Here is a 51,824-nt window from a genome sequence, read left to right on the forward strand (position 1 = left end):
TTTCTTTTTTTTGCACTATTGTTTAAAAACCCTCCTTTGTAAAAAGTTTGCTGATTGTGTGAGCAAGTTCTAATGACTGTCTGTGGGGACCCCTGATTATGGGAGCAGCCAAAAGGACAATCAGAGTTCTGTCCATGTTGAATTTTGCCAGAAGAGACAGAAAAGATATACCTAACTTCACTTCCAAAGTATTTCTGTTTGCACAAAATTTTATTCTATTTTTTTTTTCAGTGACTGAAGATATGAATTCAAAACAGGAGCATAATTTTATCTCCCTGCAGGATGATGACAACACCTAAGTCTTCTGCAAATATTTGAATATATCTGTTAATACCCTGGCTACAATAGTCCTTAAGGTAAAGGATGTGCAAGGAAGACCAAACACACCCTTGAAGTCATCAGATAGAGGACGACATGTCTTCAGACAGCTGTCCATTACTCTCACTCATTGTTCTGTCTCGTAATCCAGCCTGTTTCGTTTTAAATGCAGATTAAAATGATCTAAAGTTTGTCATCTAAAATGTGTGGTTGGATTGTATGGTAAAGTAGACGGGGAATCAACAAAAATAAATCTAACTTGTTTTTCCCTGCCCTCAACATATTTAGAAAACATCTAAGGTGGATTAACAGTGTCATCCTCTACCCCTCGTTTAGTCCAATTTGCAATCCAATCCAATTCTATTTGTTAAGCATATATAAAACAACAACAGCTGACTAAAGTGCTGTACAGAAAAATAAGTAAAACATAAAACATTACAGATTAAAGACAAAACAGCTAAAACATAAGTAAAAGTAACATTCACACTATCAAAGTGAGAGATTAAAGAAATAAAAGGATAGGAACATATATCCAAGAACAGGAAAAGAGGTTTGGTCAAAAATGGCCCCTTTAGGAGAGTTCTGAGATTTAAACCACTGCTGACCATACAAAACGGAGACTTCTGTTGTGAAGAAAGAAACTATCCAATTTGGATTATTCTAAGAACACTAGCAAATCCATCATTATATGGATAAAAAAGCCAACAAGATTACTTCAAAGCCTTGACAAATATCCCACTGAGATCCAGATTTTAAAGCATCCATTCATGCTTAACAACCACAAAAATTCTGCAAAATACTACAGACCAGAAATTTTCCACATTAATTTAAAACTCAGATTTCCAGAAAAGGTTGATTGTAGTTGTTGCTGTTAAAGATGGCTATGTCATGATCGTGGCACTGTTGACTGGCTTAATGGTTCATTCCATTCACCTACCTTGCTCTGCCCAGTTTCTAATCCCTGTTCATCTGATCCACCTGCTCCTGCCTCTATTTAAGCTGCTTGCTCCCAGTCATCAGTAACAGATTGTTGGAGCCATTGGTAACAGTTCTCTAGTGTACCTGTTGTTGTTCTAATTGCCTCATCATGACCAGTTTTGTCCTCGGACTTTTGATCCTGCCTCCTCATGTTTCAGATTTGTTTGCCTGATCTGTTTTCGGACTCCTGTTGGTTTCTGCTCGTGGACTGAACCTGGATCCGTTTCCTGACTTCGACTTGGATTTCCCCTCGGCAACTCTTCGGATCTCTGATCTTCTGGTCTGGACTCCTGTTAACCTCTTTGACTTGACAGGAATTGGACTTCATCCTCTGGAAACTCCTGCCTTCCTTTGCCAACTTGGATCTGCTCGTCAGCCAGTTCAGCAGGCTTCAGGCTCCCGCTCATGGAACTCTCTGGGCGGCCTTCGCTGTGTGCTGTTGTTAGCCATCCGGTAGGATTCTACTCTTTCTTCTGGGCACAGACTGAACTCTAAAATCAGGTTAGTGACTCGCAAGCTCTTAATCGGCCTTTGTCAGAGATATATGGTCTCTAACCTGAGTTTTCCCCCTACAGAGATTCCAGGCCTTTGATGCCCTTGTTGCTGAATTGCAGATTCTACGTATGATAATAAATGCTCCTGTGAATAACACTAATCTGTCTGCTTCAAATTCTGCGTCCTCAGTTCTGAGCCTTGATGTGTTCAACTTATTAATTACTTAGGGCCATGTTCATTTGGACAGGTTGTTTCCCCCCAATTGACAATAATATTTACTCAGGTTCTATATGTCCAAAATAAATTTATTTGATTAGAAACTTTTAAGCAAAAGCAAATAGAGCTGCAGGGAGGTCCCATTCTTCCTTATTTAATGCATATCTGGTTGAGAAAAAGCCTCATCTAAGGGTTCCACTTACATTGACAAAGAAGAAGCCAAAACAAATGGCCACAAAAGGCATTTGTACAGAGGATCCATGTGAATCCTTTATTTTTCTCTCTAATTTAAAGTGTACATCTTTGATTTGAATGCAACACCAATTTCAAAAGAACAATGAGATTTCAAAGAGCTGTTTTAGAAAATTCACAATATAACATTACAGTGAAAAGGTGATTCTACAAAATATGTCTCAGAGAGGCTCAACAGCAATAAGCCCCATATGTTCCAGAATTGTATTTGTTAAAGGATTAAAAACTGTATATCATTCCACTTCGAATCCACAACTATTCCCCGCTTAATGTTGGCCCTTCAGAGACTCCCACTAAAATCCATTGAGGTTTGGTGTTGCAATGTGACGAAATGAGACATTTTTTTCAAAGCTTTGTTTCAATGGCTACCCTGGCTGACCCTCCCTGTTTTTTCTTTTCCATTCACAGACTTGTTAGGATGATTTTAAATGAAAAAGTCTCCATTAGAGACAATTTTATCAATTATTGTAAAACTCTCTGTGATGGTGAATGGTGACAGGGTGTGGTTCTTGCTCAGTTTAAGAATGAGGTTAGGGGATTGGTGCCAGAGTGAAAAACATGGCCATAACTAGTCTTCTGCCAGTTTCTTCATGGTTTCTAAACTCTTGCGACGCCTTCTGACAGCACATGACATGGTATCAAAAAGTCAGATTGATTCTAAGTAGATGCTTACACAAAAAAATAAATGTTCTAATAGAAATCTTATATACAAACACTGCTACAGAATAAAAAGTAAACAGTGGAATTAAGTGTTGGAGCAAAAACTCCTTTGGTATCTCCCTGCATTTGGTAACGATGTGAACCATCTCAGCAACAAAATGAAAGAAATTGACTTTGGAATCAGCGGCAAACCTGAAGGAAAGGTTTCGATCAGGAGTGGGACCTGATCGAAAACCTATACCTGAACCTTGGGTGGGATCGTTTTTCTGTATATAACACTGAAAGAGGAAACATTCTAGTTATATATTTGTACAGAAAAGGAGCGATCATCCCTGGGGAGAGGGTGGAGTATACTCTGGAAATTACACCCGGCCTGTCAGGAGAAAGAGAGAGAGTGATGCTTGTGAAACAGTCAGAGAAGGAGTCTGATCGTTAAGAGGTCTTAGAAAGGAGGCATGAAGGGACACCTATCCTCGCTGATGTTCTCTGTCCTGTTTGCGGGGGGCTTGCTGACCACTCTAATGTGGTACAAGCTGGACAATAAGTAAGTTGGTTTTTGCTTTTACGTTTTAGCATAACTGGTAGAATGTGCTTCTGTGGGAGACACAATGATATCTTTATAATTCAGAGAAATTTATTCTATTTGATATTAATTTTTTAACATTGTCTGTATCCATTTTTACCAACAAATTCTTATTTTAATCTAAAGTAGGACTAAGAAATTTATTTGAGAAACTGTTAAATCCTAAAGTTGCTGCAAAGGTTTTTAATTGTTCAAAGACATAGGGTTAGGGTTAGACAGACATAAAACCAATAAAACCACTAGTATTAGAAGCATAACAGTATATACTGCAATGTTAATCACTTTAAAAACATAGGGGAGTAACTAACTAAAAATTTTTAATAAAATTCTAATAATGTAGACACACAGAAAATATAATATTTCAAAAAAACTTTAAATCATTACTTCACTGTATACCAGTGTCTATTTTGCTTTAAAAATATCCAAACATTGATAGAAATGTGTTCATTTGATGGAAATATTAACTACATTAATCTCAAATCCATCATGATTGCATTAAGTTAGACAGAAAAGAAGCTTTGGTTTGGCAGAAAATCTTAAAAAAATGTTTTTAAACTTGAAATAGTTTCAAAACTCTCCTGTACAAGTGATTGTAATGATTTTTAAATGTTATTGTACCGTACTCTTACATAATGCATTTTGCTTAAAATTGCGTGTAAAACATGAAAAGGAAAGACAAGAGTAAGAAGGAGCAGAGGTAAATGGGCCATAGGGTGCAAACTCCATGCAAATACTGGAATTAAAAGAGAATTCAAAAACACTGGCAGGCATAAAAATTATACGTGTTTTTGTGTGTAGCATCATTTATGTGTTTGCTGCAGGTTTTGTATTTGCAGTTTCTTTGCACTTGGCATCTCTTTATTTTTTGTGGTTGTAGCATTTATATTTTGCATGTGATTTTTTTTTTGTGTTTGAGAATTATTCTCCTTTGTGTTTTAGCTAATTTAATTTTAGTGTTTGCTGTCAATTAATGTATTTTCACAGGCTTTTGATTAAAGACAGAGAATGGATAGGGTTATTTCCTGAATAAAGAGATCAGCAGATCACATTATTAGAAAAGAAAAACAATAATAAAACAAAATTAAACATGATCTTGTAGCTCATGGATTAAAAACTCAGATGTCTTTGAAAACATGTTTTTCATTCAGCAAATTTTAATAGGAGCTCAGGTTATATTTATGTTCTGTTCTTTCAACATAATTTCGGTGAATGAGAACGTTTTATAACATAAAAGTCCTTACTTAAGTGACTTTCAAAAGTCCACAAATTGCGTTTTAAGGTCTCTTATGTTCATAAAACAACGGACCAACACTGATAAAACAGCTTAAGGTGGGAGAGATCATTTGCTGAAGTTTTTGTTGAGCATTAAGTGACTTTCTTTTTTCTCTTGATCGTATTTCAGAAACATGAAATATCGCAGACACCTGCCCAAAATGAAAATTGCTCCTCGGTCTACTGATTCCTGTAAAAACTGTGGGTGAGAACACATTTTTTTGAGGCGTATTTTGTTCTCTGTCCGTTTAGTGGCCTCTTTATACTTACATTTGTTTTGTGAAAATTTTGCAGAGAGAGTATAAAGAAAGCTTTAGAGATCTCCTTCAAACCCTGGAAAAAACAGGAGGACAACTTTAAAAAGTTTAGGTGAAAGCTTTTTTTCTTCTTTAATTTTTTTGTTGGGTATGTACATTTCCTTCACCTTGAGTTCATGTAATTCTTATAAAGAGTTTGCAAGTATGTTTGAAGTGGGGGTCTCAGTTTCAGCTAGGGGTTTTGGGTAGCAATAAATACAATTATCAATCAGTAATACATCATTAGTTTACAATAATTGTAATGTTGGGGCCACAAGATGGCGCCAGACTTCTAGAATATAGAAAAGCCCAATTTAATAGAATTTAATTGCATTACAACCACATACTTCTATATTGCCATTTAAATGGTTCTAATATGAAAGAACACAAAGTAATGCATAATTGGTAAGTAGCTGCAAAAGAACATATATTAATAGTTTTAGAAATTGCAAACTAAAAGGTACTGCTTGTGTTTCAAATCTAGCGCACTTTAATCTGATAACCTTGACAAAAATGATAAGAATAACAAATTCCCTATAACATTCAGATTATTAACAATGTCAAGTCGATCAGTTGGAGGTTTTATATTGGTGTAAAAGTAGCTCTTAATCATTTTGCCCCTTTCCCATGCAACTATTCATACCTGGGTTGAATCAGAATCAGAAATACTTAAATAATCCCAGAGGGAAATTACTTTTGTTACATCCTCCAGATATACAAACATTTAGATTTAAATATATAAAATAATACAAAATAATATAAATATACATATAGACATATGTAGCATCAACTCTTAATGTCACAAAATATGTGGTGTGCCTTTACGGAATAGTCGTATCCTTTTATAAAATATCTTCTACTTACAAAAGTCCACTTATAGTAGTTTTTAGGTAAGTTGTAAAATAGTCTAATCTAAACGAAATGTGAAATTGTAGCATTTTTAGTAAGTACAGACTGTATTCTTGAAATTTTACTGATATATGAAATGCAAAAATTATCAGACATGATATATGCTCATAACGACAGTAAATGTTATCTTAATGACAGTAAATGCAAATGTTTAGGCTATCACTGGTCTGCTTATAGTTATGTGTTGTACCTGATCTTGTTAACTATATTTGAATGTCAACAAAGGTCTTTTGGTTCTGCAGGTTTCAGCTTAGCAGCAAGTGCAATGGCTTTGATAAGGCTATAATTACCCAGACAAACACTCCTCTGGGATCAAAGCTTGTTTATGATGGGCAAAAAAAGACCAGCCTCCAGGTGAAGCCAGAGATCTTCAGCACCTTCCCAAAAGTAAGTTACTTTGCATCTGTTTCTATGTTATCTAAATACAAACTAAATATAAGTCTAGATTTTTAACACCACAATCAAAATGTATTTCCATGCTGACTCAGTCTTTCATTTATCCATCCAGTTGTTCCTCTACATGGGGTACTATTTAAATGCAGGAAGAACATGCGTGTGCATTGTCACACCTCAGAGAAATTTCCCAAACATATGTGTCTTTGTTCTGAGGTGGGAAGCTAAAGTAGAGACAGGTATCACAGATGCACATAAGGAACAATATGCAAACTCCAGAAAAAAAGGTCCCAGTTAGTATTCAAATCATTGTTCCACCTTCAATGAGGAAACAGTGCTTACAACGACAGCATCATTTGGGAAATAAACACTCCCTTCCTAAATCTCATCATGAAAATCCTACAGGAAAAAAAGACATTATGAAATCATAACTTAAAGATTACAAGTTATCTGTACATACAGATATTTGTATGTATATTTTATTTGTTCAATGTCAGCATAACAAGAAAGAGAGGATTTTGGGATCCATCCATCCATTTATGTTCTTCCGCTTATCCGGGGTGGGGTCGGGGTGGGGGTAGCAGCTTCAGTAGGGAGGCTCAGACATCCCTCTCCCCAGCCACTTGGGCCAACTCCTCCAAAGCGTCTCCAAACACAAAATCCCAGTACATTTCAAACCAAACAAGACCATCAAACAGAGTGCATACTAAAGACAAAACTCCCAGACCTAATATGAGCGGAGTGGTATATGTATGTAGCTAAATCAGTCTCAGTTTTCACAAATACACATATGTGATTCATACATGCACAGGACAAGCTCCACACACACACACACACAGCCCGATTCACGCAAGCACAAAAAAATCCACAAACACCCAGTACAAGCTTCACACACACACAGCATGATTCATGCAAGCACAGAAAAGTCCACACACACACACAAAGCACAATTCACGCAAACATACAAGATTCACTCATGCACAGCACATGATAAAAAAAAATAAAAAATTCACATGTACAATTTTTTTTACGCTGTTCAGTCTTTAAGTAGAAGAACACAAATTCTGCTCAACAAGTTGCACATAAAACATTGGGGTGATATTCCATATTATCAATTATCTGTTTCATTTTCATTCCAGGGGCATCCTTTCTCAAATAAAACAAAGCTCACTTGTGCTGTTGTAGGGAATGGTGGAATCCTGGCAAACAGTAGATGTGGAAAAATGATTGATTCAGCTGAGTTTGTCATAAGGTGAGTGAACCACCCAGTAAAGATGATAAAACTCAGCTGTTAAAATTTCTAACAATATCTATGTTTGTTTTATGTCTAAGGTGCAACTTACCTCCTGTTACAAACGGACATGAAAAACACGTGGGTAGTAAGACAAACCTTGTGACATCAAATCCGAGCATCCTGTTGGATAAGTAAGCATGCAATTCAATCTTAGAGGTAATGTGTAACCTTGTTAGGGATATAGCCATATCCCTTTATATTTGCTTCATATTTACAGGTACAGGTCTCTAATGGAACGGCGGCGTCCATTAATAGAGAAGCTAAGCAGCTATGGCGACTCTATGCTTCTTCTTCCTGCCTTTTCCTACAGTATAAACACCCCTGTATGTATGAGGGCTCTCTATACTGTCCAGGATTTTGAAAGCCCCATCCGGCCAGTCTTCCTTAACCCACAGTACCTCGAGAGTCTTGACCTTTTCTGGCGTTCTCAAGGTTGGAAGGCATCCCGGCTCAGCACAGGAATTATGATGACCAGCTTGGCACTGGAACTTTGTGACAATGTGCATCTTTTTGGATTCTGGCCCTTCAGTGTTCACCCACACACCTTCCAGGACTTAACTCACCACTATTATGATAACAAACCAGCGAAATCAAATTTCCATGCAATGCCTACTGAGTTCAACCTGTTGCTGCAACTGCACAGCCAGGGTGTGCTCCAGCTACACTTGGGAGACTGTGAGCCTGATTATTATTAGTCACACAGAAAATAGATCCATCTACCAAAAGTAATGATTTTCTTATAAAGGAAATCCAGCATAGAGGTGAGCTGTCTCAGATGTGTTTGTAATGACCCAGCCATGCACAGCTTAGTCTCTTGAAGATGGGAAATCTTTGGATCATTTTTACATTTTATAAAAGTGACCAAGAAACTGCCAAATTGGTGAAGCATCCAGTCAGTTTAGTAGCTTAAGCAGTTTACACATAAAATGTTCTAATAATATTTGCTTGATCCGTTGAAAAAGCCAGTCAATAAATTTAGATAACACTCTTCAATTTTAAATTGCGTCAATAACTCATCAAAGAATCAGTGGGACAAAAAAAAAACCCCAAAACAAAAAGGAAATCTGTACATTTCCGGCACTGTATACCAAACTCATAAAAAAACAGAGTAGGCAAATATTATATTACCAAAATTAGATGTTACCTTTTGTGTAATTTGTGCAAAGAGTCTGAAGCACACCTGTTTGTGAAGCAATGTCTTTGCTGGACACAGTAAACAGTTTGTTTACTGTTTCTGTTGCTTTTAGTAATCCTCCGGATATTTAGAATATCATAAATCTTCTAAAATTAATCATAGCCCTAACTTAATTTTTCCGTTCTGCATCATTTTCTACACTTCAAAATTCTGAACTGCTTGGAAAACAGTCTATTCTCTTGAAATTATCAAATTATATGAATTGCATAACTGCAACTACAGCTAAATGTACTAACATGGAACATTACAAAAAAACAAAGTAGTATTCATGTGAGGGTTTGTTGCAATTTTCCTTATTATTTTTCCCATTTTCTTTTTTGTATCTTCTTTGTATTACAGTTGACGATGTATACCAGAAATTATTTATCATGCTTTCAGTTATCTAAATGTTCGGAATTCTAAATACTGAAGGTAATTAGACAATAAGCTAGAGCTGAGCCAAATACAGGGATGGACTGCCTAACATGTTCTATTATGTATGGCAGATTAAATTCATAAATTGTCATCTTTTCATCATATTGTTTATTTTCAGATATTCTGTAAGTTTACCTTGCAAGCAAGATGAACTGTTGCAAGATTTCTGAATTCACAAACTCCTAAAAAAACATCTTGTCAGAAGCCAACAGATGCGTTAGTGTCAATACAAAAATGTTTCAGACCAATAAAGTGCAGTGACATGTATGACATCAACGTTTCAACCAGAGGCGTAAGGCTGAGGCAAAACAAATATGGCCGCTCCGGATGAAATATTTGCCTTTTTGGATGGGAAGATGTTTGCAAGTGCCTCCCGACCGAGTTTGATTTATCACTTAACTCGGTCAGTTGTGAAATAAATAATAATGTGATGTCACAGACATACGAGACAGGTACCAAATCATCTCGAAGAATTGTACTAAATACCCCCCTTTTTGCAAACCCTTTCAACTTGATTGATATATGTAGCTCAATTTGAATTCCACAAAGGATCAATCTGGCTTGTGCCAGGTTAGCTGTAAGTGTCAGGGAAGATGAAAGGGTAATTCTGGGGGTGTTGTGCAACACCAGCAACAAATTCTATAAATGTGTTGGTTGTATATATTTGTTTAAGTAAAACATAAAAAAAAAATGTAATGCAGGGAATTCATTTTTTAAATATGTAGCTTATAAACTGTTACCATTTTTGATGGCTCCATTTGAGAGCCTAAAACCATTTTCTGTCTTTTATTGTGTCCCTTGGTAACGGATTCAACAAAGAAAGCACATAGTTTGAAATTAGTCAGCTCCAAACCTTGGCTTGTGCGCATATGGCAAATTGTTAAGGATACTTGAGCTATGGCGGGTATAGGTCCACAGTCACCATCATATGTGTAATCTGAGTAGTGCTGGCAGTAAGGAAGGAGCTAGGCAAGCATCGGGATGCTTCCTAAAACTAATGCATTTAGCATAGAAACCTCCTGAGGTTCCTAGAAGCTCCATGGTTGCCCACAATCCTTTGCATGACAATAAATAGACACTGCTCTGAAGTTTATCTGATACTGATGAAGAGACACATCCAGCCAGTCACAGTCAGAGCTCCTTGCTCCTGTACATCCTTGCATAAAAAAATCATTGTGTTCATGAAAAGTTGCCTTAATTGATCTAGTTGTAGTAATACAGTTATATTGCAAGTAATGTAATGGCGTTACCAATATGTGAGAAGTAATTAGATTACTGTTTTCAATGAAAAACTAACACAGTTACTAATGCCATTGCTGTGTAGTATAATTTCTCCCAACACTGAGTATGAGTGTTTAATACCACACCTGTTCCCTAAAACACTCCAGTTGCAAAGAATGCAGTGAGAAGTTAAACCAGCACTAGCGATGCACAGTTCCTCCCTGTGCACCTCTGTGAGGCTGGTCAATCTAAACCAGCTTATAAGTGATGCATCATTATGTCCCAGCAGTCTCTCAGCACACTCTCCCTCCTCATTCTTCTACTGCCGATGTCCTCCATCAGAGCCAAGGTTGCCATCCTTCCACAATTACTGACACCTTTCTACAATTTATGGACATGTGTAACTGCCAAAACCTTTTCGAACTTATGAATTATCCCATCGGATTTGTTTGGAATTGTTCTGCTGATCTGCCACCTTTTTTTTTATTTCATTATGTAAAAATGTAAATGTCTATTTGTGAATGTATTTACTCTCCTTGGTGCCAGACATGTGAGCATTAAAATGACAAGAACAGAGTTGTATTTGCAGTTTGAGTCTGAACTTAACTTGTTTCTATATATTTTTATTAGATACTCTGTCCCTTTCTCATTGCATTCCCGCCATCCTCATGTCTGTAGCTCTTTCCAAACATTCTGTATTCAATTGAATTTGGGCACTCCAAAGGCGTTACATAATAGTACATACAGTCAAAAGAAACAGCTTGGAAGATAAATAAATAAAACTGAACATAATAAAAAATAATTAACTTTTATTATATACCCAAATGTTGTTAAGTAGGGATACATTTTCTGAATCCTCTTTATCAAGGTTGATGCCCATCTTGAGTTAACAAGGAGTAGACCCTGGATAACTAAAAGACAGATGACAAGCATTCAGGCAATCAAAGATCTTAGAGGCATTACAGAGAAAATTGAGTAAAAAGCATGTTTCTGAATGGTAGAAAGTTAAAGTACCTAAAACAGTAAAATAAAATTATGATTACAACTCACTTCTTTTTATCATGGAGTTTAAGGTTTAAACCAGATTTTATGGAAAGCAAGACTAAGGGGGAGAAGAGGGTTGTGGAGAATGGCGCCTGAGTTTTAAACATACAAATAAGATGTTTTATCATGTCCTGCTTTACATACTTGTCCCTGATTTCTGAAGTGACCTTTCATTTAGTACACCTTTAACACCACTGCGTTCTTTTCGGTCACTAATCCTGTTCTCTTCACGGTGATTCCAGTTTTTGTCCAGGCATTACACTAATCCTTACCTCAGCTCACTGCTGGTCCATGCAGAGATAGTGTGCTTATGTAAAGTCACTTTGATTGATACACTGCATTAGATGGCAGGTAATGTAACAATACCAATATATGAAAATTAATTAGTTAGATTATTTCTTTAATGAAATACTAACAATGTTAATTATGCTGGAATTATTTCATTGAGTTTTTCCCAAAACTGGCCAACATTTACTTTACTTCAGGGATATTCAATAATTATATTGTTACTACTTAAATAATGTGAATATTTAATCTTTTGTATCTTTCTCTAATAATATTATTTAATAAATCCCATAGTTTTTTTTATATGTATTTTATATTCATCTAACAGTATGCTATAATATTCCTGTTTAGCTGTCTTTAAAATTTTGGTTAATTTATTTTTATCTCTTTTATATGTAATTTCTGTCTCCACCATCCTATTCCTTAAATAATATGTAAATTTACTACATATTGTGTTCCTTCATTTACAAGCATTCTGCATTCCTTTTGTTATATATCTATGCTGTATTAGAATATTTATCTTTTATAATACATTTGTTTGGAGCACTTCCATTTTGTAGAGCAAGTTCCTTGTTGTTTTCACTTGTTGCATTTTGTTTGTGATGGCAGCATTTTTTGTTATTCTGCATTTTTCTTTTCTCATTTTTTTTGTTTGTTTGTTTGTTTGTGTGTTTTGGAGGTTGCATTATCAGTGTTTCCAGCTGATTTCAGAACTTGCCGTGCCTTTGCACCTGCTTGCAGCTTGTTTGTTTTTTGTTTGCAGAATTTTTCTGTTGCATTTTTTTTTTCATGTGTTTGGATTTATAGAACATGTTTTTGCTGCTTAATTTGTGTCTTGTTGCACGTTCATTTATGTAAACACATATCCACCTCAACCTGCTACTTGTTTAAACAGACCTGATTTGTGCTTTCTTTTGACGAACCTCATGAGGATGGCCTGTTTATCCTTGGAGTTTCTCTTCGGGGGGCTGCTAAGCTTCAATGTGCTCATTGTTCAGTTCGATCCCATGGGAGTTATGAAAGTTAGCCACTTGTTGTAGGCTACAGTAGACTTACAGTACCACTCTCCTGGTTCTCCTCGGTTCTCAGTGGGTGTGAGTGTATAAGCATACAGGGTTTCATCTATAGCCTGGTGTTGATAACATAACTCATCCTGGAAACTGTTCTCTTTGTTAATTGTTTGACTCCATTGGATTTAGAACTGCTTTTGTTCTTTTTAATTAGATCAATAGAGTGACAGAACTGAAATTTGTTGTTGTCGGAAGGGTCATTTGAATTGCAAAACATAGATCTGTATAAAATTATCACCCAAGTCTTTGTTGCATATTTGGATCGCATTAAGGGGAGTCCCAGGATTTATCTTGTTACGCTTAAAGCACTGAGTAAATAAATACTAAAAGCAGCAATGCATTTGTTATAAGTATATCTGAACATACAAGGAGTAAGCATCCTAGGGGGGAGGGGGTAGTATACTCTGGAAATAACAGCATATCTGATAGAAACAAAGAGCAAGTGATGCTTGTGAAACACTCAGAGAAGGAAGCAGATCGCGATGAGGGCTGAAGGGTGAGGTCAGCAGAAGAGATCAGACATGAGGGAGAAGTTACTCTCTTTGATGATGACTCCTCTTTCTTTGGGAGCCTGCTGTCCACTCTCATATGCTCCACACTGAAAAATAAATAAGTCCTTCTTTCTGTTAGAAATCCGGTTTAAGTTTGATAAACATGGTAGAAAATGCTTATATAAGTTATAGGAGAATATAATCATAATTTACCATATTGGTTTTAAACGCTTTCTGCATCCATTTAAAGAAGATGCAATAATAAATAGAACCACTAAAGTTCTGTACAAACCTTTTTGTAGGTTTGCATTTTGTTTTGTAGAATGTAGGCTTTTTCTATATATTTTCACTATGGGCATTTTATATGTGGGAGTGATGGCTTAGAGGTAGCTTGCCAAACAGACCAATTTACACAACACATACCAATCTGGTAAACTCAGATTCATCAATCTCAGTATAAGAGGTGGGAGTTTATTGTTGCCCCAGAATTACTGAATTACTAACAGTCAAGAGTGCAGCTGCAAAGGAGTATTGTTTTGATTATGCCCTTTATAATACCCAGAATGAGCTGTAAATATCTTTCAAATTTAAGCTGTTTCGCAACTTGTTTTGCTTTGAACCCCACAAAAGTATTTTCACACTGAACGTGAAGTTTGCAGCTGTACCAAAGGATTTCCAGGTAAAAGGGCGGATCGGCATTGAAAGTATTCCTGTCAGTTTAGCTATTTGGTCCAGAATGTGCGGCACATTTTTTTCAAAGACAATTCAGTTTATTTATTCATCAATAAGTTCTATATTTTATTTTTTTAGGTTGAATCTGGTCGGTCTGTCAGTCTTGATTAAGTCCAGAAATAGTTGTTGAAAATTGGGCTGTGTTTGGTCAGTCTGATTTTGTCTCACTTTCATCCAATACAAGATGTTGAAAAGAGGTCGAAAACCCAATTTTCAACATCTTTTCACCTTTCAGTTTTCAACAAAAGTTAGATGTCGTTTTGACATAAATCATGTTGTCTTTTCAATTTTTGTGATTTTTGTTCAGCGGGTTCTGTCGATTGTAAGAAATACTTTGCTATTCGCAATATCCCAAAACTCTAAAAGGTAAAAATAGCATTGATTTAATTTTTTCAGTGCATCATTTGAAAATTATAACATTGAGCAGATTTCAAACCTGTCAAATCTCTATAAACTTTAACAGCTCCATAACTACAACTAAAACTAATCTTGTTGACAGAAAAACTTAATTGCTGGTTTGGCAAAACTCAGTATGTACAACTGCAATTATAAGTCAAAATTAATTGGTAGCTGCAAGCCACAAGAAAATGAAGTTTTTACTAAATAGTTTGGTCGACAAACCTAATAGTAAGACTGAATTATTTGACTAAAAAAGAACCTTAAATAAACTGATATCAACATTTACTATTTGTACAAACCACAAAAAATTACAATCTTTTGATTTGAATGCCAGAATTTAAGTCTTATATTGCACAACAGGCCCGACAACCAACAGTCGTTTTTGTTTGCTCCTTACTTCACACCAGTAGGTGGTGCTCCTTGCTTACTGGATGTGCTGCTTAAAACTGAGAGCATGCTCTAAATGCTAAGACTGAATGCTATAAAGTTATTCAAAATTATTAGTTGAAGGGTGTGAAAACTTATGCATGCAGCTTGTTGCATATGTTCTTACTTTTCCTTATAGTTTTATTGCACTTTTAATTCTTTAAAAGGTAAAAATCTAGCTTTTTAGTGCCCACAATGACATCAAACACCAATAACTTGAAGTGTGTTGAAATTATATGGCTTGATTCAAAAACTTGTTAAAGTCATAGGTTTGTTTAACTGTTCAAAACTATACACCAAAGATCACTGACATATATAAACAATTACAATTGTATGTGCACTTCAGAAACTTAATAGATTTTAGATTGTATCTATATACAGTTGTGATGTATTTGCTTTTCATAGCAAATAATTCTGGTTGAAGGGGAAGGTCTAAATATCATCAGAGGTGTGACACCATAGTGGAAGAGCCTGAATGTTATCAGACAAGGAAAAGGTGACACGACGTGAGGGAGATAACCTGAAGGGATTGGAAAAAGAGGAATAAAAAAATTATGAGGAGCCCAATATTTACTTTTGTTTTGTCCCTCTTCTGTATGGTGGGCCTGCTGACTACTCTCGTGTGGCATATAATGGATAACAAGTAAGCAGCTTTATGGATTTTAGAAATTAAAAAATATATATTTCTCTATCTTGTTTATTTATTTCTTGTTTCTTAAGAGAGCTTTAAATGTTTAATTAACAGCACATTGTGTCTTTTTTTTTCATTTATGTGATTTAAGAAACAAATGCTCTTTTAATAGAAGACAACAAACTTTACCATGGAAAAACTAGTAAAAGCTTTAGAGAGAATCACAATTTTAACAACTATTTTCATTGATAATAACGTCACTGTAAGGAATCCCCTTTATGATTTTTTATTTTACTCCATATAAAGTAGCAATAAATAAATAAATTTGTGTTTTTGATCACCCAGCCAATTTTGGATAATTAAAACACTGTAAAGCATGTAAAATTACATTTCAAAAGTCATGGAAAAACACCAGATTTCTAATTTCTTTAACACTCTGTTCGTGTCTGATTGAATGCACTGAAACCATACCAATGCAAAAAACAATTCCCACAGAAGGCCTAGGGCTTCAAAGACATTCTGTTCTGACAAGGGTAAAGAAAACCGCAAAACTATATGATGAATTCCAGATTGCAGAGACGGGAATTCACGCCCTCTTAACACCCATCAAAAAAATGCTGAAAGACAGGACTTATTTTAACTTCGTGACAAAATGATCTTTACTTAAAATAATTTTTACCCTTTTCAAACAATGCATTTATGATAATTTATTACGGTATGTGTTTAAAAGGAAATGTAAAAATCAATTTACAGACTGTCTTTAAAAAAGAATACAGCAAAGGGTAAAGAAACTTTTACTTAGGTTTTTTTTTTTTTTTACACTTGCAGCTTTAAGTCGACCTGAATTTGGACCCGTTTGGTTAAGTAAGAAAGTACTGAGGAGGCGGTCTCTGGGGCGCAATAGTTGATTTCTGGAAAAAAAACAAAACATAAAACCTGTTGGGCAACTCTGGTGTAAAATAATAAACACTCGCATGAAAAACACCAAAATTTATTACAATTATTATATAATATTATGGGCATAATATATTACCTAACAGGGATCTCACAGTGCATTAATCCGCGCATTCTCCTGAATTAGTTTAACTCTTTTGACCTACATGCAAACCAGACAGAAACCAGACGAGAGCTGCAGGTCTTCTTTCAACCGGTTCAAACAGACATTTGTAATGTCTATCAAAGAAGATTTAACAATCTATTTACATATCTTATGGCGATACAATTCAAGAAACATAAAAAGCTACTATGTACATAGAAGAAAAAGATTAATTGCTTAAATGACATCGCAATATGGCAACGGTCATGTGATAAATACCTGTGGGATAATTTTTACTGCTAAGAGCTGGTTCTCTGGAAATCGAGTCCATCTTACTTCTTTAGTTATTCCATCTACTAGATCACAAAAAAGTCACATTTAAACATATAATAACAAATGCTATTTAACTAGGGTTAAAAAAAAACAACACCGTTTCATCCTGAAAATGAAAAATATACTTTTTCTGTTGACAACACCTATATAGTCCCCCCCCTTGAGGCATTCAAAAAGGTATACTTTGAAAATGCTACATTAAATAATCAAATTAAAGAATATGATATAATCATAAATATCTATTTGTGCTTTTTGTTGGTGGTATTTTTATTTCAAGAACAACTTAATTATTCAACAAAGGCACATTTTTATTTTTGTGTCTGAGAGAAACCCCCTCAACCCTGCTTACATAAAATATAAGGAATTGACATGAAATTCGCTAATTTCAGTGGGAAAGGGGATTTAGAGAACTATGAAAAAATGTATATCTGTGTAAAAAGTGCTAATTTGTTTTGTAGTATCATCAAAACAACTCACATCATAGCTTGTTGTAAAGATGGGGTTTGTCTGAATCCAGTGATATTTAATGTGCAAATATAGCACGCACAGTCAGTGTGTTAGAGTAGATTTTATGTGATCAAAGGTAATTTTTCCAACAATCTTCTTTGACATAAAGCTACAGTAAAAATGGGGAGTGTTTGTAGAGTGGATGGAGTTGACCTATTTGATGATGTGTACTGTTAGCCTGATAAACCAGATTAAATGTGAGATTAAATGTATAATTTAGTCTGGACCTGATGAATGAGACATCGGAAGATTGTTGATGAGAACAACCCGTTGTCTTTCAAACCATGTCTGTGCCTATTGGCCAACGCTCTGACCAATGAGAACAACTGACTGTGACGTAAGTGCAACAGAAAGCTGGTAGCGGAGTGAAAACAAACAGCCTGTCTGGAAAACGGCAAATATATCCTTATTAAAAATTAATGAGCGTAGAGCCTATTACTGCTGACGTTTCAACGAAAACCCCAAGTCTAATCCTTCCAAATCTGATTCCAAAGCTGAATCAAAAATTACCACCAGAGCCAGCGCTCCTTCAAACACAACTATGCCGAGAGAGGGCCGCTGCAGATGGGGTGCGGTTAGCCCTGGCTGCCGTTAGCCCTTGGTTGCTGTCCACTCAACCTCGGAAATTGTTTTTTTAATTATGCATTAAATCGATAAATGGACCATATAGATGCTTTAAAGTATAATAATCGCGCCTCAAAAGATCTTAAAACGTACTTTTATTGAACAACAAAAACAGAAAAGAGAAATTTAAACTTTCAATGGAGCGCTCCATTGGAAGCTGCTGCTGCCACAGTTCAATAGTTGTCGCCATCTTCCTTGTTGCTCTTTCTCCAGCGTCGCGCAGCTTTGTCGTCCCGCCCTGAAAACCCCGCCCACTTTACATCCAAAAATTCTAAACACATCTCTGCGTTGTGATTGGCCCGCCAGTTCTAGGGCCTGGGGCATTGATCGAGGCTAGACCACTCGCAGGAAACAATTATTTTTACCGCTGGGCTAGTTTACTAGCCTAGTTTTCCGTGACATTGAAGTGTTAAATGACTCACTTAGTAAAATTTGTTAAATTAATTCAAGCAAGCTTTGATTGGATTTTAAGTTATTGTCTAATTTTTTCTCTTTTGTGTTTTTTTTTTCATTTTAAAAAGTTTAGCAGAATGCTCAAAAAAAAAAAAGAATGTTCAAAAACATCTTGGGCTTTGGTTAATTTCTGTTGAGGGATTTTTAGATAAACCCTCCTTTGTTCAGCAGGGCAGAGGCACTGTAGAGTCTCCCGATATAACTGGTTTCTGCTTTTTTGTAACACCTTCTAGGAAAACCTGCACCTGCCACTAAGCCTCTTTGAGCATGATTGATTTGAATTCAGTTTTTTTTTTTTTCCAAGAAAGAAACCTTTTCCTGTCTATAGCCATTCACTGCCCTCACCTCCAGCCAATGGCTTTATTTTCCATGTACAGGGTCCATGGACCTTAATTTCACTCGCACTATAGTTTTGCCAGCCAGATATCCCTCTAATCTTGCCTTAGGCAGATTTGAAATTGCTCAAACGTACTATATTAACAAACCATAACTGCAAACAAAATGCAGTTACGGTATCACGTTTCCTTCAGTTTACAAAAATAATTTTTTTTTATATAATATTAAACAGCAAAAAAAAAAAAGATGTAATAATAATGCACTCTAAGAAGAAATTGGTTCAACAAACAACAAATCTAGTTGGTTAAACCAGTTTTGGTTTGATAAAAAAAAAAGAAAATGTTCAGAAACTGACCAAGCCATTAGTTTCAGATCAACCACTTCAACTGATTAATGAAACAATCAATAAAAATGGTAACTGATGGTAAAGTAATTTAACTGTTTGGCTATACTCAAGTGTTATGTAGTGTTTTTGTAAAGTTGAAAAAATTAGAAAACAATCCACTGGACTTTGTTTTCCAAGTTTGAAGACGTTTTACTTTCCATCCAGGAAGCTTTTTCAATAAAAAAAAATGTCTGGATTAGGGTTGAGTTCCAGGCTTTATAGAGTAGCCCAACAAAGCCCTGTTATGGCTTAGAAAACATTCAAACTGAACCGACAGAACAGGTTCTCCCCTTAGTAACGGGGAGTCGTTCAGGTCTTTGTTTGCCTGCAATACCGGATACTGACCTATTTCTCTGAAAAGGGAGTCGTGAGGGTCATTGTTGGCCTTGTTGGCCTTGCTGACCCCGCTGCGCTCTAGGTTTTAGAGAGCTAGAACCTGAGACCACCCCTCTCAAAAACCTATAATGCAGCAATAGAGTTGATTCCTTCCCGATATCATCCAAAACATCTCGCCTAGGCATAGATCAGTATCAGGTATTGCAGGCCAACAACAACCTCAAGTCCAGTGGATTGTTCGTTAACTTTTTTGGAATTATTATAATGGCATATATGGTTGATTGAGAATCTTCACCAGCACAGTCTTGTTTTTGGACTGTGGGAGGAAGCCGGAGTACCCTGAGAGCATGCATAGGGAGATCAAGCAAACTCCATGCAGAGACATACAATCGAACCTGGAACCTTCATATTGCAAGGCAGCAGTGCTAAGTACTGCACCACTTTGCATCCCAGAATGCATTGTGATTATACAAACACAGCCGATTATCAGATCAATGTGTTCTGACTACTTTCATGTTGGATTGAATCTGGACTGAATAAAGTCAATCACACAATTAGGATACTGTCGTTAGATCCTTTCGCTAATATTGTGGATGTATTTCTCTTGTTGGTATCACAGTTTTCTAGAGAGTAACCATCAACAGCTTAAAATAAGAAGTCAACCTCACTCCTTTGCTTCCTGTAAAAACTGTGGGTAAGAAAAAACAAACAAATACCTATACCTAGTCAGATAAACATTTATTTGCACTACAGAAAGTAAAACACTAACCTTCTTGCTTAATATGTTTAATCATGACAGGGAGAATATTAAGAAAGCTTTAGAAGTTTACTCTGAACCCTGGACCAGGCAAGACTACAATTATGAAAAATTAAGGTAAAGATGTCATTAATAATTTCTTCACATGGAAAATAATTTTTGAAAAATTATACATGTCTTAGAATTATATATTTCAAGATAATGGAAGGTTTTTGAATGTATAATGTGCTGTTCAACGATTTCCAAATTTCTTTCTTTTTCTTTGAATAAGAAAAAAATATTTTGTTATAGTAACTCTGCTATGTCAAAAAAACAAATGCCAACAGGTTTTATTGCGATTTCACAGGCTGGACCTAAAAGCCAATGTCAATGGTTTTGATACGGCCATCATTAGCCAGATGAACACTCCAGTGGGATCGCAGCTTGTTTATGACGGAGAACGAAAGAGGACCTTTGTTGTGGATCCTAAGGTTTTCAACTTATTTACAAAAGTAAGTTATTTTTTAATTATTAAGGCTGTTACAACAGCTAATTTTCTAACAAAATAATTATGTTTAATTATTTGTTTATAATATTCTTCTATTAGAGACAAAAGAGGCAGCTTTAGTGTTTTTGGTTCCTGGAAGACATTTTGGCTTGGTGCATAGTAAAAGTCTTAAAATCTTCCAGACTTCTTGTTATAATTGCGTTTGTGCCATTTACTTAGATGACAAATATCCATTCTAGTTAAGCCGTTCTTCTAATTAAATTGATTACAGGCCATTTAACAGGTTAATTTAAAAATCATTATTAAAATGACACATAAAACACATAAATAAAATGTATGTATTTATGTAAATTTCATACTGAAATCCTAAGCAGGAACATTTGTGTGTTTTTTTACTTATGCACCTGTATATGTGATGCACAAGCAGCATCACAGGAGTCGGTCCACTTTATTCAAGGTATTCAAGTTTAAAAATATCTCAGCACAACTAATGTTGTTGCAGAACAGATGCTCACGATGCTAACGTCAGCATCCACAGCTGCGGCACAAACTTTTATGCCAGCCCACATCACACCAGATGACGAGCTTTAGAGCTCACAATAAGTTAGTTCACATCTGAACATCTTACCTCGCAGTTAAATATGGATTTCAATATGGATCATTTGTCTTAGTAGGTGGCTTAAGAAGAAAAAGTAGTTTCAGTAGTATATGTTGTTATTGCACTAAATGTTGCATGTGCAATAGCAAATGTTGAGCTCTGAAAGGTAATGATTGGTGGACAGGTCTAGTCTTATAGTTCTGTTTTTAGTACTAGAAATGGAACCGTAACTTTCTCTAAAAGGCTGTATTATATTCCTTGTTGCTATGTTTATTTTTGTTTTTATTTTTTTGCCACATTTAATGGATATAGTTGTGCTATCATTAATATTCATGTACTTTTAACACTTGTGAAGAGGTATTTTTTCAATCAATGCCTTTTTATAAAAGATTTCCTGTTATGGATACGTACAACTTTACCATAACTGACAAAACACTAAACAGGAAAATAAAATACAGAAAAACAATCCCTGCACATCAATCCCATTAACTCCCACCCAGGTCACTGTTTGGTCATCTCCACACGTTACATCCCTGCAAGTACAAAGCACATTCTAGTAAAAGTTAAATAATTTCAAATATAATGGTATATCTTGAAACATGTCAAGAAAAGGACCCCATGCATTTACAATTTTCCCAGTTTAATGCTGAAGAGAACATTTAACTTTTTCCAGTTTCAAGCACTGCATAAATTGAGGTAAACCGTATTTATTGCTAAATTGTTCAAACAATGCCAATTTTTCCTCTATGAAAATTTCTTTAAAGTAAGCAAGCCCACTTCTTTGCCACTCTAGCAATGCCCCATCCTGAACAGATGGTTTAAAAAAATGATTAAGTGCAAGGAAAAATCATGAATTTGTTTCACCATGGGATCAGGATAATATTAGACAAAGAAAATGAAAGTGTGGAAAAGAATTCAGCAGCGTATTAAATTCCCTTTGAACAAGTTTTGTTTTCTTTCTGTCATTGTGATACCCAAATTAGTAAGTTCTAAAATATTTGTTTTGGTATTTAAATATAAGAACTTAATTTTGGTAAGGTTTAGTTTATACCCAGAAATCTGAGCAAAGTGACAAAACAGATCCAGGACAAGAGGCATTGAAGTTTATGGTTTGGGAATAAAAAGTAAGAGGTCAAATGCATAAAGTGCCACCATAGGTTCTATACAGCAGCAGCCGGCCCATTGGGATCACCCTCTTCCTTTTTTCAAAGTAAAAGTTACATTAAAAGAACTGTGTAACACTCCTCCTAAAACACCCTCACTGGCTCCTGAAGACAGCATATCCACATCCAGATCCTCCTCCCCATTATAAAGCTCTAAATAACCTTGTAAAGTATATTTGTTTTATAACAGGTGCTGATAAATCAATTTTATTATGGTTATATATTATTATTATCATCCAACATGGAAATTGTCCAATTTTTCATGTCCTGGATCCATATATTTTGTCGGGAAAAGGGATAGTAGACATGCAAGACAAACTGGAGAAAACATACATAAAAGTGGAGGAAACAAACACAGAAGATCTACACTGCAAAAAACATTCTGAAAATGAGTAAACATTTCTTACAATAAATGTATGTACCCTTAATTTGAGCAGGAAAATAAGATGATCTGCCAATGGAATGACTACATTACCCTAAAATAAGATAATAAGATAATAATATATTATGCACTTGAATTGAGAGACTGCAGTTGTTTTATTCTTAATTTAAATGTAAATTGTCTTATACTATTGGCAAAGAGTCTGGCTTAACCGTCTGAATTCAAGAATAAATGCACTTATTTTGAGAAAAAATTACTTACTTAGTTTTATATTTTTGCAGTGTCTAGAATGCTGAACTTATTTATGAGTTACATTACAAATACTTTTTGGACTTCTGCAATCAAAATTTCATCTATGATTTTACCTACGTATTCCTGCTCCAGTTTAACAAAACTACAGTATGTAGACTTTTCTAACCAGAATTAGTTTTTCTGCAGTAGTGGCAGAATCAAAAGATCATGATATTTGCTTTGCATTTCATGAGAATATTTCATAAGCTGTCTGCACAAAACTCCTCCTGTTTAATACCTGTGATAAAAAGGAACAGCAAGTTTGATCTGCCAAGACAGAGTGCAATGCTTTATGGAGTCTGATCACCTGATAACTGGTCACCATCCTGGGTCAGGAAGCAATGATAATTCCTGGATATGCATTCCCTCCCAATTCTCCCATTTCCCATTAAGCAACAATTGTAAACAATTTACATGAATTGTAAACAATTCATGTGAGTTGTTGCTTACAAATTTGTCACACTTTGTTAGATTTTTTTTGTTAATCTGTGGTATGACTCATCCCGCTGATTACAGGGAAGATGGATGTGATAGTTGGGAAACATTTAAATATATGCAGACTTTGATCAGGTTTTATACTGTAATCCCTAAGCACAGAAAAAACAAAACAAAACAAAACAGACATCTGACAAAGCAAGTTCAGATAATTGGTACAATTCTATTCAACCGGTCATTTTTATAAAGCCTTTTTTCTATTACGGTACAGTCTATTACAGGAAATACATTCTGAGAACATAGTACACTTAGACTTTATGTTCCCAGACTACCCCAAATCTGGCTAAAGTCACAAGGGTAGTCAAAAAATCCCATAGTAGCAAGGCTTCAACTCCAACTACTGTACAAAAGCATCACACTATTCGCCCTCCCCAGGAAAACCTAAAGAGGTAAGTTCATCTGATTATGAGACCCCAGCTTCGGGAGGAGCAATGCAGCTTTCAACCTGACCGTAGACCGCTGGACCAATTCTACACCACATAGTGCCTGAGGTCATTATGTAAATTTGTGTTTTGTTGACTTGGAGAAGGCATTTGACCATTTTCTCTGTGGGGGGCCATCCAGGGGTATCGACTCGGTGGTCCTTTTACTAGGGCCCATTTAGTCGCTGTACAAGTGGAGCAGGAGTCTGGTCCGAATTGCCTGTGTTAAGTTAGACCTGTTGCGGGTTGCATGTTTGACTCTAACTGTCCTTTAATGTACAGGATTTCTCGGCACAGCCAAGGGCAGGGGGTATTTCACTTGGGGAACAGCAGATTTCGTTGCAGCTTTTTGCAGATGAGGTGGTTCTGCTGGCTCCCTCTTGTCAAGACCTACAGTGCACCGACTGGGGTGGTTTGCAGCCGAGTGTGAAAAAGTGGGGTTAGCCTCTCAAAGTTCAGATTGAGGGGGTCCTGTTCATGAGGTGGACTGTGATGGTGAACAGGGAGCTGAATCACAAAGCAAAGCTCTCACTTAACTGGTCTGTCTACATTCCTACCCTCACCTAATGCCATAAAACCTGTATTATGATTAAAATAACAAGATCTTGGATACACACAGCTTAAATCAGCATTCTCTGCAGGGTGACATGGCACTCCTTTAGAGATAGGGTGAGGAGTTCAGTCAGTAGAGTTAGTTCTTCTCCACGTCGGGAGGAGTCAGCTGAGGTGGTTCCGGACATCTGTTCAGGATGCCCCCTGGATGCCTCCTTTGGAAGCTGTTCCCAGCACATCCCACTGTGAGGAGGCCTATGGAAGGGAGATTTACATGGATAAAATGTTTTTGATTGTGATCCCAGTAGATCCCAGCCTCTCACCAAAACCCAGTAATGATTGCTTCCATTCTTTTTTGTCAAATTGCACTTATCATTAGTGTTTTTATTTTCAGGAGACACCTCAGATTTACCATCTTTCATGTTTTAGCTGACATTCATCAGTTCCCTTTTTTTGGTCTTTGACTGCTCTGGTAATAATTTTTACAGTATACATTTCCATAGACATATAGTTTTATTATGCTTTTTTTAATATATGTAAAGTCCTTCAAAAATACATTTTAGGGTTTTTTTGCATTATTTTTTTTACACATTTGAAGTACAATGGTATAGCAAAATGTTAAAAATGTCAGCAACAGAAGAGTGAAGAGGAAGCACACTCTTTAGATACAAAGAAATGTAATTCTTTTGAGCTTGATGTAAGTCCAAGTGGAACAAGATTTTCAGCAGTTCTTATTCATTTGAGTAAGAAAGCACTGTAACCATTAGTAATACTGATATACCTTAAAACCATATTACCACTCAAACATTCCATACAAAATTGAGTATGCACTTTAACACAAATCTATAAGGCTAATACTGCTTCACAGCATCTCAGAGAAAGACATTTGGCTTTGGCAAAGAGGTTTTTGACAGTTTATCATAGCATATATACAGTACTGCATATCATTTTTTTGTTTTTTACAGTGGTAAAAAAAAACAAAATCAAATGCAACAGAAAAATGCTGCAAAATAAAAAACAACAAAAAAAAAAAAAAATACTGCAATCACTAAACATAAAGCAAAAACCTGCATTATACTTTCTTCGTTAATCTCCTTTTACTGATCCACGGAACATTTTTTCAGAGTGAGTGTGCAGCTGGTTTTTATAGTTTCATGTTTTTCTTTATTTGATTTGAGCATTGTTTTGCTTGCAGCTTTTTTTTTTGTGGTTGCTGCATTTTTTGTTTGCATGTGATTTGCAATCTCGTTTCGTCTTTCACTGTGCGTTTGCACCTGTCGGCCCAGTAGTTGCTTAAACCACAAGTAAATTTAAAAAAAAAAACAAATAAGGTACCATTTAAAGAGAAAAAAAATATTTCAAAATCATAACATTAATTACCCAAAATCTTATTCTTTAATTTTAATTTACATTAATTATTTGTTTAAAGTTAACAGATTAAAATGTGAGTTTCAATTAAAGGAAATAATGGTTTTAATCCAACTTTGTTTTGCTCAAATGACCTTGAACAAAAAATTTCTGCTGCTTATGATTCCAGGGACATCCTTTTTCAAATAAAAGATGGGACACATGTTCTGTAGTCGGGAATGGTGGGATCCTGGGGAACAGCAGCTGTGGAAAAATGATAGATTCAGCTGAGTTTGTTATCAGGTGAGCAGGTTTTGAGAGTGAAACTAATCCAGAGAAATTAAATCAGTTTTTCATATCTAAATTTATGTTTTTTCTTCAGGTGCAACCTGCCTCCTTTGTCAGACGGTTATGAGAAACATGTTGGTACTAAAACAGACCTTGTGACTGCAAACCCAACCATCCTCATAAACAAGTAAGCTGATAACTTAGTTACCCTAAAAAAATTATACATAGCTGTGTTTTTTTTAATGCATTTTTAATATATATTTGTAGATTTGAGTCACTGGTAGGACGTCGACGGCCACTAATGGAAAAGCTGAGTAACTACGGCAACTCAATGTTGGTCCTTCCTGCCTTCTCCTTTGGCATGAACACAGCTGTATGTATGAGAACTTTTTACGCCATTCAAGACTTTCAAGATGCCATCCAACCTGTCATCATCAATCCTGAGTACATCTATAAACTCTTTCTCTTTTGGCGTTCACGTGGGCTGAAAGAAGCGCGCCTCAGTACTGGAGTTATAATGGCAAGCCTAGCTTTGGAGCTTTGTGACAATGTGCATCTTTACGGATTTTGGCCCTTCAGTGTTCATCCATACAACTTCAGAAACCTGACTCAACATTATTATGATGACATGAAACCAAATGGCAATTTTCACTCCATGCCATCTGAATTCAACATGTTGTTGCAACTTCACAAACAAGGTGTGCTTCGTCTGCACCTGGGAGAATGTGAACCAGATCAATATCAGTAACAGGGCAAGACTTTGCTCTGTAGCGACAAGACAGGGAAATTATTGTGATTATGCCAAGTGGAACCGCAAACTTTGTTCTTTAGACGTTAAGCTATCAAAACACATTCTTCATGCTAAAATGAGGTGGGCTCTATTTATAATAATTGTTAATAAAAATGTGCTAAAACAAAATTCCCACTATAGTTCTGCAAGTCATTAGGATTGATAAATAAGGACTGCAAAACAAAGGGCAGTCTCTGATATTTCACTAAATGAATAACCAATCGCATCTCCGTATTTGATAAAACAAAGTTAGCTTTTGATAATATCAGAAGGATACTTCCTTAACACAGTCTCAGATTTGACAAGGGAGATTTCGGTAGAGTACAGTTAAATAAAATAAGTTGCTTGTTCAGACAACCTACATGAATTTATTGAGCAGATTTTCAATTGGTTCTGATTAACTACATATGAACTTGCAGATTTTGAAATCCCATTGAAACACAGGTTTAGCACATTAGCTACATGTGAAACATTTTCAGTTGTGAATGATGTCAGTAAACACGTAAAACCAGTTTTTATGTCCATACTATAAGATCAAAAAGATTATATGAGTAATTTCAAGCAGGAAGATATATTAGATGATAAGTTAAAATGAATAATTAATGTTGAATTGATGAAGAAACATATTCTGAAAGTATTCAGAAGTTAGTAGACCTGTAGCTTGAAGCAAAACAGGCAGCCACCAAGGATTAACTGAGATGGCATGATAATGCAGAACATTCTAACAAACTGACACCAAGGTCAAGCTGCAGCAAATAAAAAAACAAACAGGAACATTTAAATGTATTTTTTTTTTTTGACAGTAAAAGAGGATTTAATATGTTTAAGACTTTTCTCTTCTCTTGCATCTGAATAAACCACAACTACAATGTTTACAGTAAAAAAAAAAAAAAAATTCTATTTCATATAAACTGTTCAGCATGAAGTTAGGAAGGTGTGGACTTCTCTGGGTTGGGTTCTTTCCAAAGGCTAATACTTGGCCTAAATTATGTAAACAATGGAAAAATAATTTGAAAGAAAACAGCAGATTAACAGAGGAATGGGTAAAAAAAAAAAAAAAAAAGGGAATCAGGCTGCTTCAACCGACAGGCTTAAGTACAGATTTAAACTTGGTTAAGTACAGTAGCTGCAACAAAAGAGATGGTATTATAAACCTGAATTATTTTAAACGACTTGGTAATAATGCAGTGCATTAAAATCCCTTGTATCCTGTGAGACATTATAGGTCAAAAAGAAAACGTCCCCTAAAGGTTACTGCAGCTAGTGTTTTTAAAAGTTTTTTTTTTTTTTTTCTCAGTGAAGCACTTTGTGATTCTGTGTCTTTCAAAGCACTATGCACATAAGGTTTACTTATGTGCTCTCTATTGAATTGAAGAAAGTAATTCATAATCTGTATGCACCACCACTTCTTGACAAGGAGGATAAACAAAAAGTTTTGTCTTTAAGATTTTGTCAACAGTTCCAAGCATTATGGTTACACAAAGAAACTTGAAACTTGATCGGGAGGGTTATAGGTTTCTTGTATTGATTTTTAATCTCTGGAATGTGGAGCTAAGAGTGTCAATATAGATTCAAGCACAAGCTAGATTCATAAAAGTACAAGTACACATAAAAAATCATGAATACAAAGGACATGATCTAGTAATTTATTTCTGATGTACACACATATTGTGATTTATCTTCATGGAGTCTCTTGTAGTTCCATACTGGGGGAGGCAATTTCATTTATTAGCACTGGGAGGACTCTTTTAGTCATGTCATTTAGTCACTAGGTACAGCTTTTGAATCTCTTTTTTTATGTACTTCACCTTATCCTTTGAAATACTTGGGTAGGATTTGCAATGCAATCACACAAATACTTACAAAAAAGCTTCTTTACCAATTTTTACTTGAACATCTGTAAAGGTTAAAATATACAAGGGACAAATTGAGAATTATATTAATAAAAAAGAAAATCTAACAAAATATTTAAGTGGGTAAAATATTGAGGTTTCAAAGTATGAGAGGCTTTGCTTGTGCTGTAGATGTATGTGTGTATGCAGTAAGTAAAGTAAATGCTGTATTTGCAGTCTGATATATGAGCATGTGATTGTTAAGGGATGATCTGGGGGAAAAAGTTTTTTTTTTCAACAATAAAATATTTATCTGGAGGACAAACCAAATGTTTCAGGATTATTATGACTCTTGTGTTGTCATTTCTATTGAAAGAAGATATCAACTGTCATATTTTACCGCCCCCAAGGAGGTTATGCTTTTTATAAGTTTGTGTGTCTCTGTCTGTCCATCCATTCCTTTATCCGACTGTCCATCTGTCTGTTGGTGTATTGGATTACTTGAAAGATTATGAATGGATGTTAATGAAATTATTACCAAATGTGCACCTCAGTCCAAGGAACAATCCATTCAATGTTGGTGACGATCCACATCATAATTTGGATGCAGGAATATTTCAAAGGACTGTTTAACATTATATAGCGGAACAAGCAGTTCCCCTCTAAATGATCCAGATCATGTTTTAGTTTTAGCTATACCGTAGGTGTAAGTCACAGTATGGGGCAAAATTTGCTTCTTGGCCAAAGTCTGCTCTCTGAGTGTTTTTCTAGTTCTTATTGGTAGCTTCACAAAACCATATCAATAGAAATGTTTGTCTTATATGAAATATGGTGAGCTTTGTTCTCCAAAGTCATAATTTAAAAGTTTAGGTCGAAAAAACAAACAGAACAATGAAAAGACAGAAAAGATCCCCACTAAATCTAGACTTACTGTGATCCCAGTGTTTTTTAGTTTTTCTTTTTTTTTTTTTTTTACAAACAGGACAGTTAATAGTTAATAAATATTATGTGCAATATTTCAAATTTAGTTGACATGGTTATCTCTAAACATTGCTATCGCAAAGGTGATATGTTTGCTATCGCAAAGGCGATAGCAAACAGTTCCTTTGTAGTCCCTCAGATACATCTGCAATAAAAAAATAAATAAATAAACGAAAGGGACCAGAAGAGCCTTCAATTTAGCCCACCTTATAAGCGATAAATAGACAGGAACACAGCATCACCTTTGGTAAGAACATGTCTAGTGAAGAAGGGACTGATCGTCGTCAAATGAACATTTCGATCTGTTGGAGAAGCTCTCTGCCACTTGGCTCATATACCTCACTGCTCTGGTGGTGGCATTTTGTGGGCAGGGATGGGCAAAACACCTGAGTAGCAGCTTTTTACGTGGACGTGCAAACAAGAGCAGTAGGCTGGAACAATTAGTTGTTTTGTATGGTAGTTTCTCAGGATGCAAAGTAAATTATGATAAAAGGACAGTTTTACCACTTGCAAAATTAAATCACTCTGGGTGTCAAGGTATCACTACATTTAAATGGACTTTGACAAGTGTAAAATATCTGAAAATGATAATAATCTAAAAATCTCTATAAACTGAATTATGACCCACTTCTTAAAACGATTGCAGAGGATCTACAGAAATCGTCTACCTATTACTTTATTTGGAACAATGACCTGCATTAAAATGAACATTTTGCCGAGGTTGCAGTATTTCTTCCAATCACTTCCCATACCTTTACCACAAACTTTCTTTAATTGTCTTAACACAGCTGTAGGACACTTTGTATGGAATGGTAAAGTAGCCAGGAGGTCTATAGAAATATTATCATGGGATTAAAAATCAGGAGGGCTTCAATTACTCAATTAAAAGAAAAACATCTTTGCAGCTCAAATGCAATTTATTTTGTCCATCTCTATGTTTGAAGGTGACACTGTTCCATTTTGGATAAACATTGCATTTCATTTTTTGAGAGATGCTGACTTTTGTGATTGTGTATGAGTGTATGAGTATGACTTAAAAATACCACGTAAAGCAACAGATAACCCAGTTCTATCCCATCTTATAAAAACTATGGTATGACATACAAAATTATATTGGAAAAAATTTTGACTGTTGCCAAAGTCACAGCTGAGACACAACCAGCTCATTCCATTGACTGTAAACAACAAGATTCTGGAAGCCTAGTATCAAAATGGAATTCACATCTTGAAGGTCTGCTTTGAAAAAGGAACTTTGTTGTCTTTTGAACAATTGAAATGTAAATACAGTTGGCATCTCTACTTAGGTGTGAGTGTGTGTCTGTACATGGTTGTATGTCTTGTGTGTCTCTGTGTTGCCCTGCGACAGACTGGGGACCTATCCAGAGTATTCCCCACCTCTTGCCCATAGATTGATGGAGACAGGCGCCGTCCCCACTGCAACCCTGACAGAATAAGCGGGAGAAGATGGAAGGATGTTACATATCATTTTTAAAAGGTTTTAAAAATAATTAATTTTCTTTGTCTGAGACACTAACCTTATCAGACTTTGTAATGGACAGGAAGTTATTGAAAATGTATTGTGTAATTTATTTTTCATATAAATCATTGGAAGTGAATTTTGTAAATGTTGCAGATTGTTTATGGATGTTTGTCTGTTTTAATTAGCATTGTTTAATGGTATTTGTACTTTTTAATGTTAAAGGGTTTTTTTGGACCTCACTGGCTGCCCTGGAAAATGAGGGCGGGCCCTATAAATGCTGGTGGGATGTTTGCACTAATAATTGACTTGAACTGTCAAGCTGTTTGTCATCAAGCAAGCAATAAACACTTAGTGTTCACCAGTTAAAGCAACAAGGTATGTTTTGTTTAGTTATTTGTATAGTAAATTTATGTTTTGTATTCTAATATTTGTATATGTGCTATATGTTTTAGTTTTCACGGTGACTAAAGTAACTGGTGACTGTGATGAGGATCTTCATCAAAGAAAATAAAAGGCTTAATTCACCCGTCGAGACTGGCTGAGTAATTCAAGTGCTGGGGAGCTGCAACAGTGAAAACTGGAGGCTTCTGTTTGGATTGCACATCGGCTGAAGTTTGATGCTGCGTCGGAGTCAACGCCGCAATGAGGAGCTGTCTCTGGTGGATTCAAGTTTGAATCAGAAACTGAATTTGAAAAGATGACAACTGGCCCGGTGAGAAACTGACTGTTCAAACAAAGCGGAAATAACTTGGAAATGATGTCACTTGGTTGATATTCATTAAATTAAATTAGTTTAAGGCCTATGTTTGGTCAAATTATATGCTGAATAACTTATAAGGTATGTAATTAAAAACAAAAGACAAATATTAGAATGTTTTTTGTAACTAAATGTTTAGTTTGAATGTGGGTTTAATTTCATTGTAAGGTTTTAAAGTTGAGATGTCACTCCCATGTGAAAAAGGATTTTCTGCTGAAGATGTGTGCACTGAAGAAAAGCCAAAAAGACAAGAGTTGGTGTCAGGTGCTCTAACAAGAAAGTTAACTGAAAAGGGAGAGCAGTATAGAGAAGCAGAGTCTGCAAAATGGATAAAGGCATTTATTAAATCTTATACCTCTTGGAAACAAATTGCCAGAGAAGCCAGGGAGAAATTAAAGGGTTTCTGCTCTCAGGAGAATCTGAATGAAATAAATCAGCAAGTCCAAAACAGTCTTGAGAAGTTGAAACAGAATTATGAGTTTCTTCAACATAATTCTTTATATACTCCAGATAGTGTACAGAAACTATACTAACAAATTAGATTTATGATCTTGTGTGTAAGCGTTTAGAAGTGGGTATTGTTGAAGATAAATTTAATCATGAAGCTGAAAAGGAAATAGTGCGAGAAGTCTTAAATAGAGATGAATATCAGTCTGTTTTTGAAGAAAACTCTCATGAATGTTCTTCAGATTGAAGCTCAACATGCGAAAGTCAGTAAGCTTGAATGTGAATGGAAATGTAAGGAGTCCCGGATTATGGCAGATATGAAGCTGAAGTGCTACAGCAGCTTGATGAGGAGAAGAGTAAGTTAAAGGTAATGCAAACATATATGGAAGTAAAAATGGCTGCAGATCGGCTTGATGTTTATGGCAGAACTTGAAGCTGGTGTTGAAGGGGAAAATCTTGATGTTAAGCCTGATGTAAATTCAGTGCAAACTTTAAAACGCCTAAGAAAGTCAGCTGCAAAGGCTGCATCATTTCTGCCACCTCATGTTTGCTCTGAGATTCCTGCAGTAAACTTGGTTGAAGCCTTAACAAGCTCATTTAGTTGAAGTTGCCTTCCTGTACCTGAAATATTCCCATGAAACCCTTTGAAATTTGTGGACTTTAAGATATCATTTAGACCTTTAAATAATTCAAAATCTTGGGGGAAAAAATCTTGCATCTGAAAAGTTATCTTTCTGGAGAAGCCCGAAAGGCTGCAGAAGGTTTCTTTTACAGAAGCTCTGAAGGTGCTTGGTAAGTTCTACAGGAAAGATATGGAAACTCATTTGTAATTCAGAAAGCATTTAGGGATAAACTTATGACACGGTTAAAGATTACACCAAATGATCCATTGTCTCCCAGAGAGTTTGCTGATTTTTTGAAAAGATGTGAAGAGCCTCAAGTAAAGGGACTGTTGATCTTAAATGATTGTGAAGAAAATCATAAGATGTTGAAGAAATTACCAGATTGGGTTGTACGTAAATGGAGTAGAGTTGTTGTTCAGGTACTTGATGCGTGTGGAGAATATCCATCTTTTGAATGTTTTTCTAGATTTATACAAAAGGAAGCACATATAGTATGCAATCCTATTGCTTCTCCAGTTTTGTTAAAGTCTAGAACTTTAGCAAAGGCTTTTAATACCAGCAAAGGCTTTTAATATCAGCATTGAGTTTAGGAAACAAACTGTTCATGTTCGGAAATCTAAACTAACTTGCTTGGTTTGTACAGACATGTCCCATGGTGATGCAAAATATCCAAAATTTGCAGTTAAATCAACGGAAGACAAAATATCTTTTATATAGCAAAACCATCTTTGCTTTGGATGCTTAAGATAAAAGGCCATTTATTGAATTATTGCAAAACACGGCATATTTGTGGTGAGTGTAGACGGCTTCATCCTACTTGTTTACACAAGGAGAGAGCGAGATCTCAGGATGTTGCTCAGCAGTGTTCCATATCTCCAAAGGAAACGCCTCAGGTTTCTCATTGTTTTATCTTATGCACTCACCCTAAAACATTTCAGTTACATCAAGTATTGTTCCAGTTTTTTTGTCCTCTGTGAAGGATCCTGGCAAGGAAACTGTGTTGTCAAAAGTACACACATTTGTTACTTAAGTAGAAGTATAGATGCTGCAGTTTAAAAACAGTTAGAGTATCAACTTGACCTCTTTACTCATGTAAAAGTGAAAAAGTGTGTGTTCCAAAAATTACTTAAAGTATAAAAGTATAAAGTACCCTTTAAAAAAAAAACCAGCCAGATGCCACTATATGAATTGAAAGCTCAATTTTTCGATTATTTAGAAAAATTCTTTGAGATAGGGCCAAGGATGAGGGAGGCCTTGTTGGTCTCCATCTCCTGATACGCTCTCGCCTGTGTCCGACCTTTCAGACATTTTTAACATCTTTTTCTGAATCGGACATTGTAGCATGGCAGTTCACATTTGCAGTTTGAAGAACACCTGCTTGCTTCTGATGATTTCCTTTGGCGTCAGCACAAATTTGATGAATAGCTGACCAATGAGTGCTTGCGTTATATGACTCATCAATTAAACTAGTTTTCACTAGGTGTGGATGGCGCCAATGATCTGCATTGGATGGCGCACATGACGTGACATAAATATTTCTAAACATTTAACCGAAGCCAAGAGTAAAGAGTAACGTTTGTTTTAAAAATGTAAGGAATATAAAATACAGATACTTGTGTGAAAACGTAATGAGTAGAAGTCAGAAGTAGGAAGAAAAATGCGTAACGGAGGAAAGTATAGATACCTAAAAAGTGTACTGAAGTACAGTAGTTTAGTTTAGTTTATTTAAGATCTCCATTAGCTGTAGCAAGCTACAGCTATTCTTCCTGGGGTCCAACAAAAAATATGAAATAAAAAAAATTACAAATGAAATAAAATTATATGGACATTAAAACATCTCCCATAATCTATACATATACATAAATACATACACACATACATACTCATACATATATACATATACATACATACCCATATACATACAAAGAAACAATCCAAACTAATCAAAACAAACTACAAAACACATCAAGTGAAGAAGACTGTGTACTCCTTCACAGTCATACAACCATTTGATCTAACCTGTTCATTTTACTTTTGTCATTGCCATTACCTTCTCTACATACACATACACTTTTCTAAAGCACAGTGATTCACACTTTTAAACAATAACATCCAAGTGTATGTATATACCTTTACACATACACACAAACATATTCATCTCTAGTCCTCTATACATCATTCTAACACAGATTGTACAGGCTTTACAAATTTTTTGGTGTAAGAATTAAGTCAATATGTGGTAATTTGTTGCTGTATTTAAGTTACCATCCCTCCTGTTGAAACATGGCAAGGCCCATGTCTCAAAATACATAGATGCTGTTTTGAATAAAGTTTTGGGAGAGCTGGTTTGTTACAAACTCTATAGAGTCCTTCTGGATTCACTCTTACCCATTTTTACCCAGATTTGTTTTTTTGCATTTGGCGCAGTTTGCTGTCGATTTAACAATACTTCTAGAACAATGATTTGGTCTGTTTCTTGCCCAAAATAAATATTAGATGAACCAAATTGTCATGCTGCTGCCTGTTTTGCAGTTTCATCTGCAAATCTGTTCCCTTTTGACACTGCATCAGTGCTGTTTGTGTGAGCTGTACATTTTAGTAAAGCTATTTTGTTTGGCAATTGAATTGCTTTCACTAGTTTTGTGGGTAAGCCTGCATGTACCACAATTTTGCTTTTTGCGGTTACTGTGCCTCAGCGTTCCCATTGTTTTGCAAAGAAAAAGATGGTAGAAAATGCATACTGACTATCAGTATAAGTTGTCACACCACATTATTTGTCAATTCACAGCCCCCTATTAATGCAATTAATTCAGCTGCCTGTGCTGAATGATATGACTGAATTTGCTTTGCTTCACTTACATTGACACGACGGCTTAACCTGTTTCCGTTTTGCCTAAATCATCTTTAAAACAGGAACCATCGACAATGCCACTTCTCCTGATGGCAACGGAACATCTGTTAGGTCTGGTCGAAGGAGCTGTTGCTGGTCTGTCTCTGTCTTACAATCATGTGGTTCTCCCTCATCAGCAGTTGGGATTAATGTACCTGGGTTTAACGCTGTACATATTTGTATTTTCAGATGAGGTTGTGACAAAAGTATAGCTGTATATGACAACTGCTGTGCAGTTGAAAGGAGATACATTTTTTCTCGCATTAATTATACATCAACTGCATGAGGAACTAAGTAAGTAGTTGTAACAAACAGAATGACGTCAGCTGAATTTTCGATTGCCATGGCAGCTGCACATACAGCTTGAACACATGGGAATAGGGCTGCTCCCACGTGGTCTAACCTTTTAGAGTAGTATGCTACAGGTTTGAGCTTATCACCATGAGGCTGTAACAACAGAGGTCATAAAACCAGCTTTATAGACAAATGTTTGGATAAACGTTTTTTGATAATTTAGTAGAGCTCAGACAGTTGCTGAGATAAGTTCTGCTTTTAGCTCTGTGAACTGCTGTTCTTCTAGAATTTTGCGTGAGTTCGCTTTTCTCTTTTATTTGGAGTAGAGACGGTAGTGCAGAAAACACAGGAGGATTTTGTTGCAACGCCATAACATGTTCTATACATAACGCCTTAATACCCCCCTGTGTGGGGATAACTAGATTCCTAATCATCTAGTTATGCCTCAGATGAAGAACTGCCCCTGCGGCCTCTTCTCCTGCCCTGCGGATAAGGTGGTTGTATCTAATTGGGACACTCCCTAAACTAATGTTCGGGTGAGCCCCAATGCCAGCATCCCACATCTGTAGGGTTGGGAATTGACAAGATTTTCACAATTTCGATTACCTTATCGATTCTGTGAAACTATTAACTTGCGCAGTGACATTTGTCTACCTCCACCTGGGATATTCTATTTCTGCCTGCCTCAGCGAAAACAGAAGGCAGTGAACGGGAGCTGTCAGTCTCTGAGCCAGCCAAGGTATCCATCTTGTCACAGTCATCTAAATCTAATGGAGAAAGCATCCATTTAATGAAGAAGCAGTACTGTAAAATTTCGGAAAATAAACTCATCTCACCTTTTGTCACCTTTCTCTCGCTCCCTGAACTGCGGAGCAACTTTGTAGCATGTTTAATAACCCCAAAGAGAGGTAGGAAATTGGTCTATTTCCAGAAATGGCATATGATTTACTAGGAACCACATTAAACAAAGCCAGTGATATAAAACTAGCTACTTACCACCGGAGTTGCCTTCCATGCTGGTCGTAACTTTAGCTTCTGTCCGGCAGCATCAAAAACGTGGCATTTATTAAAATGTATAACTTGTTGTGTGTGCGCAGATGTTTCTGCATATTGGATGTATTTCCTCCCGCGGATATAATTGCCACTTTGCAATGATTGCAAAGAGCCTTGTTGCCATCTTTCTTTTTCACATGATAAAGCATGACAGTTCATTGTGCAGTTTTATTGCAGGTGATGACCAGTCAGCTGCAATCACACATGGTGGATAGCATTTGACTTTTCCTATTCTGGGAGAACCATTTGTTCTCCCTGATTAAAGTTAAAACAAAAGAAAAAACAACAGAAGATTCCTAACCGGCCAAACGCCTGTAACTTAAGATAAAATGACAACATTTACATATTTCTAGCACTTAACAATGCGTGAAGTAGTGTTTCTTCTAACACTGACATCACAGCTGGGTTTTGTCATGGATTGCTCTCACAGGACTCGCAGATCGCTAGAGGTGCCCAGCAACTGTAAAATTCTCTCAATTTTTTATTACTTGGAGCATTTTTAGCGCGATTTAGACTAGCCACATTGAGAAAAGAAAGTATAATCTACCATCACAGATGATAAAACTGCTGTAGAAGCAGTCCTTTCTATTTGACCTTTAATGCGCAGGTAGAATGTTTTGTACTTTGGAAAGTACCGTATACATTAGTTTTGAAAGAACAATTTTGATTAAAAATATCGACCGTCTCCAACCTCTTCAGATGTTTTTAATATGGAGGAAGTATTCTCTGCTCATTGATATATGGATTTCAGGACAAGAGGGACGAGTCAAAATTGCATGCTCTACAGTGCTAGACTCATTACTTAAATGAGACCACCCCATGTTTTGAATGTACAATGACTGTAAATGCATGGATGTGTGTGTTAGACCAAGAATCGAGTGTTTAAGTCTTAAGTGTCTTAGGATTTGGTACCTTTTAGACATACTTTTAGAGCAAAGCTTACAACTCCACATTCATATCCTGAGTGACCAGATAAGATAAAAAAGTAAAATTATGTTACCAGCAAAAAGCAAATCATATGAAAAATATTTTGAACCTTTGACATACACTTTTAGAGCTCAGCTCAAAACTCCACAGCTCAAAACTTCACAGCTAGCATCCTTGTAGAGAGAGAAAAAAAAAGAAACAAAATGAATGCATCCTATCTGTTGTTTTACAAACGGTGCTTTTTTTTTTCTCCCCCTCACACTCTCTTCAACACTCACTGTGTGAAGAAATATGTGGAAACTAAATGATTTGCAGTTCACATCAGTTTCCTCTCTGTGTACAATTTTGATACCATTTCTGGTTCGCTAGAAAACTTGTAAAAACATCATGGGTGAAACTAAACAAGCAGCAGATAATTTTCTAACTAATACCTCGGGTAACACTGCGAAAAAGCAAAAGAATGCTTGTCAGTGGTCAGATTAGATTTTAAACATAGTTGAGGCTATATGCAAGTTTACAGTAACGTTGAATCTGATAATGTTTTCAATTCTAGCAAAACACGTTTAGAAACAACACATGCATGTACTGTACACATTGTTTTTTTTTACGAAAAATATACCCCATAAGTTAACACAAACTGCTAGTTCAATTTCTAATGACTCAGAACAGAGGGACCCAGTATTCAGGCAAGACAGACAGTGGGATAAATTTAATAACTAGCACATATTAAAGCAACAACAGATCAGATTTGCAGCGGATAGGACGTCTGAGGCAGGTAACTCTAAAGAGAGGAAACACAAGTTAGTGACCATGAAAACTTGATGGAGAATGATCTGAATACGTGGGTCACTAACTTCGTTTAGAGTAAAGTTCATGCTCAGAGAACGAGGTGATACCAACAGGTCAGCTGACAAGACGCAGTGGTGGCTCCTCGGAGAGTTCCAGACACCGAAGCCTTGAAGGACACAGAACTGACAGGAGATCATTTCCAAACAGATGAAGCACGGCAGGATAATCCAGAGGGTCGAAGTCAAGAGGCAGGACCAGGTACAATCCACAATAGAATACAGCAGAATCCAACAAAAGGTCAGGCAAACAGATCAGAACAGGGGCAGTCAGGCTCAAAGGTCTGAATACAGAAACGGGTCAGGATCAGGCAATCGGAACACTGCGCATGCTGAAGATTTGCGTCATTTTCTGCACATGCTCAGAAATGGTGTGGAAGAAATTTAATTAAGAGCATTCAATAAATTCTCGATCTTGCTATCATTAAGCATTAAAATGGTTTGAAATGAATTACATAAAATGAAACATTGTTAATAACACCCATAACATTAACAAATATGAATTAAATAAATAAAAAAAACATATTTTTTAGTTCTTAGAGTCTGGGTGGAGAGCCATGCCTTCTGGCCTACTTGTTATTGGGGGGCTGGTAGGGACATGAGAATGAACTTCTGACATCCTGTGGTGGTGGTTCTTCTTGCTTTTCTGCTGAATTATTGGCATCTCAGGGCTACAAAACAGGCTCAAGGAACATTTCTTGTAAAGTGAACAGTGGTAGCTAACATCCAACAACAATATAGAAAGGAGAGAGACTAGTGGCACTATGAAGTAGTACGCTATGAGTAAGAGTAAGTTTTGTGCCCACCTGAGTTTGGTTTTGACCTCTTGGTTTGGTCTGTCCATCCTTTTGACGATGGAAACCAGATGACAGGCTGACAGAGATCCCCAGCAGAGAACAGAACTCCTTCCAGTATTTAGCAACGAATTGGGGAACTCTATCAATAACAATGTCTGCGAGAATGCCATATAATCAAAAAACCTATTTGAAAAGAATATTGTCAATCTCTTTGGCAGTTGGAAACTTCTGTAGAGAACCAGGTGAACTATCTTGGAAAATCTGGTGACTATTGTGAGAATGATGGAGTCACTCTGAGAGACAGGCAAGCCAGTGGGACTAGGGCTGAGGGCACAGGAAGGAGTCATAGTAAGCCAGAGAGAGGTCATCAAGAGGTCTTGTTTAGACTGGGTACAGGCTTCAACAAACTCATTGATGTCAGAGATTAGGCCGGGCCACTAAAACTGTGTTTTAACAACTCAAGTGATTTTGGTGAACCCAGGATGACAGAACAGGTTTGAGTTGTGACAGAGGTTTAGTACTGTATTGACCAGATGATCAGGAACAAAGAGTATGGAGTATGTTGATCACGAAGATCCTCTCTGACCTCCCTCTCCTCTCTGATCTCCCTCTATAGTTCAAGCATGGTGATGGAAACAAACAGAATGGAAGGATAAACTCCTATTCGTCCGATGTCTCTTACATCCTGTACAGCGCATCAGGCTTCACATTTTTTTGTCCCGGGTCTGTAAGACAGTGAAAAATTGTATCTTCAGAAACACAGAGCCCACCTGGCCTTTCTGGGGTTTAATCTTTGTGCTGTTTTGTAAAATACTCTAAATTCTTGTGATCAGTCCTTACGTAGAATTGTTCATTAGCCGCCTCCAAGCAATGGTTGCACTCTGCAGCTTAACTGCCAGGAGCTCACACCCAAGTCATAATTGCATTTCATTTGAGTGAAAAAAGGCTTTCTCAGCCTGGTTGTGCCAGCTGAACCTGTTACTGAATGTACCATGATGCAGACAACAATTGAAAAGTTTAAATACTTTAGTGACAAGTAAATATATGAATGGTTCTTGAAGTTCAGCACAGCACTGAGGAGGAAAGATTAAAGAAAGTAGGAAATTATACCTTTGATGGAGATGAGGGAAAATATGTTTACTTTCTGTGATATTACTGGATAGGTAACCGTGGCATGATACATAGAAAGCAATGCTATACAATGAGTCACGACATTTGGGAAAGCACAAGGCAGTTTAAGTATGAAAATGTACATTCCAGGTACACCCTATATAAGTATGTAAGATTTACACAAACCTCCCTACAGCCCTAAGGGTACAACAGTTAAGCTGTACTTACAGGAAACACAATTCCAGAGAATTGGTGGCTGTTGAAAGGTTAAAACATTGTACCTATTACTCTAATGAATAGACAATTCTGATAATTTGATGAATGCAATTATCAACTAAACATGAATTATTTACATTTCATTTTTTATATGAATAGAGAGAAAACAACATCTGGAGTAAAGGTTTTCATAATTGATTAGAGATCCACATAGACATTTTAAAGGACCTTGAGTGAAGTCAGATATATATATCTCGAACAGACGAGATCACTTGTTAAATTGTTTCTCATTTGGAATAACATGGAGGGAGGCAAAAAGTGCAGTAGACCAAATAATACCTGATATAAGTAATGTTAACTTAGCAATTTTAACCCCTGGTTAGACTGAGAAGATGTTTTACACTTCAAGTGTTTCACATCTAGAAGATGAGTTAAGAGCTTTTTTGTGCATGAGGCATTGAAACAGTTAAAAAGTAACAAGAAAACAACAAATTTAGCCATATTCTCATATTAAAGCATGTAGAAACAGAATTTTATCTTTTAAAAAGGTTGAATTTCAGCTAGGCAGAGCTGGTGTGAATATAAAAACACTGTTGTAAAGACTACTTTTTTGAAACAATCAAATTTACCTTAGAAACACATACATTTCCTTCTAGTACAGTGCTTGGATTTCTTGTCACCCAGCACTCCTTACCCAACCCAGTCTCATGGGTTGCCTTACCACAACATATGTTTATTTTTTTCTATACTATACCTTTATCTCATATATTAAGGTCTGTAAGGTCAGAAGGTTTTTGAAAATGCAAAAAACAGTAGTAAAAAAAAGGAAATATTAAAAAAAAAAATTGCTAAGAACACAACAAGAAACAATAAAAGCTCATATGAATTCTGCATTTCGTTTCAAAATAACAGTTTATCCTTAAAAAAAAACAACAAAATATCGTAAAGAAATATACAGATCTATATCTGTATCTCAAATCCTCTTAAGGCATTTAGGTCGACATCTATCAAGCACACTTTAATTTGCTCCATACTAAACATCACAGATTACTTTGTTTTCAGAGAGAAGGTTCTCATGGCCAATACAAACATTACATGATGTATTAAATCCGCAGCACTAAGTGGCCAGTTACATGACTTATTCAATATGTATTGCAGCTCATTGTGAAACAAGAGTGAGTTTGCCTTCTTATGGGATTTGCCAACTTTGAATATTCATTTCACAATGTCTCTTAGAGTTGAAGGGCACCAATTGGTTAAACATGCAGGAGCTTACAGACCTCATGCTAAGCAGCTGTGGAATTCCCAGGGATCAGCTGCTCTCAGCCACATGATCCCTTACTGCCATCCCTAGATCCATGTTTTTAACACACACCTCCTGTAGAGCCATTTGCTGTTTGATAACTGTTAGAATATGGTACTGTGCATGGTATTTACAACCGAGGAGCCAACCAATGAGGGATAAACATCTATGTTATTTTTGTGAATTCCAGATCACTAATTCTTTTAACTTATCCAGCCCAACACAAAATAGCTGCCAATTCTCAGAAAAATGGGAAACTCAAAGAGTTTCAAAATGATAATTGAATATTTACACCTGTTAGGAAAATCTTTTGGGACTATTTCTATTTAACTGCAAATTCCCATAGAATGAAGGGTGGAAAACGCACAGCAGGAACAGAGTAAGCTCTTTCTACTGTGACTTCACCAGGTTTATCTTATTCTCTCTCAATCTTAAACCAGCCTACTTAGACTGAAAATTCTAGGTCTAGCCTAAACATGGTGTTTAGTCATTACTTTTCCACAAGTTTCTTTAAGCTTGTTTAATCAGCAAACAGGCCAACCAGACTCAGCTTAATCTACTATTTGTATTGCCTCACAACAGACAGACACTTTAAATGAGCTGAGTTTGCAGTGTTAATTCTGGGTGTTTACTAAGAGCAGTATTTGCAAAACTGACTTTTCGTTGTTTCATTTTGTAATTTATGTGTATGAACATTTTTCAGAGTGTCCAATGTTGTAGTTAAACTGTTAAGTTTTGAAAACAACAAAAATGGTATGGTTAAGTAGCGAAATTTAAACTCTTTATGACATTCTGCCACTGATCCAGGGAGGTATTGCAACTGAACCCATCCCTGGAGCAGTTGCAACAGTTTATTTTTTTAATGAACCTCCGCCTCTTCCACTGAAATTACACACAAAAAAAAAAACAACAACTTAAGGCTCAGTTTAATCTACTATTTGCATTGCTTCAGAACAAACTCCCAAATGGTGATAGGGAGGTCCCCGTGCGGTTTTCTTGTTTGTCGATTGCTTCTGTCTAACCCTAAAACAGATAATTGGTCTAGCTTATGCAACTGAAGCGTGACCTGTAACAAAGCCACCACAGAGTTTAATCACTCTGCTGAAAAAAATGTATAATTGTCCTACATTAAGATTAAGTGGAGATGATTAAATCAATGGAATAAATACCTGATAAGCACAAAGTGTCTTCATATATTTGATTTTAAAAAATCTTTTAAACCTAATTTTCCTATGTACATATTTCTTTTGTGAGGACACGTTGCAGGAGACTTTGCTGATGCAGCTCAGTGTTCAAAGTCAATGAGCTTATTTGCCTTGGCCCCAAGACGTCCTGATGGAATAGTCTTTTCCAGTTCAATTGTTTGGGTTGTTTTTTAAATGCCAGTTTAAAAGTTTCTTTCTCTTGCTTTTATAATCTATTTTAGCATTGAAAAGCTATACTTAGAACATTATTAAGGTTTTGTTGTATAAATAGAGTTTCTTGCTATTTTTTCAATGAGTCTCAAGATTTTGATCAGGTATTACAAGTGTATTACAAAATTTAGGACCTCCTAGCCAACCTTGAGAGGGTACAACATTTTACTCCAACCTTTTCTGTCTCTCTGTGAAGGATGAAACATCAAACTTTGTCTTTATGACACAACTCTCCATCATTCCTTATAATTCAGGCATAACAGGGTTTTCTACATAGAGGAGAGTCAGACAATGTTGAGATGTCTCTTGCATTATGAGATAATGAATGTCATCATGAAAAATTGCTTCTTTGGCTTTAATATGGTTAAAAAGCTAATGGGGTCTCAAGATGGAAATGGCATTGTCTGTAATGCGCTAATCACTGACTTGTGTGTGTCTTCTTGAATGTCTGTGTTAGCATGAGAAGGAAAAGCAACATTGTAATCAGTTGAAATCAGATATTAAATCTTGATATAACAATTTTAGGACCTTTTTTTAGATAAAATACAGATTTTCAGTAGTGCTGGCTTCTTTTGCCCAGAACATTTCTACCATATCATCATTTGCATGATAGAATTTTCTTATACTTTGCTTTATATTTCTGGTAGTGTCTCACAATACTTTCAGATCATTGAGTTGTGCCTTTCTCTCACCGGTTGTGCATTTTCCTTCTTTTACCCACAAATAATAGTCTTTATTTTATTAAGTAAGAAATTATTTTAGATCTCAGAGGAATTAAATATACTCTCAATTAATTTACATATAATACCTTGTAGTGGATCAAGGTGAAAGGCTAATTTATTTTGCATGTCAGACATTTATAAACTCCAAAAACAGAGCACATGCTAAACAGGATACCTTGCAAATAGATTTGATTAGAAGTGACTAAATGCAGAACAAACAGAGTCAATTTCTTTCCACAGACTTTTTTTGTGTTGGTTTGACTTGCCAAAATGACCAAGTACCGATACAGAATGTCCGTCATTAAGTGGGAGGTTATTGTGAAATGAAGTCCACATAGGGGAGAGTTTTCCCAAGATACTCCCCCAGCTTTTCCTTTAAGACTTAATTTATTTTTTCCAGTGTTGTGTAAGAGAGTAAAACACAAAGGTAGGTCTTTGGTTTAATGGTTCTCTTACTTCTCTCTTGCATTGGCGGTTGCAGGTAAAGCGATTTTCTTAACAAATTTATTGTTCTTCTAGGTGAAACTAGGATACTTTTCTTGCAGAGTTGATACAGCTGAGAAAGGTTCCTATTAAGATGAAGGTAGCTTGTGTAAGTGTAAGGGAGATTTGGGGGCATAAGGAGTCCAATGAGGCAAACTGTGAACTGATTCAGTACTGGAAACTCATGTTAATGTTCTGCTTCCCCTTTGTGAAAACAGGAGAAGGGATAGGGGGGTTTGAGGAGAGTGGGAGGAGGACAGATGGGGGCGGGAGGGGCAAGCAAAGGGTGAAGGCTGAGGCTCTGGGATGGGGGCGGAGAACAGAAAGAGCTCTGCCTGTGAGACTATGGTGGAAAGCAGAGCTGTGTAGGAGAGTTTGTCTGGGTGGGTAAATGTGGAAAGAAAAAGAGACAGAAGACAAGAAACGGTGGATGAACAACAAAACATGAAAAGGATTTGCAGATGAAGAGGATGGACTAAGATGCAGTTTCAACCTAACTGATCTGACCCAAAGAGAAGGAAGGGAACCTAAAGTAGAGCTACAAAAAAGACTGGAGACTTGTCTGTACAAGAGGAAGGGGGAAGAAAATGACTGAGCAACTTGGCTCTACTACCGGTTGAGAGGCAAACTCAGTCACACAAGGCAGACAGGAAGACGAAGAGTGGATCCGTAACAAAGTGCTACAAAACAGCTGGAGGGAAAGAACAGACTGTTATTTCAGAGGAAGGGAACAACATAAAAGAGCATAAAATGGAATCAAAGTGTCTGTGACAGATACAGAGTGGAGGTTGTGAAAGAGGGGCTAACGGTTAGGAAGGTATGAGGGGACAGCTCTTGAAGCTTCTCTTCTCTTTGATGATCACTGTCCTCTTGTTGGTGAGCCTGGTGACCACTTTCATCTGGTACAAGTTAGACAACAAGTAAGTCCTTTTTACACACAGTACAGAAACGCACACATAATGCAATAGAGGTGAAGTCATACTGCTGCCCTTTACTAACTTTCTGTTAAAAAAAAGTGGTTTGTTTCAATAGAAATATTAGCAGAGGCTATATTCTGCACAACATAAATGCTTCTCACTGTTATTGTCATTCCTAAATTCATTTTGGTGTCTACAAACACAGTGAATGTATTCATTGTAGTTCAGATGCAGACATCCTTCAAAATCTCACTCCAAAAGATACTGTTTTCAAGATTTTAATAGAGATTCTGACAGATTGATAGTCATAAAAAATTGAAAAATATTTTCCATTGTTTTTCTTCAACAATTGAGCAAAGAAATCAACAACTAAATTTGCAAATATGTAATACAAGCTGATCTGAAATCAAATCTCTTAAGGCGAATCACATTTATAAACAGGAAGAGGAACCCGTGAGAGCACAAGACAGTCACAGACAACCACAGAGTAAAGGAAGTCTGCAACCAAGATATGTTGAAATGGCAATGGTGCATGCATTAGAGTTTGCATGCCGGCTGCTTACTGATAGTGTATTTGCAAAGCAATATTTTACCCTTTAACCCTTTTATACTCATCCTCAAACAGCAGTAGTGTGATACTAAGCAAAGTGCATGCATTATCATTAAAGAAGAACTTTGTCTAAATGGATTTCGATTGTGTTTCTTTAACAATGTTGGTCAAATTTTAATTGGACTTAACTTGGCATGCTTAGTGGTGTTTTGCTGGAATGCAAACACCACCTTTAATTACTTGCTTAGTCAAATCATTCCAACAGCATAAAGCTTCTGCCAACATTTTTCTCTCTAGACATAGTGATCCTTTTTGGGTTTGAGAACTTTTTTCAACACTCAAAATTTTGCACGTTGGCCAAATAGTTGACTTTTGGTCTTATCTGACCAGAGCCTATCACTGCTGGTGGGGGCAGATGGGTGGCCTTGAGGGCAAATTCTATCTTTAAAATCCCAGTGGGATTATACAGTACCTCTTAACCTTAGCCTGACCCAGGAGACTATTCCATTATTAGGAAAGACCTTCTACCATGTTCTTAAACCAAAACTAAAACCAATTTAGCCTTTCAGTATTGCTCCAGGCAAACGTTTGTAAAGGGTCAACCCCATGAGTTTCAAGCCCTGAGAGTGAAAAATTCTGTTGGGCTGCCACAATTGTCATGCTTGAATACTTTCTTTAACAGTCTGCTAGCCAATTTCCTTGCATTGTCATTGTGTGGCTGAGTCTTGGTGTGTACAGTGGTTAGCAACCAGCCGCCATTCTACACAAAGCAGTGTGTCTGGTGGCTAGTCCCCCCCCCAAAAAAAGAAAAACTTAAAATATCTTAAAAATATATGTATAAAGCATAAAAACTTCACACAGATGACAAACAACACTAAAGGACAGACAATTCAGAGACTTCTGATTCGGGAAACAACCAAACTGTTATTCCGTCTCTTATCTCACCACCTTACGTGTCTTTACATTAAAGTAGCATGAAATCTCCTACACCCAGAAACCTTAAAACTGGATTATGATATTCTACAGTAATACCACATTCTTTAAAACACAGTTTGGTTTGTAAAATCTTTATTTAATATTTAATGTTAGATTTTAAGGATGGTTTCAGTTGTCTTTTAGCATCTTAACCAAATTACCAAACCAGTCTGGCTAAGAAAATCCAATACTTGGACGCCTAGAACCTGGATTATATTATTCTAAACCAGTGGAAGAATAATTAAACCCATTTTGATATTCCTGGAAGTTTAGCTTGTTGTGTTCATCAAAGGCATATTTTATTGCATCTGGACCACTAAAACCCAGTCCCTGAAATGATAAAAAAAACATTTGAAAATATGCTTTTTAAAAACGTATCTCTGAAGTAATTCAGGGGTCCATAGCTTTATTAGATAAGGTTAAAAAGCTTGTAAGTGCCAGCTGGAGGAGAGGTAAGAGAACGAATTGACTGAATAATAGGAAGCAATTAGATCAAGAAGGAACTAATCTCAGAATAACATTACGATCTTAGCCAGCCAGCCAGACTAATTTAAGTGTACTATGCATATCAGGCTGGAGAGGAAAGAGTAGAGCCAGATTTCAGAGGTGGGATTAACAGAGTCAGGAGAAACAATTCAGCACCAATCATATAACAATGGACGTGATTGAAAAAACATATTTTAAAAAAAAAGAAAAGCTCTTACAGCAGCCATTTTTTTTAATTGTAACAATATTTATTGCTCTTTTGGGACATTACAAAGGACACTATTAAAATATCTCTCCTTTGCAGCTTCAATTTTGGTCACAGAAAAATGCTGTTGCTTTATGGGCCCGGCCTCCACTGCTGTAAATGGTCGGGTCTGTTTTAGACTGAACAGTATTGAGTCTCACCAGATTGACCTATGCCCCACGTGAGTTAGTCTATATAAGTTTTCTGCGCCTGGTCTCTTCAGACCTCACAACCTGCACAACCTGCACAACCAGAACACGAAGCAGATTAGCTGCTTCAACTTAACCTACAGGATTGATTTGTGGCAGAATAGAATTATATAAATGACCCAGTTGGAGAGCTATTTTAAAATAAAGTTATTCATTGATAGCAACAGTGAAATCATTTACATAGTAAAATAAACAGCTAAACTCAAAATAAGTGAGCTTTAAATCGGGTGGTTTTATCGGTTTAAAGTATAGTAAATATTGTAGTTTATCTTATTTTAGTATTTAATTTACTGCTGTTTATTTTCTTTGCTCAACTGATAAAGTTGAAGCAGGGTCAGAGATTGACAGGGTACGAAAACTTTAGTACCAGTTTATTGGTAAGGTTAAGTTTTTTTTTTTCTTTCTTTCTAAATGTTTGGCTTTTGTTTAAGTTGAGATTTATGTAACATTTATCATTGTTCTCATCTTTATCATGTAAATACATTTCTTGCAATTGTATTTAAATGCTAAAAGGGCCATCATCAGTCTTTCAGATTAGCTGATCAGCTGCTCCTGGCCGTTCCAAGGTCGAGACAGAACTTTTTGAGGTTGAAGCTTTTTTTAATGGGTTTCCGCTGCATGTGAGAGATGAACCTTCACTGTCTTCTTTTAAAACATTTTTAAACACTCACCTTTTTTTTTTTAACACTTAAGAGTATATTTGGTCCCACTCTGAATTAGTGTCTGACCAAATGTACTAAAAAAGTGTTACTTTAATACTGCAACATTTAATGTGTGTCTTTTAACACAGTTCTGTTATTTGTTTTTGTGCCATGAGCACTTTATTAATACTTTTTGCAATTTTGATATGGATAGCATTTTGGTCAGGAATCTGTTTTTAAGTTTGCTTTAAAAGTCTATATATAAAGTAAATATTTTGAAATTGATTTTTTTTTTTATTTGATTAGTTTGTAATGTTTTGTTTTTCATTAAAGTAAGAACCTTTTTTTATATTATGATGGAGATCCATCTACAGTAGAAGCTTAAAGAAAGGAGGAATACTGGTTGTCTGTCACAACCAGGGATTTTAAGTCTAACTGTATCTCACGTTAAAGTCTCTCTGTTCTCATTTCCTGATTATATATAATAACATAAATATGTATGATAATGCCTATTAGAGTTAACCTCTACCTCTGGTCTTACTGAATAAATTGGTACTTTGCTGTAACTTAAAATGACCTTATTCTGAGTCAGCACCCAGCCTAGCTGAATCCACTTCCAACTGTGTGTGTGCATGGAAGCACCAGGCTCCAGTTCTGCGATTGGCTCTGTGGCTGCTCTGGAATGAGCCTTGCCCCCCTTCCTGAGCCATTTTGAGGCTTTCAGTGTAAACTTCCGCCTCATGATCGAGGCAGGACAGTGACCCCAGACTGAACAGCTGTTCTAGACATTCAGGGACTGACATACTGGCGGCGTGTCCTGCTTGTGCACCAGTCTTGTCTTTGTTCAAATAAACATTTTTTTTTCTGTCTTGTATTTCTCCTCATTGTCAGATTGTGGTAAAGCAAGCTTTTATCATATGGAATTACCATATGGATGCACTGACTACTGGTTTTTTTCATCTATCACAAAGCCTGATATGCCAGCTCCTATTTTGATTGATACTGATTTATTTTTACAAGTGACACTGCAAGTTACTATAAGATCACAAGACACAGCATATTTCAATCATATCTTACTGTAACAACATTAATAGTCGCCTGTTAAACAATAAAAACTTCTAAAATAACTATTTTCAGATAAAGAAAGGAATTTAAGACAGTGACAGTGGGTAAGTTTCAGATCTTTACCAAGGTTCATCAGATTTAGTGAAAAAGATTGATTTCGCATATAAGTATCGGCCAATCATTGATATCACAAAATTATGAAAATCAAGGTTGATTGATCGGCTGGCCAGCCAATTGGTGTAAGGCTATATGGAAAACAGCAAAAACTAATTGGTTGAATTAAAAAAACTAAATTAAACATCAGTCTTGTGATTTATGGGCTTTATGCATCTTCTTAACTACTATTTAAACGTCTTCCTTTAGAAGATCTGGGGCAATTTAGAAAACAGTCAGAGCTTCAGCCAATTTTTATATTGTTCAAATATAATTTTTTTTCTTTTAACCCCACCTTCATTGTGCACCTTCCTCTTTTTTTCTATCTGATATCTCTCGCTGCTCAAGCGTTACACAGCATTTCCAGATGTTTTATACGATATGAGGAACAATCCATTTTAGTATACACATAAGTGTGGGAAGTCAGTGAGGTATTTTGTGACCTTTTTTGACATTGTTTTGATTACTAGAGTCCTTTCAGCTTCTCCCTAATTGAGGAGATTTGAACCCAGGTAACCCGCATCCATGTCAATGTCTTAAAAAATGAGGGCTCCCACAGTATTATCAGTCAAAATGTCAATTGGACAAGGCAGACATCAAAGTGAGGATCATGTTCTCTGATTTTGTATTTAAAAAGGTTCAGCCTGATTTACTTTGTCATAAACTACAGAGGACTCAGGTGGAGACCTCAGCGATTTCCTGTAAATATTACCTGACAAATAAACCTCAGTTTAGCAGACTGAAGGGTTAGGTCTATATCCAGGTAGTCAACAACAAAGGCGCACCACAGTCAAAGGTACTCTGACATTTTTTTTACTCTGTACACCTCCAACTTCTAGTACAAGGGAGACTTCTGCAGAAATACTTGGATAACTCAGCAGGCATTATAGGTGCATCAAAGAGGGACTAGAAGCTGAGCCCCATGAGCTGGTAAACAGCTTGTGGCATGAAGTGGAAACAGTCAACTGATTCTGACTGTGAATAAAACAAGGGAGATGACTAAAGATTTCAGAAAAAAAACAAAACAAGAAAAAAAAAAAACAGGAACAAGGTAAACACTGACTGCAATTGGAGAAGAGGTGGAGGTGGTGGAGGAACATAAATACCTCTGTGATCACATGAACAGCAGTAAAGTCATACAAGCTGGAACAGAGCAGCCTGTACTGCTTCAGCAAGCTTAGGTTATTCAGTGTCTGCAGAAAGAAGCTTCATATATTATAGAAGTTTACAACCTCTAGAGATCTGTTCTTGTT

At 36.2% G+C, this 51,824-nt stretch overlaps 3 protein-coding genes across 3 annotated transcripts in view; all 3 read left to right on the forward strand.

Moving 5' to 3' along the window:
* Positions 1-3,339: 3,339 nt before the first annotated feature.
* Positions 3,340-8,466, forward strand: LOC107084794 (alpha-2,8-sialyltransferase 8F-like). The gene is made up of 7 exons (XM_015374801.1): positions 3,340-3,463; positions 4,905-4,979; positions 5,069-5,143; positions 6,222-6,366; positions 7,512-7,624; positions 7,705-7,797; positions 7,884-8,466. Exons 1-7 carry the CDS (start codon positions 3,375-3,377, stop codon positions 8,359-8,361), a joined length of 1,068 nt encoding a protein of 355 aa, XP_015230287.1. The 5' UTR covers positions 3,340-3,374; the 3' UTR covers positions 8,362-8,466.
* Positions 8,467-15,425: 6,959 nt separating this feature from the next.
* LOC107084826 (alpha-2,8-sialyltransferase 8F-like) lies at positions 15,426-28,220 on the forward strand. Its single transcript, XM_015374859.1, has 7 exons — positions 15,426-15,586; positions 20,204-20,278; positions 20,384-20,458; positions 20,688-20,832; positions 26,269-26,381; positions 26,461-26,553; positions 26,634-28,220. The coding sequence occupies exons 1-7, from the start codon at positions 15,498-15,500 to the stop codon at positions 27,112-27,114; spliced, it is 1,071 nt and encodes a 356-aa protein (XP_015230345.1). The 5' UTR covers positions 15,426-15,497; the 3' UTR covers positions 27,115-28,220.
* A 17,430-nt stretch (positions 28,221-45,650) lies between these two features.
* The window catches only part of LOC107084805 (alpha-2,8-sialyltransferase 8F-like), a 15,995-nt gene continuing 9,821 nt past the window's right edge, over positions 45,651-51,824 (forward strand). The window contains exon 1 of the mRNA XM_015374828.1: positions 45,651-46,251. Coding sequence (XP_015230314.1) covers positions 46,151-46,251 — 101 coding nt within the window. The 5' untranslated portion in view covers positions 45,651-46,150. The remainder of the gene's footprint in view (positions 46,252-51,824) is intronic.

The sequence above is a fragment of the Cyprinodon variegatus genome, unplaced genomic scaffold, assembly GCF_000732505.1.
Source record: "Cyprinodon variegatus isolate N-32 unplaced genomic scaffold, C_variegatus-1.0 Scaffold109, whole genome shotgun sequence".
NCBI classification, from domain to species: Eukaryota; Metazoa; Chordata; class Actinopteri; order Cyprinodontiformes; family Cyprinodontidae; genus Cyprinodon; species Cyprinodon variegatus.

Excerpts from the sequence above, each read along its gene's own strand:
- LOC107084826 (XM_015374859.1), top strand. The coding sequence starts at position 15,498 with ATGAGGAGCCCAATATTTACTTTTGTTTTGTCCCTCTTCTGTATGGTG. Across the intron at positions 20,833-26,268 it reads TTTTCAACTTATTTACAAAA|GGACATCCTTTTTCAAATAA; the intron begins GTAAGTTATTTT and ends TTATGATTCCAG. Across the intron at positions 26,554-26,633 it reads CCAACCATCCTCATAAACAA|ATTTGAGTCACTGGTAGGAC; the intron begins GTAAGCTGATAA and ends ATATATTTGTAG.
- LOC107084794 (XM_015374801.1), top strand. The coding sequence starts at position 3,375 with ATGAAGGGACACCTATCCTCGCTGATGTTCTCTGTCCTGTTTGCGGGG. Across the intron at positions 7,625-7,704 it reads TCAGCTGAGTTTGTCATAAG|GTGCAACTTACCTCCTGTTA; the intron begins GTGAGTGAACCA and ends TTTATGTCTAAG. Across the intron at positions 7,798-7,883 it reads CCGAGCATCCTGTTGGATAA|GTACAGGTCTCTAATGGAAC; the intron begins GTAAGCATGCAA and ends TCATATTTACAG.